Source organism: Temnothorax longispinosus, chromosome 5 (assembly GCF_030848805.1).
Source record: "Temnothorax longispinosus isolate EJ_2023e chromosome 5, Tlon_JGU_v1, whole genome shotgun sequence".
Lineage (NCBI taxonomy): Eukaryota > Metazoa > Arthropoda > Insecta > Hymenoptera > Formicidae > Temnothorax > Temnothorax longispinosus.
In genome coordinates this window covers 17,196,756-17,268,844 of record NC_092362.1, presented here as the reverse complement: position 1 = coordinate 17,268,844, position 72,089 = coordinate 17,196,756, and the positions used below count along the sequence as shown (strand labels likewise).

The following is a 72,089-nucleotide window of genomic DNA, read 5'->3' as shown; positions in this document are numbered from 1 at the left end:
GGGAAAAACTATATAAAAATATAATATTTGTGCGCGCGCGTGTGTGAAAGTAATTGTCCAAGGCTGCATGCATGTATATAAGAACGCGACGTGTGATAACTTTAATGACAGCTTCTCTGGACAACTTGGTGTGTCGATTTTATCTTATTGTAAGTGAAAATATCTCGATGCGCGCATCGACGATTTATGAAATGTAAGAGATCGAACAACTTATATACGATCGTCGATCGCGGGACATCGCGTATATGTTAAAATTACGTATTTACTTTGTGATATCTTGTGTAAGGAAAAAGTTTAAATTAGTTTTATTATTTTTGCGTTTTTCGTCTAAATTGATAAAAAATACGTAATTTTATTTATTTTGTTTTAAAAACCAAAAGATCTTAAAATTTAAATATTTTTATGATTATTGTGTTAAGTTTGTATACTAATATGTCAACATTTTCTTATATGTATACGTTGAATATTCAAGCTACACTTTAAAATTTAAAACTTAAAAGAAAGTACACAAGAAAAGTAAATTCCGAAGATTTTAAAGTTTTTCATAAAATAATCTCTTTAAACGCGTAGTAGAACTGTATAGTATTTCCAAAAGAAATATTTTCGTAACCAACAGATTTGAACGCAGAATTAAAAGAATTTTTTCTCGTTTGCGAGAAAACCCGGATATCTCTGGTATGTTAACCTAAACCTAATGAAGGTTATTGACCTAAACCTGGTACGGGACCTAAACCTAGATTCGAATTATTGCAGTCACAGGTAGCAAGGTTGGTCACTTGTGGACAAAGAAGTTGTCCGTTTTCAAGCAGAGAGGCAGCTGAAAGTTTGGCCTCCTTTATATTCTTATTAATACAAGTATTTATTGTTGCTATTCTTTTTCTTTCATCGTGTGCATTTTGCAGAAAAAAGTATATATATGATAAACAGACCTTTTTTGTTATATACGCTAACATTAAATCGTATATTGGTGCAATAAACTATAGAAAGACTAGAAAGTCACGATAAACGATCTCATTCTCGTTAATGCTTTCGTTGAAGAAGAATAAATTCTACAAGTTGGTCGAAGAATGGATTGTAGATCGGAAAAACTCAGACCAACGTGGCGATCGGAAACTCGTAAAAATATATTCGCAAGAGTCAACAATTGTGACTAAACGTTGCTTAAGTCATTGAAAGATATTTTGCATCGGTCCAGAACGCGCGTGTAAGTGTTTACGAAGAATATAAAATAACCATATCGAATTCACTTTATACCCGTAAGTGTGCACGTTCGGGGTTCCCTCGTTTCTCTATAGTCGGCGTCTTCGACGGCGAAAGGGTTGAACGGCTGCATAATGCTACATATATGATCGATTCTTTTCTCTTTGTTCTTTTTTGTTTTCAAAGCCGTGAACTATTGCAAAATCGCGTCGCGACTCGTCCATCGTTGCGAGCGATCATTGCAGAAAGGGAATCGGGACAAGGTTGGGTTGCGTTTCTTAAAATGACGTACGTAAATCGAGCTTTTATAACTCGCGTGCGTCGCGCATATTTATAAGCGCGTTATCGCCACGTGTGCTAGCGGACCGGAACACACACCTTTGCACCGTTGCACACCTATCTATCCCTTCGACTTTTTCCAAGCGTTACCGAAGGTCTAAAGCTAGGTATAATGTTAATCCAAAAATAATTTTGAATCCAACGGAAATGCCTTGAAAATCTAAAATTACAAGGTGACGCCTTTACACCTCAGCGCTATTAAACTTATAGATAATTTAAAGTTTACATTTTACCCGGAACGGATGTAGGTAAGGATAAACACGCAAATTTCTCGGCTTGCCAGTATATAGATTATTATTATTATTATTTCTATTCCGTTCGATGGTTTAATTATGGAGATAATATTTATCGGGGTATACAATTTGATCGCGCCTAAGGCCACGTGTAGTAGCGTGTATAATAAGGTAAATCCTCGATCAACGCCTCGTTATAAAAAGAAATTCCTCAGGAGGCACTCGCTTCTCGGTCGAGGAAAAAGTTGACGCTTCGGTTGCTTCACGCATGTGAGCGTGAATTATGTTGCTCTCTACGTCGCGGTGAACTTTATTACCGTGACATAAATCTATAATGAGTATAAGTGTATGCGATCATTATCAATCTAAAATCAAGTAAACATACTACACCTGTCGCGACCTAGAGCTGAAAACTGTACTGAGCGGAGACTTAAATAGACGTGCCTTCGATTTTTTAGAACTCTGCGAAAGCGATCTTTTGGTACTTACTTGCGCAAAATTAAGTATTTATAAGATTGATTTACTCGCGGTTGCAACCTTCTGAAGTTATGAACGTTTGCGAAGTTAGATATAAATCATCCGATGGTTTTCTTTGCAAAATCGGCTATAAAATCTCCGAGTTTAAGTCAAAGAGTATTTATACGTGTTTACTTATATATTTACAATTTACGCAATTTAAGAGTATCAATAACGCAACAGACGTTCTTCAATTCACTTGATAAATAGATTGAATAAAAAAATGGATTACACATATATTGTTAAATATTGAAGGATAAAATTTAAACCAATACTTCGAGTTAAATAACATTTGGTTATTTTTAACTACCATGTGCGCCGAAACTTATTGATTTAACTTCATTTAGTTAAATTAATATTTTTTAGTAAGAACAGTGCATGTGTGGCGACTTATAAGAATGATAAAAAAAGATTTGAATTGAGTACAATTTGACACTACGAATTTAATAGTGCACAAAACGCTATTAGAATTAACATTTAACGTAAAATTCATAGAGAGGGAGCGAAAAGTGGCGCGAGAGATTGTTTTACGGGAGAAGAATTTGCGGGACCAAGAGCTCCGCTATACGCCGGATGAAATCATACACCGAGTTTACAATTTGACTCACCGATTTGAATCATTATTATCGGATGGAACAATGAGACATTTTCACGTTGGGGAACGGCGGTTCTCGCCAGTGCGGCGGCGTAGCGGCGTAACGCGCCGCTCTCGATCGCTCGCTCGATTTCTTCCGATGAAACGGTTACCGTCGACGCAGTTCCGCGCGCTCCGGTCGTGCGCAGTCGCGTGCTTTCAAACCGGAAGAGATATCCCGTGCGTTTAATTTATCGGTTACGGAGAATCGGCCGCGCGGCGAGGCGACGTGTTGGTGCACGCGCGGCGACGGGCCCCTGAGGAACGGTACCGGACGGCCGAGGGAGGGCCCTCTCTCTCTTTCTCTCTCTCTCTCTCTCTCTCTTCCCGACGCGCGCTTTTCTCTAATTTAAATAGATTGCGTAAGTGTTCCCGCGCGCGAGTTGCGGTCCATTCGGATCCTCAGAAAACTGCAGTCCGTAATCGACTGTAATTTACGCGCGCGCGCGCGCGGGCGGGCGTTCGCTTCGCTTCGCTCGGATTCGCGGCTCCGGTTTCGCGGGGAGATAGATAGCACGCGAAAACGTTGATTTCGCACTCGCTCCAGTTGCGTCCGAGGAACTGGTAGTCGCGCGTAGAATATCGTTACGCGCGACTGACACGGACGGCGATGGTAATGCTCGATGCAAGAAAAAAGGAGGGAAAAAAAAAGAAACGATTATCTCCGGACGATAATCGTGGCGATCGGATCGGCGGACGAGCGGTGAATAAATCGCGATAAAATTCAGGGCGACTGGCAGATGATGGAGGACGCGAGCGCGTCTTCGTCGCGCCGCGCTTGGTGCGCGGTGCGGTGCGGTTAGCGCGTCGCTGACGTTTTGATTGATTTTTATGTATAGGCAGTATTTCTTTTTATAATGTCACGGTGTATAAATATCTGTATATTTCTTACTAACTCTCTTGTTATTTATGCGACCGGCTCGATCTCATACATTTATTCCGATCGAAATCGCCTGACAGCACTTTCTCAGAGAATTACCAGGTTCTCTCATCGCGCAGGATCGGCCTTGTCGATTTCAATTGGAGTAATTTTGTAACGTATCTTGCAAATATCGGAAATACAGCACTGGCCAAAATTATTTATATAACTCTTATAATTATATAGTTAATTATATAATAAGTAGTTATATAAATAATTATATAACTATTATTAGACCTATTAAAGTTTTTTCTAAATAACATTTATTATTATTGAGAGAAATAAAAAATAAACGGATAAAACGCGTTCATAATAATGAACGTAGACAACTTTTAAACAATAGAAGTCCTTCCTTGTGTTAGATTTAGTACAGCACAACGATTATGAGAGTGCCTAGTAATTTTCATCGGGGTAGATTTTATCCGAATTCGATAGTTTATCGGAAAAATTCTTGTTTCCGACTGAAAGCTCGACACGTCGTGCCTCGAAAAGAATCCGGAGATTATTTTCATAAGCGAAAAACCGAAATTTGAAAGCGACGGACGTCCCGCAGCAACATTTTACGGCCGCTCTCTCTCCGGAATGATTTTCACGGCGCGGCGAGAAAATGATCGATGGAGGAGGCCCTTGCGAATATCAGCATCGTCCCCTCGCTACGGATTTGCCGATCAGTAATATGCAATTCCCCACCGACCCTCCGAGGTCAACAATTTGTTACGGGGACGGGGATGTTCAAGGAATATATCAACAGCGCGCGGTTGATTGACCCGTTGTTGGAGAGCAATACTTTTTTTTTTTACAACCGACTGAAATCTTTGCTCCACTGCATTGCGGAATGCACGGAATTGTGACCGGAATAAAACGTAAATATTATTCGCAGCGTAAGTGCAGATTATATTCGAGTAAAAAAGAAAAAGGAAAAAACAACTTTATCGACATTTTTGGATATCACGTTCAAATTGATATTTTTTATTGCTACAAGCTGATAAGTAATCAATCGACAATTTGGCGACGCAGTTATTACACATCCGTATCTAATTGTACTGAACTTGTAATTTGCTGTATAAAAGCGGTTTCTTTACACCGCAAATCCACGTATAAACGTCTAAAAATGACACATTAGACTGAAGATCTTTTTACGTGTTTCTTTATTTGTTAAATTACGTCATTTACTACGTGTAATCGTATTAAATTAAAAGATAATACGTCCAATCGTGTTAAACACGACATGATTTAAAACGGCAAGAAATATGCATGAAGAGCTTCAACTAAAATAACACACTTGGATTTACACGGTGCAGGTTTTACGATACCCAAATTTAAAGCAAACGAGAACTCGATAATCCGTTTTGTGTGATTTATTTCGATAGGCGCGTTAGAGAGGAACGAAAAATGTCGTTTTACAAAAAATGTCTTGTATTTTAATATTGGCACAAGAATAACATTTTTATTTTGCACATCCTGCGCGACACGGGATCCACCACTTGCACAAAAAATCCGACTTCCGTGGATCCTCGAAACGACCGATTTCCACTACGGCCGCCAGTCATTTTATTATTTAGAGACGGTACAATGGCCTCTAATAAGATAATAAGTGGTTCTGAGACAATGAGTTAACACGAAAGTGAGTCGACGGCGGGGCTTATAACAGCGTAAACGATGACTAAGGCTTGCACCAAACTACGCGGGCATAACTTAATCGTAATAATAACAAAAGCACTTCCTGTTTATACGAGAAGCTCTCTTCCGCGATAGTGAGAGAGAGAGAGAGCTTCCCCTTTAACGGGAAACCAACTCATTAATTAATCTCCCCAAATTTGGAAATATGTTCCGTAAGATATACGGCGTTTGTTCCCCGTTATCTTCCGCGCCGTAACGTCGATTCTACAAGTTTCGTAAACTTTAGAGGGAAAATTCAACTCGACCGATTCGCCGATTCGCGATTGCGCGCCGGCTGAGGGCGTCCGGTTTTTATTCCGGTTGGCACCGTAATATCGTATCCTCGCGTTTAACTTGCAATGAACGTCACGGACGGCTTGACGAACGATTACGACTCGCTTAAGCGTCACTACTTACCGAACAATACGAATTGTGCAATTAATTCAAGCTCGTTAATTGCCCCGCGGTAAAGTCCGTTTTCCTCGTCGTCACTTTCTACAAATTATTTCTATTCTGCTTTCTCTCCTCAAAAGCGCGAGCACGTAAACGCCCATATCGTTTTCTTTTTCATTTTTTTTTTTCAAATTCCGAAAGCAGCGATCAAACGGAGGATGTTAAGATAAGAAGGAGAAGCTGTGCATTATGTGCAAATCGGTATATTCAATCGGGTATTAATTGCTTGTATTAATTGCTTGTATCGCGAGTATTATTTACTTGCGTTAAATCATTTTCGCTCTTGCTTCCTGCAATTATATCTTATCTACTTTAACCGTCGCGCATGCAAAGAAATTGAAAAAAAAAATATATATATACAAATATACATATCTGTATAAAAGTACAAGGTTCTCTAGCAAAAATACTTCTTCGCGATTTCGGCAATGGACGCCGATAAAAAAAACATCAACAAAGATTCTAACGGGAAGAGAAAGCAGAAGAGTGCTTCAAGGCTCACTCGCGCACTTCCAGTCGCGAGAGCGCAAAAATCCGAGATTAATCCCCCCTCCCCTCCCCGCTCGAGATCGATTCGGTGACAATTACCTTGCTCCTCGATTCGGCCGGAAGCGCGTTAAACCCTCCACAAACTCTCTCTCCACAACAAACTTTGTCACCACCAACTAGATCTTCCGGCGGTATCCGAGCCGATATCGATCTTTTCTTCTTCTCCTCTTCCTCTCGTCGCTTCTCCTTTTTCTCCCTCGCGGTGGCACTTGGGTCCGCGTGTCCCTCTTATCCTCCTCGGTCGGACAGACGGGCAGGGTGGAAGGGGCGGGGGGCGCGGGGGAAAAAAAACGTCTTTCACCTGCACGTCCTCGTCCGTCCGCGTGTCATGATCGACGGAGATCGGAGAATTCGTTTGCCGGGGGGGGCGAGCGAGCGTGAAGGCGAGCGGCGCGGAACGCGAACGTCGTCGGCGGGAAGCGGGATACGAACTGCTCGGCGCGTCGCTCGAGATTCCGCTCGTACCTGCTCGCGCTCAGCTCCCTCGTGGGCCCGCCGAGGAGGCGCGCGTCCGCTCCGTCCGCTCACCGCCGAGGCGTGTATGCGCGTTCCACGCGCGCCGAGATCCACGGCGCGGGAAGCGGAGAGGAGCTCGCGTTCGCGTGAATTTCGAAAAAAAAATTACCTCATCCCGAGGAAATTTCCTCGTCCGGCCGAAGAAAGTCCTGCGAGCTACCCTGAAAATCTCTCTGCTCTTTCTTATAATTAATATCCTTCAACCGATGTTCAATTAAAGCAGACGACGTCCTGATGTTTTTCTCGTTTTATCGCGAGCGAAATATTATTGATAAATAATATAATCCCTTACCCGTAAGTTCTTTTATATTTAATTTCCGAATCTTACGTAATAAATTAATTATTTAACGGCCGCGCGGTTGCGGAATCGCTGCCGTTCGAAAGGCAGAAACCGGAGGAAAGCTCTCGAAGGAGACGGACGGACGGCGGCTTATGGACCGCGCTGTATAATCTCGGAGATGAGCTCTGATCTTCTCTCGGCCGATGCGACTCAAACGCGTGGAGCGTATAGCCGCATCCGTGGTAAACGGAAGTGATGAGTGTGGCCGCGCCGCGCTTATCTAGTTTGACACTTCCTTGCCGGACCGGTCAGCGACGCGTCGCAACATAAACGACGGTCGTCGTCGTTTCGCGAAAACGTCACGGAGAGGGGGGAAGGGAGGGGGAGAGGGGCAACGACGTTCGAAACGAAATCCCGCTTTCATTAAATTTACGTAATAGATTGTAATCGATTCGGCGCTTTGTTACGCTCTGTGTTGCGCGTTGCGCGTTGCACCGGGCGAACAACTGACCGGTATATATATGTTCCCGTATATTGCCCGATATCTCGGGGGGGAAACGGCATTCCGGCCGCGAAATCACGACGTTCGCGACTCCTCTGCGTTCTAGCCGAGATAAACCGAAGAACGGCAGAGGCAGAGGTGATTTTGAGTCAAGGATACGGCGAAAGATCATCTAAAAATAAGACATTTCGAGAGGAAGACGGAAAAGAAAAGTTGTTACGAGAAAAAAAACACTTTCTTATTATTTTCACCGAATGTGATTAATATTTCATGGAATTCCGATACATAAGAAAAATTAATGCGTGATAAATATTTATATGTTCTTTTCCCTTCCTAAAAAGTAGACAGCCTTGACTCGCGCTTCCTTCGTCAACCGAATGAAGATCGTAACGAATTATATTTGTGACTTTTTAGTTACATATTCTTAAATAAATACTAAAAGCGATTCCTTCCCGGGGGAATTTCGATGCGAGCGGCCATCGTTCGCGAGTCGCGGCGTCTTGAGGGTTTAACCGACTTTAATTGACGTTAAACGTCCCGACGATCGCCCGCAAGTAAATCATTATTAAACTCCATTCAAAAAGTTTCCCCCTTCTCCTCTTCTCATCATCAAACGTATATTTTCACGCGTACGTTGTCGACGCACTATTATCGATCGCTTCGGAGCGTTAAATAACTCCGTAGTTGTCTCTCTCTTTGCTTATCGTTCCGTTTCTTATCGCGAATTATAGTTTCTCTCTTTCTCTTCCAATCGACGTACCGTTAGTCGAGCGACCAGAACATCCGCGATATACCTCTCGTGTGATACGCGGTTTTATTTTTCGGCGTGGCGCGTGAAAGCGATCGAACTGGTCCATACCGTGCGCGCGTGCAACGTCGACGATAACAAGCCCCGCGCGCGCGCGCGCATTAAGAGGGACAAAGGAAAATTGATAAGCCGTAAATACACGCATTATCTAGCCGGAGAACGTCAAGACACCCGGGCCTGACCTTCCACCCCTTGTTGTAGATTACGACGGATGAGATAAGAGTCGCCGGGACCCGGGACCGAACCAGCTATATTGCAGCGCATTTACTGCACTCCGCGACCTGGCGTTTCCTTTTACGTCACGTTTTCGCGCTTGATCGACTCGATCGTGCCGCGATAACCAATATATTTGCGGATATATCCACACTACTCCGGGGAAATTCCTCGAGGATTTATTCAGCGTTAAAACGAACCAACGTGATTTTATTCGGCGAGTTTCGTTCAACGTGTATTCCTTTTTCGTTAATTTCGCGTGGTTCGAATTTTCATCGCGGAATCCATTTCTAAAAGTAATATAAATAGAGAAGTTGGCGATAAAAATGTTGTTTCAGAAACCTGTTTATTTTCAATTTAATTCTTCTGGACTGCTACGCTACGCGAATAGTTCTATAATAAAATCGCTTCTTCGAAACTATCATGAATATTCAATTTTATTCTTCTGAATTGCTAAACTGCATGATTAGTTCGTTTTTTAATAAAATTGTTTCTTCAAAACTATCGAGGAATATTTAAAAAAGTACCTACAAGATATTTCATTTACATTCGAGTCTGGGGATTATGTTTTTTTAAACAATATAGTAAAAGGAAGAAACGATAAAGAAAGATGATGATTTTCTTTTCAAAAATAATCCCAATGACAATTGCCTTACGATATTTTTGTAATTCAGCTGGAAATGCATTTACCTCGTAGTTTCGAAAAAGGAATAACGAAAACGAACGAATTGAGAAGGGTCTTCTTTTACGGAACTGCTATAAAATAGGCATGACGAGAAAAAGGATCGATTTTTTTAGTCAGATAACAAATGCAAGCAGGTGTCCAAAGATTATTCGCCGAAGGATCCTCGAGCCTACCTGTGCAGGTAGATTCTTGGGAAAAATCACATTTAGGTCCCTCGTCTCACGACGTACAAGATCGAGGGAGCGTAATGGATCCTAACGATAAACCTAACGGATTACGGCGTACTAAATACCTTTAAGAATTTTCCTGTAGCTCTAAAATATAAGGTATGCATTCTTGTACCTTTAAGAATGCATCTTACAGACAAATTACAATTAACGTACTGTTATAGTTAGATAAGTTCTAATAATAGGCCTAACGGGCTACGTGCCATATCAAATATCTTTTCTTATAGCTCTAAGGTATAAGATGCATTCTTGTATTTTTACGAATAATAAAATACGAATAATAAGGTATAAGATGCATTCATGTATTTTTACGAATGCATCTTACGGATAAATTACAATTGACATACTGTTACGGTTATGTAGATAGGATAGATTCTAGTAAATAACCTAACGGTTTATGCCATACCAAATATCTCGAAGAATGTTCTTATAGCTCTAAGGTGTAAGATGTGTTCTTGTATACCTTCAAGAATACGTCTTGTATATAAATTACAATTGACATACTGTTACAGTTATATGGATAGGATAGATTCTAATAGATCTAACGGGTAATGCCATATCTCGAAGAAGTTTCTTATAGCTGAAAGGTGTAAGGTGCATTCTTGTACTTTCAAGAGAATGCATCTTATACAGATAAATTACAACTAACCATATTGTTCAGAAAGTTAAACGTATACATGTGCGTGTATTTAGGGTATTAGATACCGTTTTCATTGCAACTACCAATTACAATTAAATCAATTACAATTAAATATATGTTCTATGATTGAACTGTTCTGCGAGTGAAACTATTTTAAATTGGAGTATTATTAAAGGGTAAGTCAAAACAATCAAGTATAATTTACGGAAGGCAAGTAGACTGAATGAAGTAATTGTTATGTAAACGACATTATGTCCGAAAAATGGGTTAATCACGGAATGGCTTAAAATATCACAAATCATCCGTGGGAATGGCGACACTTTCACAACTGCACCCTTGAGAGGTGTAATTTGGCGCTTTGCACGATCTAATCTAGTTTCTCCAGACGCACTCGCTTTCGTCATTTGTCCGCTTGAATTTCACTAATTTCAGTAAGAGCGCCACGTCCGTCGATTACGATCGAGATTGCGAGTTTAAGATATTACTCGGTCATGTGTTTCAGGTAGAATCTTTAAGTAGATAGTCTCGTGACAATTCTCGAGACATTAAGCCAAAAAGGACGATTTAATGGTCCATATTTCTTTCAAAAAGAAGTGTCTGAGTATATCACTTACACTTACACAATCTTCTTCTTACAAAAAAAAAAAGCAACGCAGTTTTTAATCAGGAAGAGAATACGTTTGAGAATACACTATCATGCATATATAAATATTAAGTCGAAAAAATATTCCCAGAAATAAAAACCAATTTCTATTCTATTACACTTTTCGAAATTTTCGGATTTTAGAACATTTTTAGAATGATAAATTGTGGATTCTAATATGATAAAATTCATGAATTTTGGTTTCCTCATTATTTTTCACTAGTTTGAAATTAGAAAGCGATGAATTAAAAGATGAATTTTTAACAATTTCACGGATAAAAATTGTTGGAACCCAATTGTATCCGTCACATTATAAAAACAAAGCAAATATTTTGTAAAAATAAATTATAAGCTTCTAGAGAGAAAAATACCATTGGCGGTCGAAACTGAATTTTGATGGCCTATAATTAATAACAATATTGTGTAAATTTTGTACACTTTTTTCAAACTCAATAAACTACGCGCAGATTTTTTGTCAGTCTGCAAAATAGAGCTTGGAACAACAACAAAAATTCAGATTTAAAAATCATGGCTAAAGTGATATTTTTCCCCAATAAACTTTTTACAGCGATTTAAAACGCTCATTATAGCATCAAAATTTAAATTGATCGATCTAAGTATGCAAATTATGATGTCCCAAATAAAGAACTGTGTTTTAAAGACCAACAAAAAATCGGCGCATAATTTATTGAGTTTGGAAAAAGTACAAAATTTATACAATATTATTGATTAGTTATAAAGATCCGGTTTGGGCTGTGTGTAAATGGTGTTTTTCTCTCTAATAGATTGTGTCATAACTGTTTTGTTTTGTTTCACTTACTATTATCGTTCAAAATAAAGCTGTCGAGTTTTTCTCTTAAAAAATTCTTTTACCAACTCGAAGTCGATCTTTTCTTATTCTAGATAAAATTTCCCGTTCGATCTAAATTAGAGCAAACAATTCACGTATTTAAATGCATAGCATTCAATATTCAATACACATAATTATTCAACAATACAATACATATTCTAATGTAATTTATAATTTAGCATAATGTTACGAATTACAATATCCAATGATAATCTTCATTGTTCACATTAATTACCGTGAAATGTTTGTCTAATTTTCTACAGCCAGATGTAGTTTGTGACATTCGATAATCGCATCATTGAGAAAATGCGCTGAGAAAGATATCAAAGTTGTTGGGAAAAAAAAAAAATAATAATCTCTCGACGCAAATATAGATATACGTCACGAGATTTTGCCTGCTGCGCATCTCGTTAACGAGGGTGCTCGTTATCATTAGGATACCGCAATGACATTCCGTAGTAATGATCTTGCCGAGGGCAAGATCTTACGGGATCGGGCACGCGGGCAGGCGACGATGATAACGATAACGTGATGGATTGCCATTCAAACATTTCAAAATGTCAGTGATCAGCGATCCTCGAGGATGCATTCTGCGGGTCGCGGAAATAATCTCACGTTCGGCGACGCGGAACAATTGCGCAACGAGATGGCAGGGAGATTCTCAAGTCCGCTCACGATCACGATTTCGAAGCGGATTACGGAGGCGATGCGACGCGACGGACGTCGCGATATGACGTCTGTGCGTCTGGAAATATGTCGCAGAATGCCGTGGCATGCGCGCGGCCTGCTACAAATTTATTCCTCACGATGATATACGCGTTACATCACTACCGGATGCCCTCTCGCTCGCCGCGACGATAGACGCGCGAAGGGACTTAAACCCAAGAGAAACGGCGGTCGCTCTCCCAATGCCAAGACGACGATAGTCGCAGGGCGATTTAATGTGGACGATTAAAAGGATTCTGACGAAGTAGAATCGCAAGTAAAATTTATAGTCGCGACAGCAATATTTATAGTCGCGCGTCTTTAATCCACACGACTGCACACACACGTTATCTCGTTGAAGATTTATCGTAATATCGTGTACTACGAGAGATTGAATTTATGAATACGCGCTCGCGCAATGTGTTTTCCTTCGTGTAACTATTACGAGCTGTATATATACGTTTTGATACATTAATTTATTGTCATGCACGAACTGAATTAGTTTTAACCGTGATGTGACTGCAGTTCTGTCAGAATGATAATTCTCCAAACATTCGATCTGTTAATCTTGTTTACGTTCTTGGTATCGTTACATTGCTTTGTGCATAAATTTATTCAATTTCTCAATATAACGATACTTATTTTCAAAATCGTGCAGAACAATAGATTTGTACTGTTTAAAAAAGGAACGATTATATTGAGAGCGTTCTGAATTACTGTTACAGAATTATAAATTAGAATGAGATGGCGAGAGATGTGTCACTTCTATATTATTTTCTCGCGTCATTAATCTTAAATAATGCCTTGTCCTCACTCTGATAATGTCTCTTTTTCCCATTTGATATCAAAATAAATATACTGTTAACTTAATTTGAGTCATTTTTTAACCCTTCCTATAAATCGCCACTGTTCCTACTCTATATCGTTAATTAACTAAACTAATGAAGTTAAATAATAATATTTTATGTTAAAATAAATTTCGACACACATGGTAGTTAAAAATAACAAAATGTTATTTAACTCAAGGTATTGATTTAAATTTTATCCTTTAATATATTCTAACAGTGATAGAGAAATGCGGCTTGTTCAAGAAAGAAATTGAATCGACGTCAATCGGTTCATCGATCGCACTTGTCCCTCTCGAATATCTCTTCGCTCTAAGCGAGAGGCATCGCTTTCGGACTAGGGAGGGGGATATCTTATTAACAACAAAGAATATCGCTCGTCTGGAGACCGTTTAAGTCCCCCGCAATGCCGCGGGGGTGTTCAATTACCAATGACGGTTGCGTGCCCGACGCGGTGCGTCGCGGCGAGACGCTGGTAGACGAGACGCGATTATCCGCGTGTAACTCTCCTCGGGCCTGCGCCCGATGTAAAGCCTATTCTACGACGTTAATTTCATCTTTCTGCGAGTCTGCGTTTCGCGGTCCGCGTAGTCCCCGGCGACCGGGAACACGTCACCGCTGCAGCTCGCGTTGCGGCTAGCGTTTTGCGTTCTGCGTCCATTGTAGAATAGGCTTAACGCGTACGTCGCCCGTCAACTGCCCCGATATGAGAACCCCGAGACTAACGCGTCAACTGCGGGACAATCTAGCCATCAGTCTTAAACGGAATATATTTACGAGGCCGGGCCGAGAGAGCGCGGCGATGCCGTGGAGCTCGGATGACATCACGGCATCCGCTTTCCTCGGCTCGATCCCTCCCCGCGGGAAGGGGGCCCCGTCCTTGTCGTCCCGCAGGCCTTGCTTTTCACGCACGCGTTTACCTGGTTTACCTTATTTCGCGACAGCGCCGCGCCGAATAAAGTGCAAGCAGATTCGCGGGAAGCCTTCGCGGGAAGAACCTTCGCGCGAAATGCCCGAGCGGCGAGGTCGAATCGTTCGATACGCAGCTGGATCGACGGGAATTCTCTGGCGTTTGATTGTAATGAAGGGCGATCGGGGAAAACCGGCTGCCCTTAAACCGGTTAATTTCGAAAACCGAGGCAACCGGAATTAACCGGATTAATCTGATTGCAATGGCTTGATACACGTTAATTTTAGCTCGCGAACTCAAAGGGAAACCGGGCAGGATTATATGTACGTCGTTGAAATTAACGTGGAGTAATCCTCTTAATGAAATAATAGAGCAGCTTTGACAAGCGTTTGCCACGAGCATTTCACAATTTTGTAGAACCCGCGCGTCATCGTCGAAGCTGGTTTATTATCCTGACTATTTTGTCCTTCTATGCGTTTTGATGACGCTTTGATCCTCTCCAACCGCTCGGTGGCTTGAAAATACTTATCCCCCCGTTAAGCAAAGAGACGAAATAAAGATGTTCGCAAAGTACAGCTGTTAAAGGTGTTTTCGGCGTCAAAATTGCCGTATGATTACGCGGTAATTTCACTGCCGAGGAAGAAACAACCATGTTTCTTACACGTTGAAGTAGACGGTATAAGTGATATCTGTGTGAAAGATATTCGGATTGTGTTTAGCCGTAAAAGTCGGTCACGATGGTGGAATAATCCGTCAGTCATCTCGCCTCTCGCGTCTGTCTCAGGTTGGACGGTAATTGTCAGAGAAAGCTCATTATTGTATCCGGGGAAGACCTATTTTTAATATAATAATCGGCGGACGGGACGAAGAAAACTCTCCCGGTTCTCGACGGAGAGCGCGCGATAACCGACATCGGCTTCGACCGGGAAAACCCCCGCATTTGATAACCGCGCCGGATAAGGGAAGGTCGATAAACGTCGCGCGGGTGAGCCACCCTGTGGAGACCGACCAGCCCGCGTCGTGGAGAACTCTGTTCGGGGTTCTCTCCAGGGCGGAGGGTAATCGGCGGGGTAGCGCCTGCGCCTGGGAAACAACCCCCCCCCCGCAAATCTACCCCTGCTTATCGCCATGTCGGGACCGGCAGTTCCATCTCGGGCGTACGCGCCGCAGGAAGGTCGGCAATTTCTCTCATTGTCCTCGTCATCGTTATCGCCGTCGTCGATTGTCCGGTCGGGCGCAGTTCCCCCCCGTCGCTGGACCGTCGACAAATATGCGGAAAGGGTGGCCGAAGGGTGTCTGAAGATGCAGCCTCGCTCGGCCCCTTCGTGCGGGACGGAAATCGAGTCGCGTCCACGTTGTCGTCATCATCATCGTCGTCGTCGTCGTCGTCCTGACGTCGGGACGCCGTCGTTACCGCTCGCTGGTCTGCAAATCGGTCCCCCGGGACCGGCCACCGCCGAGGGATGCTCGCGGAAATGGTCCGGCTCTCCTACCAGCACAGGGCGTTCTACTGCTACGTGATTCTGAGCGTGTGGATCTTCCTGCTGGTCGCTGGTAAACGCAACCAACGTGTGCCATCCCGCTGAACGCTGACAGAGATCGGACCTCTGCCGCGTAAAAATCGGTGTAAAATTCGAGTCGCGTTCTCTTCCGATCTCGATACCGCGGTTAGGCGCGAAGATGATTCGCACGTATCTATCTGCGACGCACGAGACTTCGTCGCGTCTTACGTCGCAAAAAAAAAAGGATATCGAATTCGCGTCGCGATTGATCGGGACGAAAGGATATTATCTTCGCGTCGCGTTTGTGCAATTGTCTCTCTCGGATTTGACCCTGTTATCTGAATTTGTTATCGACGAATTCCCTCCGGGGTGCTTAAATCTTTTAAATCCCTCTGGCACGGGTTTTTTATTTTTAAATGTAGGGTAAAACGTGGATATATACGCTGTCGCGCGGCGCGCGACTACTTGAACTCTTCTCCGCTCGCGTTATCACTTCGGCTTTAATAATAGAGAACCGTAATAATAGAACACTTTAGTTTTTCAATAACGTATTACACAGCTGGACGTTATCAGGTGACATCAAAGCGACGACTATTTTAACTTTCTTTTTGTCGTGGAGTAAGGGAAGTATCCAATCATAGCCGACATCATAGTCCAATCATAGCTGACATAGTATGCTAAATCGACCGCCAGGAAAAAACAAATTCATTGTAATCTATTCGACAATTAACTTTTCTATGAATACATCATTTTTTGGCGAAATATAAATGCAGGGTGGAGCTAACATTTTCCCCTATAATACGTCGAAAGTTTTATTTTAATATTAATATGTACTGTCCGACTAAAATGCTTTGAGGAGAAAGAAATTATTGCGCTTAAATAAGAGAACGTCGACCTTTTTGAAACCGGCGCCTGATAATAATATCAATCGCAAAATGATATGAATATGAGTAAAATTATGTGAAATAAGATTTTATCGTTTATAGATTATATCGATTATAGATGCAAGTTTAATTATTTTAATATTAATATCATTATAGTAATCTATTTTATCAATAATCTATTAAATAATACACAATATTAATCACATCAAATTAAAATGCATTAGAAATTCTAGTGCATGAATAAAAACGCTAGAAGAACGTACTTTTTGAAACCAGTGCTTGATGATATAAATCGTAATAATAATATGAATAAAATTAGCTATTGATTCCAGATGTATAAGTTAAATTATTTTAATATTAATATTAGATTAAATGAAAGTGCATTATAGAAAAGGAGAAATTATAGTACATAAATAAAAAAGTTATAGGAGAACGTTGTCCTTTTTGGAAACTGGCGCCTAGTGATATATGAATCGTAATACAAGTAAAATTACGTGAAATAAGATTTTGTCGTTAATTCAAAGGCTGCCGATTATAGACAATATTTTTTTTTTCGTGCAGGTATGTACAAGTATATCGGCGTAGATGAGAAAACCTCGGTGCAGACGAGAGTACCGAGCAATGATTTGTCGCTACGGGAATTCCCGAGAAATTTGAAACCAGACACGAAGACGAAGAAGATCTTTCGTTTCTGCAATTTGCCGCACGAGATAGCCGCGGACACCGAAGGTACCACCATGCAATTATCCTACTTTTGCATTTAAAAAAAAAAACGAACCGAAAATGTAACGATCCCCGTCACGATGACCGACACTTTTTACATCATTAATCAATAATTCTCATCAATCATGTTAAAACGCTATCCAAAGTATCAAAGAAGTCGATCGTCAAAGCCCCCTCGCGCATAATCGCGATAAATAGTAAATGGGCACAGAGTCAATAATCCCGTTTGATCTCACTCGGAGCTAGAAATCGGTGTAAATCACTTTCATCTTGCACAAGCGTGCGTTTAAAGCGTATACGAGAGTTTCAAAATTGTCTTATTATTATACGAGATTGCACGTAATAACGCAACGTAAAATATTCGCGTTACCTCGCTTTCCAACAACAGGGAAGCTCGACGGCAACCTGACGCTGAGCGGTATCCTGATCTTCATCCGTCACGGCGACCGGGGTCCTCTCACGCACATACGGAACATAAGCAACATAAATTGCGGGGGCGGCGACCTCGGGACCGCGACCGACCTCGAGACGATCTACGAGAACTACGTGAGCTTCGTGCAGAACGCGTCGAGCTACTCGCGGGCCGCCTGGGCCCAGTTCCTGGGCCCGTTCCACGGCCTCCCCGTGCTGCCGGCGAACGCGCGCGACTGCCGGATCGGCCAGCTCACCACCCTCGGCGTTCTGCAGCTGCTGAAGACCGGGGCCGCGCTGAGAAACGCGTACTACCATCGGCTCAACCTCGGCAACGGCACCTCCTTCGGCAGAGACGTTATCGTCTACAGTACCTCCTACCGCAGGACCGTGCAGAGCGCGGTCGCGCTGCTCTACGCGCTCTTCGAGAACGACGGCTTCCAGAGCTTGACGAGGATCAGCCTGCAGGAGAGCCAGAGCTATGCATTCTGCGGCAACGAGTGCGCCTGTCCCGCCGCCGAGAAGTTCCTGAAACAGCACTTGAAGGTAAATAGTAAGCGAATTGAGATAGCGGTAAATCGGCAGATTGATAACAGATTTGATCAGACATGTCAGCAGACTAATATCAACTGTGTCCGCATTCAGCTTAGCCAGCAGAGTCTGCTAACATAATCAGCAGATTTGCAGCAAAAATCGCGCAAAGTTCCTGCAAGGAATACTTCTTCTCGATTTTTGCCGCCAATCTGCTATCTGATTATGTTAGTAGACCCTGTTATATATTTCTGTTGACGTTCTGTTGATATCATGTGACGTATATGAGAAAACCGGCATCTAATCTGTAGTCTTTCTGCCGAAAATATTTTTTGTATTAGTAGATACTTATAAAATTTGTAGCATCTGCTTTCGACAGAGTAGCTGTCTGGGTATGCGTGGAATGAACCTGAGAAATCGCTTCGTAGATTTCCCGCATATTTGGTACACAAGAGATAAATTCACGTTTGACATTGTTTGAAATTCGAGCGATATAACAATTCGCAATCGTTTACAAATCTACACGACTGATACGTTCGTTTAAGAAATGCAATCACGAAACAATCTTTTATGCGAAGTAATTTAAATCCGTCGGATCTCTCGCGCAGTAGTTTCGTTTCAGTTTTTTAAAGATGTATGTATAAAAATGGACTTGTCGTCGTCTTTCCACCTTTTTTTTTTAAAGGGAGAGATCCGATAAATTTACATTTACGTTATTCCCGTCTTCCGAGGAAGTTTTAATGACCTGAGATCTCATTCCAGTTTTCTCGGAAACATGTTAAATAATCTGCATCAACATCGCTCTTCACCTTGTGCTCTCTCCAAGGAAATCCAATAAAATTATCTGGGTCGTTCTAGGCTGGCAAACGCTGGATTTCTCAGCGCGTCATCTGAATAAAATACTTGTGCACGCGATAATAATTTTTTCTACGAAAATAATCTTGCCTCCGTAACCCCGCGGCCGCTGTCCGTGCACTGCACGTGACACGCGGAGACGTATCGCATGTTTAATGCACACGAGAATGATCTTTTTCGAAAATTTCAAGAGAGCTCGCGCCAACGTTTCAATAATTAATTTTCTCATTAAGATCCCATGGAAAAGTTCGGGATCTTCAATTAGAAAATTAATTATGAGAAAAATTATTCAAAGTCACATTCAAGAGCCGCTCGACTGTAATTTTGACGATAATTCTATTGGTGAACTTCTTGCTGAAGTGCCAGCCAGCATTTCCCGTAGTTATTGGTATCGTATAAGAATAATTCAGATCTTAATAAAATATTCGTGGAGAAACTCCGGGGGGAGCGATTCGCGATAACGTCGGAGGATCGTGCGACACTCCGCAGACACGTTACTTCCACTTTTCCCCCCAGGAGACCTCCAACCATCTGAGATCCCATCCGGCCGTCGGGGAGCTGATCAAGCAGGCGGCGAGCGCCGTGTTCGAGCTGCCGGATCAGGCGCAGACCTGCGATCCGAACACGCTGCGGGACGCGTTGTTAACGTACGTGTGCCACGGCGCCTCGCTGCCGTGCGCGGACCTCGACTCTCAACGCACGTGCGTGAAGATCGACCACGTAACCGGGCTGTTCGCCTACACGGACTGGGAGTCGAAGCAGGCCGCCAAGAGCACCAGCCGCAACAAGTACGGGCTGCTGAAGGCGTACGGGATGCTGCGCGGCATTGTCACCTTCATGCTGCGCATCATCTCCGAGGCCAGGCCCAAGATCGTCCTATATTCCGGCCACGACAAGACCCTGGAGTACCTCGCCACCGCCCTGGGCATAGTCTCGGACGTGGCGACCCACTACGCCTCGCGTCTCGTCATTGAGGTCTACAAGATCAATCCGCGGAACGACAATCGCCTCGCCAGCGACTTCTACTTCCGCGTCGTCGCCAACGGCCGGGACCTCACGCCGAAGGTCCCGTTCTGCAGGAACGCGAACACCTACGTCAGCGACGACGGGGAACTGAGCGTGGGCAAGAAGGGCGTCAAGCTGTGCCCGATCGAGAACATCGTCAGGCAGCTGCACGACGACTATTTCGTGCCGTTCAACGCGACGAACTTTAAGGACGCATGTTCGAGTCATAAGATGCGCTAAAATTAACGGGCATTCTCTAACTCGTTAAGCAAGATCGATCCCGTAAGAAAATAGGCGAATTAAAAGGAATTAGAGAAAGAGAAAGATATATATGTATACAATCGTCTTCGGTGGTAGTAAATATCTTATTTTTGAAATTAGAACTTCAAGACTTTAGCACTTTTTTAAATTCTCTTTTATCTCTTTTTATCTTGAATATACTGGCCGTTTAATCATTACATTCGTAAATATTAAACACACAGAGAAAAATCGCTTTAACACAGTCTAATTTTAGATAAGGTATTATAACACTCTCTTAAAAATGGCAAATGGTTTCCCAGAACAAGAATAGGTAGAAACGAAAAAGCATTTGTACAGGAAGCGTAAAACCAGTCTCTCGTTATAGAGATCAGAAGTTCATTCACTTCACAAGGATGTGAATTCTTACCAATTCTTTTTAATTCACCTATTTCTCGAACGTCAGATAAGTATATCGAGCGGATCTCGAACAAGTTTCCAACTTGCACTAAGCATTATAGATAAATAAGCCGATGTGAAAGTAATTATTAACATTAACGTTCGAAATACATCTGAGGGAAGTTAATCCTTAAATTTTCCTAACAAATCTCTCTTACGCGGCGTAAACCACTTAAAACGCAATTTTCCCACCTAACAAGAAAGTATCTTGACTCTATCGCAAATAATCAGATTTACATAAGATTGTTCTTTTGACATTCGAGACAAACTGTTTTAAATTTTTTTTTTACATCTCGCTATATCGACGTACAGTTAACGAAATTTAAGATTGTCCGAAATTATAATAAAATTGAAGAAAAACGAGAAAAAAAGAGTACATAAGTTGCCATTTTAGCAAGGAGCAAGCCTTATCTTCATAGACATATACCTAAAACTTTAAATTACCGTATCTTTAGATAAATTTAGAGAAACGATAGCGCTAATGAGAACCGATTAGTCGATTATTATATATTTTATCATACACTCTATTGTATATATGTAAATATATATATAGTGCTTTAGAAATATATATACTATACTAAAAAACGCAGTCGTATTCATTCCCCGACTAATTAATGCGGGTAGTACAATTACGACAAAACGAGAGTAACGAACGAGATTAACTGCGCTTTAAAGTATTTGACGAGTGTCTTCATTTCAAGTGGCGGGGTATAATCTTGATGTGGTTAAATATGAAAACCACATCGTGGTTTTCATATTTAACAAAAGTTCGACATAGATATTAAAAAAATTGATTTTTTATTACAGGCATCAAGAAAACGACATGCAACTTTCGATATATAAAAAGCTTACAATCTGTTGGTAAATAAATAATGAACGCGTCTTACGGCGTACAAGGCACGCAAAGTCACATATTTATACTTAAAATATACCTACAATATATCTATATAATTTACATAATAACAGTATACCGTAAATAAAAGCAACGTCTGATGGCTCAAAGCCGATTATGATTTACGCAGAAATTGCTTTTACTTCGTTGACGTTTGATAAAAGCCTCTCGTGTATCTTACAACGCTAAAACCTACTTTACATGCACACATCCTTCTTACTATTAATAACGTCTCATTATTCATGTTTCTCGCAATTCACAAGTGACACTTTGAGATCTTGCGTCACCAAGATCAATAAGAGAAAGACAGCATCAATCAAAGTCTCGCATGAAAACGGTAATGAGTTAAAAATGTATAAAAACCGGCAGTTTATTACAGAGTCCGTATAAATGCCCAGTTTCAATTATTTCCGGTCGAGCTGACGAAATTTACATTCTCTTCATTAGTTGCCAATGATTAATTAGGATAGCAAATCGTGCAGTCGAACGGAAATAGAAATCCCATGCAGATCGATCGTCGACGATTGCCATTTAATCACACAATACACAGAACGCGTTTTATCAAAAATTATAAATATAATAAATGATAAAGTAGAATCGGACAACTTCACATTGCAAAGATTCAACCACTTCAAAAACGCGAGTATATCAAATGCAGTGTATCAATAAGAAAATTTAAATTTTCAAGAATTTTATAATTCGATAGAAAAACGCTAATTAACTTTCATTAGTTAACTAAAATCTTAAGATGTCGAAATATACATATTTAGGGATCCAAAATTAATCACGTTTCGAATATATTTACTTGTCCAAAAATCTAAGACTTAAAAAATCGCGCAGCCATTAAAAAAAAAACGCGAACTGTATGACATACTATTCGAACATGATATTCGGAATATTAACACTGTACAGCTAAACTTCTACATATTTTAAAAATATACCTATAATGTTATTCTGAGATAACATGACTAGTACCAGACTCTGCCATGACTGAGCCGAGTGTCTCTTTGAGAGTGTGGAAATTTCTTACTTCTTGGATTAATACTGCTCGCTACTTCTACTGAAACATACAATTCGATATATGTATAATGCATAATAATGTTAATAATTAATTAAAATAAAATGCGAGAAGTACATTTCGTATTTAACCAAACAGTCGAACTAATTTAAACGTAATCACATTAACAAGTAGAAAAATCTGATTTTTGAGTCAGCGATTGATTGAGCTAACTGATCATGATTTCAATAAGATAATATTTTCTCCAACAAAACTAAACAATGGAACATGTAATATTTCTAAATTAGAAGCGCATACTTTCTTGTTGAATAATGCTTATCCTTTTTAGATATTTATTAAAGTTTTCGATATATAATCATCTTTCAAATCTTTATAGGTTTTATAAAAATAATATACCTGATTATTGTTTTGACTTACATTGTCGCCCTTTCTCTCACGGGCGGAGAATGATTCGATGCCAGATTCCGAACAGGTGGCAAATCACTTAATGGGTCGGTACTACTCATGATAGCATTAGCACCCACGATTTTCCCCATTCGCCAGCATTTGGTCAACTTTTTCATCCTGTGTACACTGACTATCGTGAACACTATAATCCTGAAACGCACCTTCCTATTCTGAGGCCTTCGCGCGTAAGAACGTTGGTCTCGAGTCAATTGCGCGAGCACGCATAGCGTATTCTCCTCACAATATTGATAGCTGCTGACCACGCACAGTAGGTACTTTTTCTGATACACCAGCGCTTTCCGTCTGCTTCTCTCTCGTAGATACATGCCATAGAAGTTTTGTAACTGGAATACAAAATTTACACATTGTTGTTATCTACTCTGCAGCATAGACTTATAGTTAATTAATCTTTATATACAAATTGTTATGAAAAATATATAAATTAGACCACTGTTAACTTCTTTTAGTTCTAAGAGATACTGAATTATTTAATTTTTAAATATAATTAGATTCAAATAATTAAACAAAATTTTATACCCTTTCGATAGGTGGCATCTGGTGACTCGAAGCCTGCGTAGTTTTCAATTTCTTCAATTGCCCCTCGAGCAATTTCACACGTTGCACTAACAATTCTCTGTCCACTTTCAGCTTGCCGAGTTTATCCTCCAGATTACTCTTGTCGACAGCGTATTTCTCAGCTGCCTCGCTCAGTTCTTTAACTTTCTGCATGAAACTCGCGGGGGCATCCTTGACATTCTCAATTAAATCCTTAAGTTTCCTCTCTTTTTCTTTTGAAATTAGTAATCTCGTATTGAGCTCCGTCTCTCGCTCTTTCAAGGAATCTACCGTGCGCGCAAGCTTCAGCTCCCGGTTTGAGGACTTCTTCAGTTCCTGTTTCGCACAATTTAAGTCGGCCTCCAGCTCTATCCTAACTTCCCGGGCGATGTTAATCTCCCTGCGCAATTCTTTGATCTCGTCCAGCTCAGCGTCTCGTTGATCTTGCTTTTTGTTTTCGGTCAATACTTTTAGCTGCTTTTGTAGGTGATTACAGTCCTGTTCTCGCGCTCTTAACTCTTCTGTAGTCCTCCGCAGATCCGCCTCTAGAATTTCTTTCAGTCCGTTGGTCAACGCTAGGCTGCTGATAAGTCTTTCTTGTTCCTCCATTGCGATCTCTAACTTCTTCTCGTATTTACTCATTTCGTTCTCCAGTTTCTTTATATTCTCTCGTAGTTCCACATTATGTTCGCGGCTTTCCTCAAGATTTTCGCTCGTTCTTAAATATAAAAAGAAAGATTAGGAAACAAAATATTGCTTACGGAACAACTTCAATCTCTCATGGTTATCTTGTTTTGCTAAAATGTAATTAAATTCTATCGGCATAGATATCAATGTTTGCCGAGGAAGGATTATAGACAGATAAGCATAACTAATATGTAAAAGTAATAAAAAATTAAAAAATAAATTAAAAATTAACGCGTACCTGTCCGATTCATTTTGAACGGTTGCAGCAAAGTTCGGCAAGTTTCTACTGGCATTTTCGACTTCCATTAATTTTCTCATGAATGTCAATTGTGAATCCAGATTAATCTGCTGTTGTCTCATCGATGCTAGATTATTATGGAGTTTCTCCTCGTTCTCCAGAGAGGCTTTCAACTTTGTCTGCAAGAACTCGATTAACTTAGTCTCCCGTATTCGTTCTACTTCCGCCATCCGACGATGTTCTTCTATCTGCGTCCTCAAGAACTCCACCGCGTTCCTCTCTGATACAAGTTCTTTGTCCAACTTAACCACCTTCTTCGTCTCCTCTGTCAAATCCGCTTTCAGTTGCAGGATACGATCTTCGTACTCAGCGATCTGATGTCTCATTATATCTCGTTCGATCTCTAAGTCATCCTTTAATCTCCTTAGTAATTCGTTGTCCTTGCGTATTTCATTCGTCTTTTGATCTTCGGTCGCTATTCCATCCACGACTTCATCATTCTTAATTACCTGCATAAGTTGCTTATCCAATCGTACGGAGAGATGCAATTCTCGCTGGACCATGTCCTCGATATCGCTATCCTCCTGCGAGCGTCGCGCGGACACATCTTGCAACTCCTTCTGCAACCTCTGCACTGTATCTCTCAGTTCCTCGTTCAGTCTACGTTCTTCCTTCAATTTTTTTCTCAGTTCCACAATATTACCCGATTCTTTCATTTTGCTTTTTATAGTCTCCAGTGCTCGCTGCAAGCTCTTGCTATCATCGCTCATCTGCCTGATTACCTTGTCCTTCTCCTTTAGGAACTCCTGCAGGTGATGGATCTCTTGATCCTTGTTGCTAGAGGACGACGGAGAGGACGTGCCCGACTGTACGTCACTCATTCGCCTCGCCATCTCCTCCAATTTACGAATAACCTGATCCCGATTGTTCAAACCATCTGTCAGCCGTAAGATCTCGTCTTGTAACTCGGCGATTTCTCGCTCGCGCATATGAACCTTTGTCTTAAATTCGTATAGTTGCTTGTTCTCGTTCTCGATCTCGATATTGCGCGTTTGAATAGTCTCCAAGGCGATATCTTTATCCAGGACGAGCTCTTTAAATCGTTGCAGTTCTTGTGTCGTATCCTGCAGCAAGAAGTTGCTCCTTTTCATCTGATCTTTTTCTCTAACTTCGATCTCTCTCTTCAGCTTCGTGTTGTTCGCGTTTAATTCCGTGATGATCCTTTCGTTCACCTGCATCCTATCCTTGTAATCTTCGAGTTCGTCCGTCTTCAGTTTCAAGATGTTTTCTACTTCCTCCAGATCCTTCTTTATTTTACTTTCCGACGCTTGAGCCAACTCGTATTGTCCTTTATAGAAATTTTTATCCCGCACCAAGTTTTCGACAGTCTCCTTAAACTCGTCCTGCAAGTCCTGATATTGTTTCTGCAAGGTGGTCAATTCCGTCTCGTACTTGCACAAAAGGTCAGACTTTGAGTCTAGCTCCTGTTGCAGAGCTTGCAGTTGATTCGATATGTTTTCGATCTCCTTCATTTTTTCATTCAGTACTTCCTCGATTCGTTGAGAATCCTCGCTAACATCGTTGTTTTTGGGAGATGATGATTTTGACTCCTCTCCGGAACGCTGCAACTCCATTTCCGAGTGACCGACATTCCCATTACTGTAACTATGCGTATGGGAATGCAGATCCAACGGTGGTACTTGCGTATCCATCTTATCTAGATCGAGCAAAGGTGCTTCCAAAGTGTTGAGACTGTTCGTGTGTAACGTGTTCTTCGACATGGACGTAGGAACTCTAAAACTAGAGATATTGTGTGATGTCACATGTGTCGCGTTAGGCGCTCGAATAGCTTCAGGAAATTCCTCACATTCCGAGTGAATGGAGAGGATATCGCTTAATGTTCGCGCACTGTTTTTGGCCTCTGCTTGTTTCGTTAGTTCTCTTAACTGCACGTCGTCCAAAGCGAGCGATGAATAGGCATTCAATTGTTTTTCCTTTTTGGAGAGCTGTTCTTTTAGATGATCGATCTCCTCGTTCTTATCCGCCAGCATTGTGTCGATCAGTTGTGGCAATTCTAGTTGAGTGTGCTCCTGCGTCCCAAGTTTTATCTGCAGCATTTTCTTCTCCTCTTGAACGAGTTTTAATTGATCTTTTAATCGCTCGATCTTCTGCAGTACACCATTTTCGGACTGTACGAAATTTTCCATTTCCGCTTCTTTCTCTGCTAACATTTGATTAGTCCTTTCAAGCTGGGCTTTCAACTCCTTCAACTCTATCTCTTTGTCGGTAATAGTTTGCTCCAGGGAATGATATTTTGTCGTAGCTTCATGCAACTGCGATTCCAAACGAGATGTTGCTTGTTTCTGAGCGAAAGGCGCGCTCTGTTTGTGCTGCTCCAAACGACCGCGCATCGCTTCGATTTGGAACAGTTGCTCAGATGCCGTCTGGTGCAAGATCTCTTGTTCCGCTAATAATTCCTCGTTCTGATTTTTCATTGTTGTTAACTGCATCTCTAAGTCCTTGATTCTCTTGAAAGCTACTTCTTCGGCACGTGCGTGTTTCAACATTTTGTCTTTCAGCTTGAGTACTTGATCTAGCGGCAGCATCGGTGGTGAAGACGGATCATCCGGGGTCAAACATCTCGTCGCGTCGATTTGCTCCCTGATTGAGACGTCTTCGCTCGGCTGACTCAAACTTAGATTGGAACCACACATGTGGGCAGATTCCATCTCTCGAATTCTCTTGTCCAATTGATTTTGCATCTCATGCAATTCCGCTTTTATTTGCTTCAACACGGACGAATTGACGTTGAAGTGCTCTGAACTTAACTTGTGCTTACTTAATTCCTCCTAAAACACAAAGAGCTATTCTGTAACTATTTTCACCTCGCATATATTATAATTTACACATTTGCTCACTTTACTTACTTGTAAATGGTTAATTTGCTCGTTCAGATGTCTGTTCTCGGTACCAGATTTGATAGCATCCAGCTCTTGAACCAATTCTTGTTGATGCTTTGTCTGTGCGGTTATCACGGTTTCCAGTTGATTGATTTGCATTTGCAAGGACTCCTCCTTTTCAATCTTGGCTTGCAGCTGCTGCTCTAAGTCAGTAATAATCTCTCGCAAGACCCATATTTTATCCACCGCAGCCTTCAATTCACTCTCCTTCTCCGACTTCTTCGCCTCGGTGTCGGACATTAATGACGACATCTCTCTCATCTGAGATTCGAGAGCCTCCACCTAGATCATAAATCACATGTATATATATAGGCGAGTTATCAACGCATCGGTTTTACAGGATATCACCTATATCTCCAGTCAAGCGTGACCCAACACATAAAGCATGGGGAGTCGTGTAATGTATATTTACTTATATAATTTTAACTTAATGTACAGTGGGTAAGAAACAAAAATAACTACATATCTAATTAATAATAAAAAAAATAATTAAATTATGACTTAAAAAATAAAAATTACTCAAGAATGATGATAAATAAATAAGATACATGATTCTACCTAGAAGTAGTCTGAACTTCTTTATTATGCTATATTTAAGCACTTTTATTTATTGTTCAAAAAATTTGTAAAGTATTTAAAAGCATTTAGCTAATTATATTGTAAATATAGACAATTAAGTAAACAGTAATTTGTTAAATAGCTTATCAAATAGCATTTTGGCAAACATATGGGTACTTTTCTTACCCACTGTGTGATGACGAAAAAACTGTAGAAAAAGTTAAAAAATCAAAGTAAATACAACACTCACAGCTGCATTGATGTCAATCGTTTGAAGCTCAGGGACGTTTGAAGTTGTTTCAGACGATAGCTCAGACTGCTTTGTGCGACAAACAGAAAACCAAAACCAGAGTGCAGAAAAAACATTGTGTTAATACAATTAGTCGTGATGCGTGACACTAATTGCTGGCGATACAATTAATTTCCAAAATAATAGCCCTTTCAATTGATAGTTAAATTTATGTTCTATATTATACTGCTTTTTCAAAGAAATTATTTTTTACTTTAGATTAAGAAACCTGCTGGTCAAAGTGCATATTCTACAAAGTACAAATTTTAGAATTACAGAATTTATATTTATATTATAAGATTTTATCTAGTATTTTCACTAAAATAAACCCATTTTTCATGGATCAATATTGTGCAATCTTTTTCCAGCAGTTTTAAGTCTATGTTAAGTATTAAATTAAGTAAACCACAGAAACCTAGTTAAGTTTTAGAGATGGCAGTCATTATGCCAGTTGAAATTTCCTGGTTAGTGCAATAATTACCATAGCGAATTAAAAAAGTCTGTATTAAATTAATTAATCCTTAGTTAGCTGTAAGCAAAATTATTGCATAATATTTCTGTTAACATTCTTTAAATTTGAAGAATCAAGATAATTTTTTTTTAATTTTTCCGAGGACGATCATACACATTGCAGAAAAATTCCGACGTATTTAAGACAGTGTTTTGCAGTCCTCAGCATATATGAATATCTTTTATCAATTGAAATGAACTAATTAAGGATTAATTGAGAAATCCTAAAGCTAACCACAGCGGGTGATTATAAAAAGCATATCGTGTTTACTCAACAAAAAATCTTTTTGTTAAAAAAAAAAAATAATAAATAAACGGGAATTTTACCTCGGAAGTGATACGCATATCTCTTTCTTTGTCGCGCTCGCGTTCCTTGAGTTGCTCTTGCAAAAAGCGAATTTGTTTCGCAGCTTCGTCTCGTTCCATTTCACGCTCACTCGCTTGCTCGTCCAGAAACCGACGCGTCGCTCGTAACTGCTTGTCCGCTGCCTCAATCTAAACAAACGTAATTGTAATTAAAGATAATTATCGTGTCCCACGCGCGTCGACGCATGTAGTAAAAGTAAATAACTTAATAGTTCACATTTGCTGCATTATTTAAATCATTTGCATGTAACGATAATCAGTTACATATCTATGTATAAGAAAAAAATGATAATCGTCCTTTTTAAATTTTTCAGAGTTTAAGATTTTTTTATATACGAAGCAATTGTATTAATCGCTTTATAAAATTAGTGAGATCAATGCTTTAAATATTTTAAAAGGAATAAAGATAAAAATAAATTTTTGTGTATATATTTACAATCATTAAAAAAATAATATTCTCTAGTAAGAAATTAATCATAACAATTCAATAATCCTTTTATTTTAAACTTTTCCCCATCTATAGTAAAATAAAATAATAGTGCAAACTGAAATAAGGTGCGATAAAATATAAAAATGTTAGTGATACCGGATTCTTTCAGTTGTTGAAGTAAAACTTCAGATGTTGAAGTAAAACAAAGAAAAATAATAATTATTTCAAAATGTTAAGGCAGAAATATAATTTAATGTTAAAAATTACTTAATATATTAATAAAGCATCTAAAATATGAAAAATAAAAAAATCTTTTTTTTTAGAATTTGAGATGTAGAAGCCAAATATATTCAAATACCTATTCATTTAATTAAAAATATGTGACAATAAAGTTAGAGAATTACGAAAAATTCTGGTTTCAACAAATTTTGGCAATTATAAAATAAGCACTAGAATAAAAAGTAATACTTCTATGACGGAAAAGACATGTCCAATTGTAGTGACATGACACATTTAGATAATCTACAATATAGCATGCAAGGCAATTATTATATTTTGCAATAACATGCAATAAACAAACGTGGTAATAATTGTGTATGTTTTAATAACACTATGACAAACGTATGTGTAATTAGAACTATGTATAAATATTAAAAATGAAATAAATTACATTTCAACGGAAGCTCGTTTTACACTTCTCGATTAGCGGGATGTTATGTTATACGTATTAATTTATTACAGCCGATCTGAAAGTAACTTACGGACAGCGTTTACAATAATATTAGTAATTCTATAATTTACCTTTTTGCAGCAAACCCTGTGAATGTATGGGGTAGGAGTAGGTTCTAAAGGTACCTGCTGGCAAGACAATAGAACGCCAATCAATCTTTTAAAACTGCATCGCAGAGCTCTGCACTTTTAATTTTGGAAGATGTCTCTTATTGATTAATCGAATACTTGTTTTACAGACGAATACTATTTTTTAATATGTTTAACTGCCATGCATGATGTTCTAATTTCTGGCTGTTTCACAAATTACTGAATATTGAACATCATTTTACACAGGGTGTATAAAGAAAAGTGAGCATTAAATAAAGTGAGTTCATCTTTAAACTGCTAAAAGATTCAAAATCTAATTAATAAAGCTCAATAAAGTCAAGAATATAAATATTTAAAAATAATGGAGTATAAGAATATAAAAAACAAAAAAAAATTAATTTAAGTTTAAAATACAAGTACATAGAGATTTAAAGCTCTATGATTACACACACACACACACCTAAGAATTCTGGGATGAAAGGATCTAAAAATATCCCACTTTCTTAAAACACTCTGTATATAATACTGTGCATAATACAACATAATTCTAATCCTGATATTTATTCAATGAAGTACTAAATTAATGGTAGATATATGTGTATGATATAAACAAATTTTTCCATAATTGCATTGTGTAAAAAAAACGTGCCATACAAATAAAAAAATGATTGTGTTAATTGTTGCTACACGGTAAAACATGTACGATGTAAATAATGTAAACACGAAGCTCGGAAATACAGAAGTGTAGACTTAATGAATTACAAAGACAAGTTGTTTTCAATACACCGCAATATTCATCACCGTACTGACATACCAATATCGAATAATTAGAAATCATGCAACAATGCATTTTGAGTGAAAATAATAAATGACTTTACCTGTTGTTGTAAGTCTTCCCTCTCTTTCCTCGCGTCGTCTATTAGTTTGTCATTTTGCCTGCACAGCTCTTCTATTAATTGCAGTAAATACGACACGTCGCCGCCGCCATTAGACAACACATGTCTAGCTGTAATTTAAATAAAAATATCGTAAAAAAACATGAATAAAAAATATAAAATAAGCATTAAAATAAGTAATAAAAAGCATAGAATACTCTATGTGCCACATCTACACCTTCGGGTAAAAAAAGGACAGAGTAAGAAAATAAATATATATATATTATATATTAATTTACACAAAAATCGTATAATTACCTTTTTCTTGCACTTGTGAAAGATCTTGCAACACAATGTCGCCTCTAGAAAAATCGCTTTCGCCGTATCCTTCCGTGACGACTTCTTTTTTACTTTCTGCGTTAAGCAACTTACGCTGAAGTTCGAATATATGTAATTTTAGTCGTTCTATTTGTTCTTGATAGTTTATTATCAAGGCCTCAGCGTGATTCAGTTTCAAGGAGAGCTCTTCGTTAACTTGGCTTGCTAAAAGATTCTCATTTGACGACAATGCGACCTTGTCCTCGACATCAGATAACGAAAGATTGAAGATTTGTGTGCTATCGGACTTCAACCGTCTCAAACAAGTCTTTAATTCTTTTCTTAATATTTCGTCTATATTTTCGTCAACTAAATTTTGCAACGTTTCGTTGTCGCTATTAACGATGGAAGTTATTTTGCTGGATTGTGGAGCAAAATGGACTCTCTTGATCTGTTGGGTAGACGGATTCTTGTGCTTTGTTTCAGGTAAAATAGTGCTGTCACTCTTGCTCAATTTTTCTTCTTCGATAAAAGCGGATTCTGACAATTGCCTTCTCAAAACTTCGTTGATCAGAGTGTTGTTAACTTCCTCTTCACAGATAGCGAAGTAATTAACCAATTCTCCAATTAGATTTTTAAGGGTTACACATGCCTTCCACAGATTGTCCCTGATAAAAAAAGAAATAACATACATAAGCAATGAAACGTTAGAGTCGAATGGAAGAATTGTGTTATTAGCTTAACTTTAATTAATTTAAATCCGGTTACACCAATGTCGCATAATTTTAATCTTAGCTCAACTGTCTTCTTTAGAAAGAGACGAAGAGTGAGTTATAAGCTAAAATTAAAGTTATGCGACGTGTTGGTGTACCCGAGTCTTAATAACTTATTTTCAGTGTATGTGTCAATCTAAACATTTAATATTTTAGTACTAAACATTTTTATTTAAATGATTATGTTTTCTATCTGTTAAACCAAAAATAATTGTTTCAATACTTATCAATTACCTTTCCTTCATGATATTTTCTGACACTCCGACACAACTAACTTCTCGGTTGTCGACGATATTCGATTTAAAACTGGCAATTTCCTTTTCATGTTGTTCAAGGATTCGTGTTACAATGCAGCTGTGTTCGTCCTTTAGATAAGCTAATTCGGCGCTATGTATCTTTTTTAATTCCTCAATTTCTTGTTTGGCGTTGCTGGTAAATTTATCTCGCAATTCGAGTAATTCGGCTGGCCAATTAGTTTCTTTGTCAGCCTCTACTGATAATAGTGCCTGCAATTATAATAAATTTTACAGTAAACGTCATCTCATAGCTCCTAATAAATATATCTAGATAATGCTTATTAGTCAAAGTTTGTACGAGAACACACATACAGTAACATTCAGAAATTATCTTGCTCAAGAACATAACCGGAATGATAGAATAAGGTCAGATCCCTATTTGCGAAGCAAAGTGAAAAGATCGTGGAACAATAAACGAACAGAAAAAAAATTTTATTACATAAAATATGATTTATTATCCTTTTCTGTTTATTGTCCCACAATCTTTCCACATAACCGAAATGGTTTAATCCACATCTACCTGAATTTGTTCTTGAAGAGCGTTGACAATGTCCTGTCTAGCTAGCGCAATCTGCTCCTCTAATTGGTGATTGTACGCATCACGCAGGCTGGACAATTCACCATTTTCCAACGCTTCCCATTCTGTCTGACAATACTACATGCAAATAGGAAATCACACAGCGGTATGTTAGTCACAAGTAAATTCGCATTTCAATATAAGTTACTGAAAAATAGCACAAATAATCTATTTCATTACTACACAGTAATGAAAAATGTATCAATTACAATAAACGAAATACAATCAATTACAATGTACGAAAGCATAGACACAGACAATTACAGATCACAGGAGATCGTGGAGATCAAAATTGACAATAAGATGAGAAATGTATTACAATACATTAACACATACCAATCACACCATGCGTCTAGTTTCATACATAAACATTCAGTACGTTATCGACAAGAATTGTCGACAAATCGGTATTATTAAAGCAAACTCATATATAAGTGGACAATTTTTCCTCACCTGGTGCATAGTAGGTACAGTCAATGCATGCTTCAGTTTTATCTCGATGTCGCAAATTTGACACTCGTATAGTTCTTTCTGTTCGTCGATCGCTTTCTTGTAATCAGCCTTGATATTCTGAATTTCATTTACTTTGTCTTCTAATTCCTGTCGTAACGCTCGAATGCTGCCCTCATATTCCGACTCGAGACGTGCGTCTAGGATCTTATTCCTCAAGGATTCCTCGATGGCGCTAGGTGTAGCCGCTCGGGAGTTCGAGACATTTAAGCAATCTCCGGCACCACCAAAATACAGATCGTCTGTCAGCTCCTCGGTTTCACTATCGTTATCAGAAATCCGTTTCGATTGTTGACTGAAGATTTCCTCGGAATACTGTTTTTCCATCTGCAAGCATTTCCGCTCGAAGTATGTCCTCAGTTCCTCCATCTCTTTGGCATGACGTACTTCGAGTTCGGTTCTCAAATCGTTTAGGCTTGCATTACCATCCTTAAGGAACAAAAAATATACTTTAAAATAAAATATAAATAGTCCTGCTCAACAATGTAAAAAATATAGACAGAAATATCAGATCGAATTAGAATAAAAATAATAATGACTTGCCTTGAAATTCTGCAGCAACGAACGTAGTCTCTGAATTTCTTTCGCAGAATCCACTTTAACGGAATCCAGTTCTTCTTTATGTCGATTCACCATCTCCTCGATTTCCCGACTCAGCACCTCTTTCTCCGCCCACAAGTTTTCCAAGGATTTTTGCAGCGAGCATTCGCTGTCCTGTTGTTTCTGCAAAGTGGCATTCTCCGCCGAGGACTGCGTCTTATCGGTGGCTATTTTCTCGCATAGAGCGTAATAACGAGATAACTTTAACTTAACTTCGTCCGAACTTGACTCGCCTTCTAGAATTTGTTGCAGCTCCTTATACAAGTTCTCGTTGTTTTTCAGATATTTATCCGTTAACGTGCCGGCAATATTCGGTTCCAAAACTTTCTTCTGACTTGCCACATTTTGATTTAATGCGCTATCATCATCCTGGCTCTGGTTCGCTTTAAGATATTTGGATGAAATCGTGCTGTTCAGGGAAATGTTAACTTTACTACTATCGCTCATCGTTAGAGTCTGATTCAATCTTTCTTCAAATTCGGCGCACTGTGCCCACGCGTGAGCCAAGCCATCCCTCAATTTCTCGCACTGCGTTTCCGTCTTCCTCGTTTTTTCGTCAGCTTGTTCTAGTTCATTATTCGCTTTAATTAAGTCTGCTTCAAGAGTCCGAACTTTCTCAATCAGTAGCCTTTCCGTTTCCATCTTCTCCTCAAGCTTTCGCCTCGTCATCTGATATTTCATAACCTCCTCATCGAAGGTCTTATACATAGTTTCCCCAAGTTCACTGACAGTGCTTACGCTCGTAATGTCAAATCGTGACAAGGACTTTTCCATATCGTTGAATTTACCGCTCAGAGTCCTGTCGTTTAACTGACTGCTTTCAATGATCGATTGCGCTGTGGAATATCTGCACGAAAGATCGTCCAGTTTGAACTTTAAAGTATCATTTTCCTGCTTTAGAGCAGCGGCATTCGATAAAGCCTGTTCTAATGATCGCTCGATACTTTCCTTGGATTCCAAGATGCTCATTGATGTGATATGCTTCGAGGTCATCTCTTCCAACTGAATTTTGTGCAGTGTGATCTGTTCATTTAACAAGTCCTTCTCCTTCTGGAAATGCAAGTTTTGCATACGTCGTTCGTTTTCAGCCTCGAATTTCAACTCGTCTATTTTCATTTTATAAAATTGAACCTCCGACTGCGCGACCTTCTGCGACTCGGTGTGGTTCACCAATTCTAGCTTCAACGCCTCGACGGTTTTCTTATAATGAGCTAACTGCGCCTGAAAGACAGACAATTCCTTGGCATGCCTGCTCTCCAAATCTGGCAATTCCTTGTTTAAACGATCGGCCAACGTTTTGTTTTCGTCCTTCAATATTTTCATGCACTCATCGTGCTTGGCTTTTAAATTCAAAATTTCAGCCTGGTTCTTCGAAGTTAATTCCTACGAATACAATATTTGAATGAAAAATCAATATGGCCACGACCTATTTTTTTAATTACTATAACAGCTCGTTGATAATTTTATTCTCATGAAATGCTTACCTTTAACTCTTGCTGGTGGCGTATAGCATTAGCGTTTGTCACAGTAGTAAATTTGTCTGAGATGTGCTGCATGTCCTGTTTAATTTTATCAACACGTGCCTCATATTGTCTCTGTTGCTCCAGTGTCTCATCAATATTCAGATTCTTCTCTGCGGCGCCAAGGCGAATTTGCTCGTTTAGATTATTTATTTGTATTTTGTAATCATTGATTTCTGCGTTTCGCGTTTCCCTCTCTATCTCCAATGTCTGCACATGCTCACGAATGTCCGTCAACTTCGCGTTTAATTGACGAATTAACGCTTCCTGTTCGCTCATCGTCGTTTCCAGGACCTCAATCTAAAATATTAGATTGGCAAGATTATTAATAACTGCAAAATGTAAAAATATAAAGTGATTTATTTACCTTTTGCTGTAAGTTCATGTTATTTATTGCAGGATTGTTGAGCTGCATTGAGTTTAAGGCATTAAGCTGCGCTGTTACAGCATCTCTAGCAGATAATGCCTGCTCTAAAGATGACGTTAAGTGCTCTATCAGGTTGTCGCGTTGATTTACTGCCTTTTCAAACTCCTGTAACTGTTTTATGAAAAGCACAACGTTATTTAGTTCCAATCATCTTATAACAATATAAAACAATTATTATTTATCTAAATTATCATTAGAGTTAAAAGTGTAACTACTATTATTACTGAAAGTAAAACATGAAATTAATAAACTAAGATCAGGCTCATATTTGCAAAAGCATAATGGAAAAGTCATGGGATAATAAATGTGAGCAGAAAATAATATTATTACATAAAATATGATTTATTATCATCCAATCTGCACAAAATCTTCCTCAGCCAATATATAATGATATAATGATATAAAAAGAAAAACTGTGCAGTTTGAAACTTTCTGCTAACTTTGGTCAAGTAATAATAAATTATATTTTATGTGATAATATTCTTTTCCGTTCATTTATCTCACGACCTTTTCACTTAAAAAAATTATAGTTTATTAAATACATTTAAAAAAGAAATATATTAATTATAGAAATGTTTTTCAAATAAATGTTCATTAAAGATTAGAAAGTTACGTCTATTGTTCTAGAGCACGCGGTAGCGCGAGGTAACAGAACGACCACAAAAAAACAGCAAGTACAGAAATACAATAAAATAAAGCAAAGTATATTTAAAGTCTGAACGTATGTTCAACTATTTAGAAAAAAGTTAAGTGCCGTGAGTGGTAGCGCGCACGGAAGCGAAAAGCGGCTAAATTAGTAGCACAAGCAGAGTCGATATCAGAAGCGAATCGCGAATAAAGTTTAAGCGGTTGCACGAGCGGTGATACAAGTGAACTGAGCGGGTGAACTTCGAGAAGAGAGCCTCCTCGACGCGGCGGCGAACCTTTATTATCTCCGAGACGAGGCTCTCTCTCCGGGCTAATCACCATTCATCGCGTTTAAAAATATTGAAGTTCGCGTTGAAGGATATTAGAGGACTCGGTGCGTCATTGATGGCCAAGGGTCGCCCGCGAAAACGTTCGCACCCAACATGCGCGGAGCTCGGATTTCGGAAGAGTGATTGGCTATCGGCGTCTTACGTTATCGAACTCACGGCTTTTCGTTCGACGATCCGAGGAGATCGTTGTTTGTTTTCAATCGCAATGTTTTTATAGCTGGATTTGTGGGTCAGTCAGCCCGTTTAGCTCGGCCTAGTCCTGCCTCGGCGAGCAACGAAACATCAGACAGGCTGGAACCCATTAACAGTGAGCTCTCAGTAATCCTTGTCTGATTTTCGTTGGCGGGCACGGTACAGACCACGCGGGGGTCTGACAAGCGACCCGTGTGACGGAGGAGAGCGGGCATCGACTTTGTTGTTGACGAAGGATTGTCAGCGAACTTTCCGGAATACGAATGATAGAAAAAAATCCATGCTATAACTTAAGAGCAATACGACTCATTTCAGGTGAAATTCTCATTTATCGAAAGCGTGCGAGTACAGGCATGCAACCGAAAGCGAATTTTGGTGCGAATTACCGCGATCTCAAACATCTATAGACAAAGAGATGTAATGTACTTACTTTTATGTGATACAAAGATATAATATCCCTGCCATGTGTACTGCTGGCCTGGCTTTGTGACGAGTTCGGGGAGGCCGTCTCCGCTCGTAAATGATCGATCTCTGCATTTAAGGCTCCGACTATAGCTTCCTTTCCTTGGAGTAATTCCTCGAGCTCTGCGACTCGCCCTGCTAATCCTTCCAAATCGGCATCGGCCTCTCCCTCGCTTATGCTGACGCTGCTGTACGTTACGTCCCTGGAGGATATGCCTTCGGTTACCTAATACAGCGACAGAAGACAAATGTAATGTACCCTGTGTTCCTTTATTCACTGCCAGTGCTGAAAATCTATAGTTTACGTCACATACACTATAGATTTTCAGAACTGGCAGTGAATAAAGGAACACAGCCAGTTTACGTAGAAACGTCATAGAATCGAATAAACACTCAGTCAGACATGCAAACTATTCTTATATATTTTCCTCTTACCCCAGATTCCTTATGAAGCATAGACTTCTCGTTGTGCAACTTCTCGTTCTCGTCGTCGGATTGTTCTATTTGCTCCATGCCGGCGCCCTTGTCCTTGGTCGATCTTTTCACCTTGTACTTCTCCAACTGTAACAAGTTAATACAATTACGAATCTCAGGCGTTAATTACGAATGACAAAATGGACAACGCGCACAACGCAAAATTAACCTTTAGAGGCTGGAGGAAGCCTATTTTTAGGCTCCACGAGGAGCTTATTTTTCGTAGTATAACACTTCAACAAAAAGCCTGCCCATTCTCTAACGGTCTAAAGGTAAACAATATAAACAAGCAGCTCCAATTCGAGCAAGCTGCAGTAGCGCACAATAGAAACGATATTGGTAATGGAAGAAAAGAAGGAAGGAAAAAAACAAGAAGAAACCCTTACCATTTCTCTGCCGGCCTCCAGCGAGCGTCTTCTGCGCTCGTCCTCGTCCTGCGTCGCACTCATCTCGACGGAACTCGCGAGTCGGCGTGCATGAAGGGTGCAAAACAACACAAAATAAAGTAGTCGTCAGCCACGCGTTCGTCAGCTTGTAACCTGCTACATTTCAAATTTTACGCCACCGCGCTGATTAGGCTCGACTGCCAGCTGTCATGCGGCCTTCACTCGTAAACGCGGTATCACTTGCCTCGCCCGATCAAGCAATAAAAGCACGAACTTCCGGACTGCCTCCGCGGAGTATTCAGAGTTAATTAAAATGCTCGATGAAAGCGGTTGGAAAGGCGGTTGGTCTTGGTCTAAAACGGTCGCGACTCGCGCGGCAGTCGTGCCAACCTAACCTACACGACGAGCAAAACTACTCGAGAATCTCGAGATTCGATTTAGGGGATCGATCAGGAGGTCGATTCTGTATTTTGACTTTTGAGAGACGAGGTGAAAATTACAAAAGTGAACAGATTTACTATTTCGACAAATGAAATTGTAGATTCTCAAGTGAATTTCCTCACTTTTGTAATTTTCACCTCGTCCCAAGATACAGAATCGACCCCTATATGTATCTTTTCCTCTAGGACGGAAACGTGAAAAATGAAACGTTTATCTCTTTCTATTCAACACCAACAAAAAGAGATAGTTACATGAAACTTTTCACTTTTCACGTTTTCGCTCTGGGGAAAAAGTTACATGATCACTATCCTGATAAAGACGTTATCAATAGTATCTCTATGATATCGATCGCGACTTTACCGACGCTCATAAAATAAAACAGCGACGTAATAATTTAATTTATTATTTGTTTGTTGTTTCTTCCAAAATAATGCACTATTTATTTAGGATTTATTTTCGCATTCGATATATTTTCTTATTATCGTTTTGTGCATCTAAATGTCTTTCTCTTTTCGAAATATAAATGCACAATCATGATAAGCTTTTATTTTACATCTTGAGTTTGTAATTATATACAGAGCTTATACATCTTGGTTATTTTATGAATTATTTACGCTAAATAAAATTTATTTTATTTAATAATAATTCTATTATGATTTCAGTTAAAAATTTCATATAAATAATTGAATATTTTTATATATTTTTTATAATGTAACATTTAAAAAGCAAGTACCGAGCAAACTTTTAATTATCTTTATCTTGTTAAACAATCATGCTTTATTTCGCTTTGAAATGTGCGAGCAACACATAAATAATAGAAATTTTTAATCCATGCAATTATAAATGAAATAAGGATAAATGAAAAGTTACTCTCGCTACCCGGGAAAAAGAAATTATAATATTGATGTAATGTCTCTCTCTTATAAAGTTGATGTATATGTGTGTGTGTTTACCGGGTAATCTATAAGATTAATTCAACTTTTCTTGAGAACTCGAATCCTTATCAAGCAAATTCCCCTTTCGCTGAACTTCCGTTATCAATTTACTGCGAACAGCGTAAATAACGTAATAACGTGTTGCCCAGTAACCTTTTGCTATTCTTATAACTGTACGTATTTATAAACACTTTATAGCGGTATAAAAGTTCCGGGAAACTTGCGTGCTTTCAGTATCAGTTCTTTCAATTGATATATTCAGTTAATATTCAATGAAATTTGAAAACCGTGAATATAAATAAATAATAAAGACGAATTGCCAATAATTTGTCAATTTTATAAAAATAAAATAATGTATTTTTTTAGGCAAAGATATGTCGTCGTAAAAAATTATTAATAAAATAGAAACGCTTCTCTTTTCCATCTGATCAGATCGATCTAAAACATGTATTAGGCATTTTATCGGTCGAGATATTTGCATCTTACTTTAAAGATTAGAAGTTAAATTAATGTACAAAAGATTTAATGTGCACCAGTGCGCCCTGAGTGCATCAATTGAATTCGCTATAAGTTTACATCCACCATTAATCGAGTTTAGTACTACAGCAAAACTTCAATTTTTAATATAGCATACTATATATGTATATATATGCGATTGGGATTATTTTCCCTGATTTTATACTATTAAAAGATTATCGAATCTTTCCATAATTTTCATCAAATATAATATCGCTAAAGATATATTGATTATAATGATACACATATATGTAATCAATTTACTAAAATAAAAGCTAAAAAAGTGCAATTAATATAATTATTTTTATGCCTAAATACATGTAAATAATATTGAACATTTCTTGTGTATACAAAAATTCTTTATAATCGATTGTTAAGTATATCGTATTTGTTTTATTATTTTTCCCTCTAAAAATTAAGGGGCACAAAAATAAAATCTTGCACAGGGCACATGAAAAGCTATGTGTTATTCGGTGAGAGATTTTTTTTCAGTTATCTCCAGAATCGCCGATCGTACATATGTTTTGCAGCAGGACTGGCTCTTTGATGTCTTCGAATAAGGGACGGCTGCTACAACGAAACTACTCGCTTATCTGATAAAAGGATGATAAATATACGAGTGAATTACCGCATTCATTCAGTGTTCACGAAGCGGAAATTTATTCCGCAGTTCATACTTTCTCTGCGGAATTCGCATGAAATGATAAATAGTTCGGTTATATCATCACTCATGTTGTATCATTAAACAATAAAATATGTATCGTAATTTAACGTATATCTGATTCATTATATAACGATAATTTGCATTCAAATCGCATTGTATAAACAAAAAGCATTATAAATATAATATTGAAGAACTTGCAAAAAATATTACTGAATATTTCGTGGAAATATAGATTATTTACATAGGAGAAGAGATAATCGTTGGCGTCGTTTACCTTGGTAAGGCCGGAAACCGGTAACATAAATTCCATATAATCTTGACCGTAAAAAGAAACCAAGAAATTCATTGTTTCCTTTTGCAACTTGTATATAATGATATATAATAATCAGTCAGTATAGATCTGTTTCTAACACGAAATTTGCAATAGAATATTTAAAAGAAGAATTATAACTGTCTTACAATATATTAACGAAGTTTATAAAAATTGAGGAACAAAAGAAATATCCTGAAAATTTTGAAGGCATTGAAAGTCGTAGAACTTTCTTGAATGCTTTAAAAATGTTTTCTTCCTTTCATATCACTTTATATTGTTATTTCAACTTACTTTCTGCTTTATACGTAAGCGTAGAAAGCAATTTTATTTTTAAGAATGTGTTTCACATCTCAAAAATTCAAACACAAAATTTACAAGAATCTCTCAAGATTTTTGCAAATTTTTCAATTTCAAATCAATATTCGAAGCTATTCGGTCCTTTATATGATATAATTATTTAAAATCTTTTGGAAGAAAGTGTTCCTTTCGAGATAGCTTCGATAGATCTGAGTCCTCCAGTTTTTGTCACACTCTTTTTCTCTCTTCTTTTCTCCCGTTGTCAATTACAAGATTTGCTTGTTATATAGATACCTGGATCTATATTATTATCGACTCAATCAGCAGAGTTTCCGTATATGTATCCGATTCCGGATATTAATCCAATGACACGTCGCGTCGTTCCGCGTTGTTTTTCACACGCACTCCTACGCATCGCTCCTTCGTGCAGTCTTAATTCGATCGTTCCGGTCTATCAAGGATCGAGCGCGGCGAATGAGAGATAATGCGAAATTCACGAAGCGTAAAGGTAGTTCAATTCGCCTCTATTTCGACGGAAGTTCCTGCTTTACAGACACGCAGCTATTGCGGTTGTAACGGCGGCTTCTACTGTTCTTACTATAGTTACTATATGGATGGACGCGTTTAACGATGCGGGCACTCGCAATGATGTGTCACGCACATGTGTGCAAAGTTGAGCGCAATGCCCCTTGAGAAGATAAATTCGGCGCTCGATTTATTCCACTCAAATATTTGCCGATACACTCGAGAACTACGAAAGAATATGTAAACGTGCTTCTGTAGGCTGAAAGTTAATAATTGTAACGGATAAATTTTAACGATTAAAAATCCCCACTCAGCAAAACAAAGTATCGTCACTTCGCTATTAATTATATATAAGAAATCTTATTTAATTATATATTATATAAATTAATAAAAGTTAAAACTGCAGCGATGAAATTTAGCGAGTAAATTCTCATTTAATAAAACCATCACTTTTCTACCAATTATTAATAAGCAATCTTAATTAATTGTATATTAACTAATTTTCTTAAAGCTCAAGCATGTAATTGATGATATTTCAAGGAAATATAATATCAATAAATAATTGTCAAATTATTGACAAATAGCGATTAAAATCACGTTCAATCGATCAAGAAAGTGGATCTTTATAGTCAATCGGGAGAAATTGAATTACGAAACACTGTTATCTACTTCAATATCAAATATCAAACACGGAAGACATTGGAGTTGTTTAGATGCGTTTAGTCCGTCTTTCAATTCGGTCACTTTTCCGGTTCATTAAAGATGCAATTGATGCTGGTTCGAATCGACAGACCACCATCAATAGAAGATTACACGGCGGTTTATAGAGGTGATCAGTAATCGATTGAATATTTATTTAAATATTCTGCTACATCGTTTATCTCTGCGAGCGGGGGGATTGAACGGAGAATTAATGACTCGCTCTAATGATCCAACCAACCCGCGGACGCGCTGTGTCATTCGAAAAACGGAATGCGCTTACGATTAACGAAAGTGACTCATCACACGCGCGTGTACGATGGTGGTCGATGACTGCCGGGCGTTTTGCAAACTGTCATTACGCATAATTTTCGATCGCTACTGTGTCGACACTTGCCGCCAGAGATTCTCAGTCCTGCGACCCAAAGGGTTTTAGATAATAATTCGATGGCAGATAAAACGGCGCTCATCACGAACGGGCTTACTACTGCGTTTGCCACAATCGCGACAGAGATTGAAGAAGTGTTATTTGTACTCGTTATCAGTCGCAGATATCAGGATATTTCACATTTATCGCATTTGTCTTTCTAAAGTTACGCATTTATTGCACAACCGATTTGAATTAAAAAGGTTTTCTCGATTTGCTAGGATTTAAATGAAGCTTACCGGTGTTATTGTTAATTTTTTGGATACGCGAAGCACGAGCGCCGTCCTTGTTCACAATTGAACACAATTGTTCAATTATGCCGAATGTTAGAACAAACGGAAAGTAAACAATGTAACGTTGATCCTTGAGAAAAGGGTCAATTTTCATTAGCGAAAACGTCGCTGCGCTGACTCTAGCTCTGCTCTAGCTCTAAATCCATACAGAATAATGCATGGGCTCTTTTATATTAAGTTATTCGTTTCTTCAATTCGAAATACTTTAATGGTATTTTAACTTCGGGCTTACTGAAATACCAGAAGTCAACGTTATAAGAAATGATCTTCTTCAGAATTTTTACTAAAGAAATTAACTTCAAATCTGCGCGAAGAATTCGGGGACATCCGGGAACATCCGAGTACGCGAGCGCGAAGCTTCGAAGAATCGCACTTGTGTAAATTTAAACGTGTCAAATGTCACGCGAAGCGGAAATACGTCCAATCCAGAATATCCCGCGATGTTAGTAATATCGGAACTGGACCGCTACTTTTGACAACTTCGAAGATTTTTTCGAATTCTTTTTAAGCTTCAAAGTTCGAAGTTCGAAGGATGAAGTATCGAAATTTCGAAGGTTTAAAGCTTCGAAACTTCGATTTTCGAAGATTTTAATGTCGAAGCTTCGAAGTTCGAATATCGAAGCTTTCGAAGCAAATCACCAGCCTTAATCGGAACCGGAAGAGGAGTCGAGCGGAAAATTCGGGTCTCCGGAAGGTCAGGGACGGAAAAGATATCTTTGGACCAACCCTTTCCGCCCCGGAGGGGCGCGGAAGTCGCTGGTCGTCGCTGATCGAAAAGCTCCCGGCTGCGGCCGGCTTTAGAATCCGGCTGTGTCGGTTCTCCCGGTCCGGTTGTGCGTGATGCCGGCTGCGCTCGCTCCGTGCTCCGTTCGCCTTTGCGGTGACCGTCGACTCCGGTCCCTCTCAGTCGCGGCGGTGGCATCCTGCTCGCAACACACGCCACGGCCCGATTCGAAAAGCGGCTGCCGCCGCCGCCGCCGGTTTTTAATCGGATCGTATTTCCGGCGTGGACGAGGGGTACTCTTTAGCTGCCGGCATCTCGGTAAGCCTCCCCGCAGCCCACGATTGTTCATTCGCGTCGCGTTTGCGAGCCGCAGTGATGGTACAGCGATAATCTGGTAATTAAGAGAGAAACGGTGATTGGTCTTCCTTTCAACGAACAGGGACGTCCCTTTGTTGTCTCTTTTATCAAACTATTAATGATTTTCGTTGTGTACTTCAATAGTGGATTGCCTTGAAAAAAAAATGTGAGAGAAAATTGATTGGAGTAGTGCTGCGCTAAAATCGTGACTTTTTTTTTTCTTCTCTCGGAAAGTGACGGCTCCACTTTGACATTTAAATTTGCTTAAAATAGTCGTGATCGATAAGTCGGCGTCGAATTAATAATCGGCAATAAGTCTGTGTCCCGACTGACGGAGGAGACTCTCGAAACTTATGCGCGTGTAGCCTTTCGCCTTTAAGTGCTGATTTAATTGTGCGATTTGTGGAAGTTTATGGTCGTCGGGAGGGTGGTGCGTATAATAAGCGGCATTTTTCGTCGTGAAAGACGAGAGGGTACACCACGTGTGCGGGCGGAAACGGCGTGTGTGGGCATTGACGAAAGAACGAACGGCTGGTCGAGCTCTCGAAAGTAAGTTTCTCTTCCTAGAGGAAGATTTATTTTTGTGCCTGATCGCGCGCACATTTCGCGGAAACGCGGAAGGGACGACCGATTATGTGACCGAGGGATACAATGAAACGTATTCTAATGTCGTCTTTCTTCCCTTCACTGAAGAAATCGTCGTTTCTTCCAGGCAGAACGTTGCGTGCCGCTTAAAACCAATTAACGCCAGTCACGTGCAGATTTGTGGTAGTAAAACGATTTCATTTGCTTCACTAATATCAATAACAATCAACATATTCCTTTCAATTTTACTTCGCATTCAGACGAATTCTGCAGAGACTTAATTGCAAGTGCATCAAATTATTTCAGAACTTGCTTTTCTCTCCGGAAGAAAAAGAAAATATGTTTCTTTCGCATAACTTTTCAAAGAGATCCTTTTTTTTATTGCAATAATGCCAGCAGCTAAAATTTCTGAAATGCTTCGCGATAAGTTTTGAGTTGGGCTAAAGAATGAGAAATTTATTGTACATTCTTTACTTGTAAATTTTCAAGAGAACGAAATTGCACGCTTACGATGTATACAAAAATGTAACTCTGGTTTTCAATAATCTTTATAACCGAGCTCTTGACGATACAGTGATCTCCCCGCTCATGTTGTCCAATCGCTAGTTTGCTGATGCGGCTCGTTCAACCGGCGATTGCGGGCACGTCGATCGCAATGAACCGCAGGGTTAGTGCACCTTCTCACGATAATGATTCTTGTTCCTGGCGTCAGGCATTTCCTCAAATCTCGACGTATCCTCCCAATGAGTGACAAAGAAACGTGAAAATATATTTCTCGATTAAATTATAAATTGCATCCGCTATACAAATCGTTTCATACAGACTGCAGACCCTCCTTCATCAACTCCTTTCCACACACTAATCTTTCGTATTCCCAAAACAGAATATAATCAACTAAACTCATTTGTATTATACCGTATCGTACTGTTATATTGTACCATTTGTATTATGTATCTCAATAGTCACGTACTCTACAAATTCATATAAATTAACCAACGCTATTCTTATAGAATAAAATATTTAAAAAATTGTAATTTAGAGTTTTCCGAAAAAGTTCGAGCGATCATCATCCTTTATCGCTGTTGGATACGTTAAAATATTGAGTCAGAGAGGAGCGGAACTCACGCGGTATCGGTAGTTTGAGTCACCGATAAAATACGTCTGTGATAAAATTCCGATCAATGACGACCGGAACGCGCAGTCGACGTCACGTCGGGGAAATCCACTTGTACGGAAATCCACTACGGACTCACACGCGATAAGATCAAATTCGGTAAGAGTCGGTGTTCCCACGAGGGTCTGCTAGACCATGAAATAAGAGGGTCGTCCGACGAACGGCAAAGCGATTCGCCGTGGTCCCGTGTCGCGACAGAGTCGATGACTCCTCTACGGTCATCCCCAGCTTACCGGTCGATCGAACGGTCTTTCTCTTTCTCTCCGTAACTCGGATCGTCTCCTCGATTCGAGTCACGACCACGGTAATCCGGCCGCGACCGTCGTCAGTGGTCAGTCGAACAATTCCGCGTGTCTCGCCGTTGGTGAGAACAATTAGCGAGACTAGCGAGAGCGACATTCTCCCCTCGTCGAAAGACTTCTTCTCTGCTCCTCACTCCTCAGCTGTCGAGAGAGCCTCAGCCTTCTCTGCTCCTCCAGCTCTCGATAGCTTCTAGCGACGACGGCGGCTTGATCGCGACGACACGCACTCATCATCGCTAATGTAAACCGACGTTTCCGTGACCAACTAACCGTAACGCGTTTCCAGACACCCGGTCGTTTTATTAGTAGACGCCTTCGAGCACTTTTAAGAACTCCATGTGGTTGGAGAACGCGATCTTCCAGGATATACGGAATATCGCCTGAAATATGAATAACTCTATTTTCTCAGTATTTTCTAAATATATTTTTACTAGTATTCGAAAACGGCGAAAGGCAATCTTTAATACTTGTACGTGACAATAATTTAATTTTCTTCTTAAAGTTTATAAACGTTGCGCGTGTAATTTTTTTTTTTAATTTTTGAAGTAGATTTATTATTAAAATTAGAATACAAATTTGTAATTTTATATCTAAAAAAAGTTTACCAGTCTACAGATTAAAATGATGAAATCTAATTTTGCTATAAAAAACTGGTCTTGATGTTGCTATATTTCAACATTTTTTTATCGAATTGAATCAGCCGAATTTAATGAACATAGAGGACCCACATAGCGATAGGAATTTTCATTGAGCAACACACAATCGACGCAATTCGTAATCTTAATTTTTCGTTATTTATACAGAGGATATACCTCGACATTTCCGCGATTAAATACATTCTGAATATTAAGTAAATCTAAGTTAGTCTAAGTAAATAAGATTCCCAATACGATACTTTTCGAATACGATCGATCCACGAATAAATTTCGGAGCAACCATCGTATAAACTCGCGATCAACGTTTCGACGATCAGTTCGTCTCTCTTTCTCGCTGGCTTTTGGCGCAATATAATTTTCTTACATTAAAGGGTCACCTTGACCCAAAACCCACAGTATTTCATCGCTTCCCCGGTGTTAATCGACTAGACGCCGAACGCTGCAAACGCACGATCTAGCGGCATCCACCACGGCGCCGACTTTCGGCTTAAACCGGTTCTCCCGCCTCTCGTACGTGCACGCTCATTCCGGAGCGTATCCTTTAACGGGACGAACACCGGGATTTCGTGGATTCGAGGAGTTGAGCGTGTAATCGCGATTACGCCGCGCCGGCTACTCACCGCCGGTCTAATCTTCGCGAACGCGACGGTTATAGTCGCGACATTTTCGACCGCAACAGTTCTCGCATCTGACGTTTCCTTTTTTTTCGCACGTGATAGCGGAAAGAGTAACTGTAAGCGATACTCGGTGCACATCTGCGTTGTCTTCCTCCGGCTGTTCCTGTCTTCGCGATTTTGTACGCGGAATCGGCAACGTTTATATGAAACTTTTTCATCTCTTCGAAAATACGCGGCTTATTATTTGATAATTTTTGAATTTATAATAAAGCGATCGGCGTGAATATTCGCGAAGGTACACGGAGGTTTGTTGCGAGTGCGGATTAAACAAAGCACGCCGTGTTTAATAAAGTAAGATATACCGTGTTGACGCGTGTGCGATATGCTTTAACGAAGGACGTAATTGGAAGGGTGATTAATGGTATCCCGCGGATAATTTAATAACTATGCGAGAAGCAATCTGATCGAGGCGAGTTTGCGATAACGCATGTGTAAGTTAACTGACCTTTGAAAGAATTTTTAAGGGAAATTACTTACGCGTCCCTTCCTCTAATGATCCCGCGTGATACGTGTGAACGGAAGCGGGCGTGCGAGAATTTGCCTAAGAAACAACCGGTGATAACGATCGGCCGCGATTCTATAAATAATGAATCAGTAAAGCGCGCAAGTTATTACGCAAGTTCAATTATCCTCTTGCCTTATCTTGATTTTTGATGGTCGACCCTATTCGAGATATTGCCGCGCGGCTCTGTCGCGCCGACAGAAGAATTGTCGTTATTAAATGTGGCGGGAAAAATTGCAAAATTATGTTAATTTGTCGGCGATCATTTTTCAAGAGAAAGAAAAGAACCTTTAAAGCTATTCTTTCGCGGGTGACACACGGGGCCACTGAGAAAAACCAATGAATTTATGCGCGATTTTTGCAACGGAATTGCAAAAGTTAGTCACAAAAAGTACCTCATTATTCAGAATTACTTTGTCGATATGCACACATATGCATATTGACCGGCTCGAAACCGGTTTTGCCAAGGGTCGAGCCTTTGTCTACGTTGATTTGGAAGGATATAAATTAGAGATAACGATGTGGATGCAATTTAGAAAGGGCGTCTATATAGTCTATAGCAAAGAACCCACGAGGAATGTATCGTCCCCCTTCAAACGGCCAGAATTTCGCTCTGCTTGCGAAACTTCGTCGTTTCTTAACTAAAATGTTCATCAGAACTTCGTCTGCCGCACGATTGCTTGCTGAGAGAATATTTCTACATATTTTCCCAGCAAACATTTGACTATACGAAGATTGGTGTGGACCAACATGGATAAAATAACAGCGAAGAGAGCGTCGTTTGAAAGCGTTAATGTTACTGCCAGTTGTTATAAATATTACTAATTGTTAATTATAAATATACAAAATTCTCCGCGTGTGTGCCAGTAATCGGGCACACGCGAATTCGCAAACGGAACGTTGCATTTCTGGGCGCGATCGTGAAAATAACAGAACCGGCACAGTTAATTCGCTGTAGAAGGACTTGTAACGGCGTCGGGTTCTCATTTCTGGACAGGTCGCTGAGCGTCCGCCACACATTTCACGACTTTCTAGATATGCACAGAGCTCACTTTGTTCCCATTTCCGTTATCGTTAGGTCGCACGACCGGGCATTTATATACCAATCGTGCAGAAAGATTTTTCTTGAGCCCGTGCATAATGCTCATCGACCCGCGAATAATTGCGACAACTTATTAAGACCTGGAGCGCCTTCCAACCGGAAAGATACGCTGCTTTCTATAGATAATCGTAAATTACGTAATACTTGACTATACTTAACGTAAAATACAGTAAATGTTTATATATAAATAAATTATAAATGTAATTGGGAAAAAAATAGAATCCAATCATAAATACTTTTGACTTGCTTCATTAATATCAGGTCGGTACAAATCGACGTGCGCAGCGCACTCGATGTCTTAATTATTCGGTACTATAATAAAGTGTTCGCAGCGTGAGCGCAGCGCTTGATAGTGAAAAATGCCCGAGTATTAATTGCTGACGTCGTCAATTTGAATCGTCATCGCCTCTAGCACGTGTGCGACCTCATTCTTCAAAGTCCCGCATAGCTGTACATATTATATTCAATTTCCTCGTGATTGCTAATCCGACAACTCATCTCAATCGTTAATAATTTGCTTTGCTTTCAGATTATCAAACGCGAGCCCATTCCCATTCTTCTGTTACTCCACGGCGTTGCGACATGGCGATCTTCGATACTTTAAAGAAAAAGTTTGACGTGAGTTTCGCTGTAAATCTATTCTTGCATTCATCTATCAATTAGAATTATTGCTAAACGTTAACGCATCAAGAATAACTGAATTTCAATTCTTATGTAAAAGAAGAATGACTGATCGGCTAAAAGGCAGCTTCGCGAAAAGAAACAAAGATTAAACAGTAAACACAGTTGAAATTTGTTTTATGAATAACATGGGGCGTAGATCAAGGTCCGCTGCTCGTAAAATTCATTTAAGATCTCAAATATGTCTCTGTCCGGACAGGACATCGTTTACTTTTGCCTTCTACGAAAGATTTCTTAAGAAGTTATTTAAGATACAAAGTCTACAGTGTTATTGACGATATGTGTTTCTTAAATTGCAACACAAAGTAACAGTTAATAACAGCAAATATATAATATAAAATATATAATAAAAAGTTAATATATCGTATAAAAAGTTTTAATAAATTATTGTATCCATAAACAGCACATACAACATTTATTAAAATAAAATTAATATATTAGTAAAATAATAAAAAAAATTTGAATAATAATATATATAATAATAAAAAATGCAATTTTAGAGAACAATAATAAAAATAGATCAAATTTGATAACATAAAAATTCTGAGAAAATAAATTTTAGAAAATCCTACATAACGTAGAACGATTTTCATTCACAGGTTGAGATTTTTCACATCATGAAGAAAGTCTCTCCGTTCTACTAGCGGACAGAGCGATGGGATTGTCCAAAGGATATCCTCTGACAGGATTAATTGCTACACCTGAGTCGGCGATAACGGGTACCATGACGAGGATGAGCCCGACCGAAGACCCAGGGACTCCTAAAGAGTGCAAATGGGAGAGGTGACACATCACCCAGTAATGCGTAAACGGCGTGGAGTCGGCAGCGCCTTTCTGGGCCTCTTTGTGGGCCTGATCCTAGGTTTCCTGATCCTGAGCTACCGTCTGATCGTCTTCAATCAGCAGCAACAGGTTGCCATTTGGACCTCCATGCCCGGTTTACGGCCATCGCCGAAGACATCGCCGCGAAACATGCCGTGGCTGAAAGACGACGAGCGGATCAACAGCTCAACGTCGAATCTGGTGTTTGTGGGCGTGATGACGGCTCAGAAGTATCTGGACACGCGAGCCAAGGCCGTCTACGAAACGTGGGGCAAGGAGTTACCCGGCAAGATAGTCTTCTTCTCGTCGGAAACCTCGACGGTTCCCGAAAACTGTCCGGATCTGCCTTTGGTGCCGCTTCCGCGGGTAGACGATACCTATCCGCCGCAAAAGAAGTCCTTCATGATGCTGCAGTACATGTGGAGCAATTTTGGCGATCGCTTCGAGTGGTTCTTGAGAGCGGACGACGACGTGTATGTGAGGACAGATCGGCTGGAGACGCTGCTGAGATCCGTGGATTCCAGAAGGGCGATGTACATCGGACAGGCCGGCAGAGGGAACTCGGAGGAGTTCGGTCTGCTATCGTTGGAATACGACGAGAACTTCTGCATGGGGGGCCCGGGAGTGGTGCTGTCCAGGGAGACGCTGAGGAGGATCGTGCCGCACATCAAGTACTGCCTGCGCCATTTGTACACCACGCACGAGGACGTCGAGCTGGGAAGATGCGTGAAGAAGTACGCTGGGATCCCCTGCACTTGGAGCTACGAGGTAATTTCTTCTCGTGATCTCTTCTCGTGATGTTTACAGAGGACATTAGCACGATCGTATTATAGAAGGATCGTTATTTGCAAACGAGTAAAACTAAGAAGATAATTTTCCTAGGCTGAAAAGTTAGTTTACTTTTTAAATCATCGAAAAAATATATAACAATTACGAAAGCACGCTTCCTTTTCTCGCTATATTCTCTATTTTCTAAAAACATATAGATTTAAACTTGGAACTAAGTTCTTTAAATCAAAAATACATTATTTTTACTTGTTAGTAAATAAAAATAATAAAACAAAGAGGAAAATATATTCTTCTCGTTGAAGAGCGTTTGCTTCGCTATCGATTCGTTCGTTTTATCACCGAGAGCAAGCGCGTACGTCATGTCGTACGCAGATAGGTAACTAAAACTTTTTATCTTATCACAATTTAAGTCGACAAGACTACATGCTAGATGCTATCTCGCTGATTGTCAAAACAATATTGCACCTTGGTCTCATGCATACTCATCGAAATTATCGTTCTTCTGAATTCTTCTCATTGCCAGTTTTGAAACAATGACATAACTTCAACGGAACTTTGTAACTGCGATACTTGACCTAAGATATCCAAGTCAATTAATGACGTTAATCTTCCACTTCTTTCATCCAATTCCATCACAGCCAATTTCGCTTTTGTATCGACAGCTTCGGTCACAAAGGATTTTCTTTTCACTTATGATTCTACGAACCGCACGCCCATTTTGTCGGGTTTATTGTCACTAGCGTGATATACTAGAGCTATTCTGGTCGTTCAATTTCTTCCTCGCCTCTGAGGCTCCGCCGCGTGCACTCGCAGAAACGCATGTACACGACAAACGAAACGATTTGTTGATTAACACACACGCAAGGAAGATTAAACGCCGGTTTATCCGACGTTGCACACGCTTGTATCTTATGCATCTCTCAAATTGCAACTCAACATCGCGCTGAAGCAGTTTCGCTCCGATTCCGAAATATCATCCTTTTGTGTTTCTCAAAAATTCGGAAGAACGCTAAATAAATTTTTGCACAAAGTTTTCTCATGTATACGTAAGTTTTCTCATGTATGATTTTTTTTTATTGCGTTATAGTAGATACCGACAATCGCTCGCGATCGAATTATTTGTTAATTTTAAAAATATCCCGATACATTACTCTCGCAATCATCAATCGACAATTGAGCTATTTCCACACAGAGCTATTCGTCATCTCAGAATGTTAAAGGGTTAATTCTCTTTACCGGTTAAATCCCAAATTAAATTGTGCGTAACTTGATCGGGAATCAGGGTGCGATGCTCATATAATGGGCACCCGGCTTGTCATCGTCGATTTAAATACATGAACCACGCGCGTATACCGCATCACGTACCGGGCACGTCCATAGCGAGGATTAAGTCGAAAGGTACAACGCACATATGAGGATGTTAGTCATTAAGTAAAAGTAAATTGTATCCTGCTAACCCAGTAGCCAGATCGAGCCATTCTTCTTCATCTTGGTGCTCGCGGTCGCATTAGGTTGTACCGCTTAAATAACAATTTGTCCACACGAAGTGCTTAAACCTTCGCACGTCGCGATAATCAAGTAGAATTGATGCGCGAACTCCGAAGAGGATTCGAATAAAAGAGACACCATACAGCTTTCGTGATAAAACAATAAAAAAAACTTGCTTGAGAAGAATCGTGAAATATCGTAGATCTTGTTTTAAGAATTAAATATATGTGTAATACAAGAGACAATATAAAATATATATATATCAATTTTATAAAACGTAAAATAAATATAAACATTTTTGTAACTGATAGTATATAAAATCAAACCATGTATAATTTGAGAAATAACATTTTGCATTGTGCAAACTAAACAATTCTGATCAATTTATTTTTAGAAGCAAGTTTGGAAGAGGAAAACGAAACTTAAGTAAAACTTGATTTAAGAAAAATACGTCCTTCAAAAACATAAAAAAAGCATTGAGTGCGAAATCGTAGCGAATACCTACATCGTTAAGAGCAGCGACTCGGCAAAAGCTGTATAAATGAAAGCGATAACAATTCATGCGTTAATAATCACTCCATTATTCATTCGGAGAAGCGGAAGCGCGATGACACCGTCTCGCGCTATGCACCGGTCGCGATGTAGGTATACTTGCGTGGGTGCGCACAACTCCCCGAAGCACGTTCGTATCGCCGCCGCAACCGCGGACGAAAGGTAAAGTGCACGGATGAGGATGTCACTCGTTAGGCCCGAACAAATCGTAGCCTGCTGACCCACTGGCTAGACCGTCCGTTCCCGTCTTGACGCTCGACGTAAGGTCGAAACACTTAACGATCCCGATGCGACGTGCAAACGCCCGCGCGACGTTCGCCGTGGAGGCCGTTCAATGCGTGCCACGATTGATTGATCGAGGCGTGCATGAGACTCGATAAGGGATTTATCGGTCCAGGCAGTGGGTCAGGCCTTTGTTACAGCGTCTTTCGCCGCATCTATTACGGCCGGAAAGACCAATAACGGCATCGCGATATTGCGCTTTAATTCTGCGAAATTAGCGGTCTTTAGTGACCTCGGCGAGAAAAGAGTTTATCTAATCTAAATGGGTTGATAATTGGTCCGATATTCCGTGAAAAGATTAATAACGCACGCGTATCTCGAAAGAAATTAGGAATACTTATACAGCATGTTCTATACAGAAATCTTGAAGAGGAGAGACTTCTAAAATAGAAATAGAGTTTGTAAAGTGTCAATTTACTTGTCATAATGCCCAAACGCATATAAACATATAGAATACATATATAATTCTTGAAAAAAAAAGGATAAAAGTGTAAAAGTATCTCGGAAATTTTTCAGCAATTATCTCACTTTTTTCGAAAGCGTTTTAAAAAAATACGCAAGCATTTTATGTGAAGTCCCAAGCGCGATAGATTTCTTCACGTAACTGCCTGAGCAAGTCATGCGATTTTTCGCGATGTCGATCGTCAAGAAACGCCGAGACGTAATTCTGCGAAACAAGAAACCACCACACCCAGTGTTGTGATTAACACCCGCACCGCGCGGGTTTGGCGTTTCGGTCCAGGAGTCCCGAATGGAAACGTTCTTAATGGTAATTATTATAGGTCGTAGTGCGCGCACACGGGCAGGAAGTTCGTACTTTAACTCCGCTTCTCTGCCCGCGTGCTAATTGCCGTTTGACGAGGCTCCACTAGCGCGTGCACTCACAATCAGACATTCGGGACGGATTAATATACCAAGCTCGCGTGGAATCGGCAGACGCGATGCCATTGTCGCGTTGATCAAGCGCGAGCGTGCAATTCAATCGTCGTTCTTAAATTGTAAATAATTCGTCGTTCTTAAATCAGTTTCGGTCATAAGCGAAGCGCGTGAAAACCATCGAGTAGAAGAAATACAAATACCAATGTATCAAATTTTTATACAACAGATTTCATCTGCAGCTTTAATTATTTACACTACCTTTAAATTATTATATATATTTGAAATTCTAAATTCTAGTAAAGATCCTTATCTATTATATTTGAGATCAGTTTTGTTATTTATTTAGTTTGTTTATTTTATTTATATTTTATTTGTGTATTTAACTCATTTAATTTATTTCTATTTCAAAGATGTGGCAAAGTTAAGCTAATGTTTGATGATTTCTTTATGACTGTCGAATAAATACCTCATTATATCTGTTAAATCCAAAAGGAAGGGAAAAGATGCGTGTGAAAAAAAAGATTATTTAAAATAATTAACATGCATTGTGTGTGATAGAAATAAAATATGATTTGATCGTAACTTATCGTTGCTTACTCTCGAAACGGGCGACGCTCATAATATACTCGTGATGATGCCGCACAGATGCAGTCGATTCTTTATCACAACAGCAGCGGGGCCCAGGCGTTCACCGGAAATCTCAAGAAGAAGGAGGTTCATCGTGCCATCACTTTGCATCCTGTGAAAAGTCCGCCTCACATGTACAGGCTGCACAATTATATGAGGGTTGGTATATCGCATCGTGTATCGTAATTACGGTAATCACACTGCAATTACATGAAAAAAACTGCATTACTTATCCGTGAACTGTTAAGTAATTTGATAACCGTTACGCGTGCGAGGCGAGGAGGAAATCGCTTCGCTATTCTAGATTCCTTTGACGTCGCGTAAAAACCATCGAGTGGAAGAAATACGAGTATGATATGTCAAATTTTAATACAAAAGATTTCATCTATTGCTTTAATTATTTAAGAGAATGCCGCTTCGGTTTACTTATTAGACAATTATCCTTGCAAATATTATACTGTGTAATATATTCTGTCAGGGACTGCGAATACAAGATCTGCAGCAAGAGAGGATCCGTTTGCACAGGGACATTTACACGATGGCCCAGGAATTGGGAGTGAGCCTTGAAAGCTTGAAGAACTACGAGATAGCGGAGGAAGTACGTCTTTTTCCCGTCGATCCTAATTCCGAAGATTATCCCGGCGACACAGATATATTGGGTACGATTTCCTACTTCCGTCATCGTGAACCGACGATAAAAATCTAGAGAGAACCATACGTCGCTTGTACGCATCTGTGCTTTCGTTATTTTTATCTACCGTTATAACAAGGGTAACTCATCGTTAGAATCATTAGAGTGCTAAAATAAGGTTGCTCCTCTAGATTTATGGGTTATGAAATTATGCGTTTACTCTAATTACCAATTACACGCGTTTTTTTTTATATATCAACACTTTCGCGTGTCTTTCTAACGGTATTTCGCCGATCTCCCTCAGGATCGTAAATATATGCATAAAGACTGTTTATCTAATGAATATTCCGCATTACACACTCCCTTTTACCACGTCCATAAATTATCGTCGTTTTTCCTATTTGAGCATTCTTACAACCTCCCGAACCATAAAAACATCTTCAGAATGATAATAACCCACATTTTTCGGTCGTAAAACTTTTACTGTACTTTTGCTGCTAAATTAACGCTTCCGCATTTACGTACACACACGAGCGACTACAGTTATTTGTCGTCTTAATGCGTGGCTTGCGTCGACGTGCCATCGGGACAACGCATCGAATCCATATCCCAGAGGGATTGTAAATCCATTTGAAATCGGATATGTGCTCTTGGAGACGCGAAAATTATAATGCGTGACTTTGTATTGCCGCGTTGTGCAGCTTCTCGCGTTACATTTCATCGAGAGCGTTTCGCTCTCGTCGCAGATTGAATCCCACGAGAAATAGATTATCTGAGTTTCGATATTGATAAAAATTTATTTTAGAATCTTTAAAATCAAAAATCGACCTTGATCATCAAATTTATTATTGTCAAAACTATTTCAAAAAACAAGTAAATAAATTTATGGAATTAAGTCAATTAAGAAATGCTAAAATGATTCCGTTTTATTCCATACTTAATATTCATTCGTTAAATGATGATAGTATGTTACAAAATGACAGAAGAAATGTTCAAAGAGATTTAGAAGATTTAAAAATAAGTCTTTAATTTACAATATAAAATCTGTAGAAATGGTTCTCTTTTAATCTCTTGCAATTTAATGTTTTTTTTTTTTTTGTAATTATATTTCAACCACACTCGTAATTTCGATTAAACCGACGATTTTAGTAGCATTTCTCTCTTTCTAGCCAGCATTTCTTATTAATAAATCTATTCAGCTTGATTACCCTATGTGAGTTGATGGGTTTAGCATAGAATTGAAACTAGACACGGATTTATCGGACGTAAATGATTCAGAGAGTCTCTCTATCGTTACTCCAATCATTTCTTTTTCCCCATATTTCTCTGAGATTTCGCCGTATTATCGCATTAACTCATATGTAACTCGTACGCAGTACGCTGCAATAAATTCAAATTAATCGACTGAAAACTCGAGTCGGGCATAGTTTGTCAATAAAGTTGTAATCGAGATCGCGATTCAAGGAACATTGAAATCCTAGAGGGAATTACTACATTAAATTGCTTCCTCCAGTTAATTTTCTCTGTCATTTTCATAACGCTTGATACAAACAAACACGATTTTCATATCGAACATGTTGCAACAATAATCTCGGATTAACATTAGAGCGATTAATCAAAAATTTTATACGATAAAGCATGACATTTATATGTTTTCTTTTATTTCCAAGCCGCCGGCTGAAATTATTACGTGTTTACGATTCCAAGCCGTAAATATAACTTACAGCACCTACTCTCTAAGAAGTAAATTGATAAAAATTAAATGGGCAGAAAAATTTATGCTCTAATATTCCAGTCTTTGTATTAATGTGGTTTTCATATCCTCTATATATAATTAAAAAAAAAGAATTTTTTATTTATCTTGTGTTATAAAGTATATAGATATAATTAAGTATTGAATATCGAAATATAAAAAAAATTTACTCTAGCCTATCTCAATTTTTAAATTTCTTACTATGTGATTTTCGAGACTTTTTGAGTTACCTTGATATCAAATTTGCGTATTTTTAAGAAGTTTTGACACTTAGTGTTAATAACGGAAACCGGTCGGATTCGTTGATTCGCTAAGTAAAATTTTGTTTGTACAGGTGTGCCGGCGAGTCTTCGTTCGTACAAGCCGGCGATGAGCGACGAAGTGATCCCGTGGGACTTCCTCTTGAAATTGGAATACAGTTTGACCGATTCTAATCCCAGGCGACGTATTCACAGCGACATCAAAGAGGGCCTAGAGGATATCACTCGTGAGGTCATGGCTTCCATTAATTCTTATTCAAGGCAGCGGGGCCGCGTTGTCGAGGAACGGTCCGCTCTTTACGGATACAGGAGGGTGAATTCTTACGGAGCTGACACAATATTAGATCTTTTATTGGTCTATCGAAAGTACCGGGGCAGGAAGGTCACTCTGCCAGTTAGAAGACACGTTTATCTCCATCAACATTTTATCGGTATATATATGTTTTTCATATACACGTAATAAGTGAAATTATTATTTTTAATAATTAATTAATTCTTTGATATCCGAGAGATTACATTTCTCTGTCTTATATTAAATAATAATGTTACAGATATGTGTATATAAATGTTAGCTAAAATATATAGACATCCTCTAATGTTCTTAAGTTAAATTATTAAGCTAAATTATTAAAATGCAAAATTGTAGTTGCTTTGCTGAAAATGTATCGTACACTATTATTTATTGAATTATAATTTCATATATAATTATTTTACTTAAAATAAAAGATTTTGTTAGATTCTAACGCTTCCGCATGATGAAATTTGTGATAACGTAATAAAGATTTTAAATATTATTGAAGTAGAGCAATTATATTCAAGTATTAACTTACATTTAACAAACGTTAAATGTTCTTTCAGGATTAGAGATGCGCGAGACAGTGAATGGCGTCGAAGTCCAACCTCGGCAGGAATCAGACGACAAATCTATTCAGAATTTTCTCCACCGTGGCTTCCTGAATCTCAATTTCAACTCTCAAGAGGAAGATCCGGTGCAGAGCAAGATCATCAACTTTATCCTACCTCTGTCGGGCCGCTACGAGGTCTTTCAACGATTCCTCCAGAATTACGAGGACATCTGTTTGGCCAGCGGCGAGAAGACGTCTATGCTCGTCGTGCTCTACCAGCACAAAAGCGAAAACACCTTCAACAAAACGATAGATCTGATCGAGCAGCTCAAGTACAAATATCGCAGTGCCACCATACAGGTTCTACCGGTCTCCGGGGATTTTTCCAGAGCCCGAGCCCTGGACTTGGGCGCGTCGAACATGCGGGCCGACGATCTGATGCTGTTCATCGACGTGGACATCGTGTTCACGGGTTCGGCGCTGAACAGGATACGCCTGAACACGCTGTCGGGCCGAAGAATGTACTTCCCGATAGTCTTCAGCCAATACGATCCCAAAGTCGTTTACGGCGACGCCAGGAAACAGGACAAGTTTACCATAAACGAGATCTCCGGGCACTGGAGGCAGTACGGCTTCGGAATCGTTTCACTGTACAAGAGGGACTATCGTACCGTGGGCGGTCTTGATCTCTCGATTCAGGGTTGGGGCAAGGAGGACGTGGAGTTCTTCGAAAAGGCGGTCAAGTCCGACCTCGACGTCTTCAGGGCGGCGGACAGGCACCTGGTGCACGTGTATCACGAGATAGAATGCAGTAGGGAGCTCTCTAACCTTCAGTTCTCCATGTGCATGGGATCAAAGGCTGACACGTACGCCGGAGTCGAGACCTTAGCCAACGTGATTTACAGCAACCCGAACATACTGCACTTCGCCAAAGAGAGGAGACAGAGGAGGATAAATCCTGCTGGTTAATGATAAATCTATGCCAAATTGGGACTATCGGCCGTTAAGGGGCGATACAATTTTATTAGAAATCGTAGGGGAAATTGTAAAGATATTTTTCTCGTTATTACACTTGCCTTCGGTCGCGCGAATGTAACACTGACGAACGGACTATCCGAACCCTTTCGGTGCCAGAGTATCTCGTTAGTCACCGCCCTGCTTGTGTAAATATGAAGTATAGTTGTGTGATCGCGCAAACAAATAAAAAATCAATACTCTGATATTTTATTGTATGACGAAATGTATATATCGGAGCTTTAATCGAGAATATAAAGTTCAAGAGTTTGATTGTGAAACATGATTCGTATTACGATTTTCGAAGATAGATCTGGCGATCGATAAAGATCACCAAAGTCACTGCAAGCATGCTAATAGATTTTTAACGTTAAGGAAGTATGTAATAAGGCTTTCGTTGTTAGTTTATGTGATGATATTATTCTCTACCGCCCAATGATCTTTTTTTTTATTGAGGCTAAAAATAAACGAGTATCGTTTACTTTTACAGTTGCAATTAATTGCCGACAGTTCTATAGGAATTGAGCGTAATGACATGCATTTATAAAATCGTTAGCCTAGGTTAGGTAAATGTAATAAGTATTATAAGTAAATGTGATATTATCGTGCCTTTAAAATATTAATTTTCGCAATTTCATGTACTGCCAAATATAAACACACCGTTAATTACGATTATTTGAATATAGACGCAGATACTTCTAAATTGTCGCATTGTGCGCTTCACATTTTATATATTTACACGTAAAAGGCCTCTGTCTGCAATAATTGGAATAATACTCACGCTTTACTGAATAAAATTCTTATATTAAGCAATAACGTCATTTTAATATTCGTCATTCCTCTAAACTGAAATATAAAAGGTAAATATATAACGTAGATCAGCGAATCTTTCTTGGATGCTATTATTTTAAACAAAGCATTTAATTATTTGATAGCCAACACAAAATGTCGTTATAACATTTACTTATTTATTAATTTACTTTACATAATCAATTTATTTATTGAAGTGTCATTAAAACATTTAAGTAGCATCTTAATGTTTTGAATGTATCTTAAACAGATTTTGAGCGTTTTTAATTTTATTCAGGTTTCTTTGCAAATTAAAATATACAAGATAAATATTTCTCAAATCTCAATACTATTCATCTAATTGCAATTTTTAATTTAATGTAGTGGCTGCCTGTTATTTAAAAATACTTAATTTTTACAATTGCAAAACAAGATCTTTTTTGGGTACGTCGAAATCTTGAAGTCATTTAATTCTGTTTGGTCTCAATGAATTATTCTTATCGATATTTAAAGTAATTGGAATTAAAAAATCATTCATCGAACTCATCTTGAGGAGATTAGAGTTTCTTGGAAATCCAGTTAGAAGCGCGGAGCGGGTCAAATTTCAATTAAAAATAACTGTTGTGTTATGAAAATCGAGAAATAACTCGATTTAATAGCTCACGCTATATGTGATAGCTTATCAAGCTTTTGAGTGGCGTTTGATGCCTAGAAACAATAATGATAATGCATACGATTTGTTTGACAACAGATAATAACAAAATGTTACTTCGTGAAAGAGTGGCATGACTTTTCCTTATGTAGTGCATCGCATCATAAGTATTTAGAATTAACATTCTGATTTAGAATGTAGGCAATAAATATTATATAATAATGCTCTCACATCGCCGCGCGAAATAAAACGTATAGGCGTTAATTATGCTCGAATGACGCATCACGCATCTGATAATTTCGCGGGAAACAAACGTATATAAAGTATAGTCAAAGCTGAGCTATTTTCAAAGCTCATGAAAAAATAATGTGTCGCATCGTTTAATGATAGTGTAAAATATAGACAGTATAGACATTTTTTATTTCTTCTTTTCTTACCTGAGCAATTTAATTAATGGTATAATAAAAAAATAAAATGTAAAATATCTGGGACTTCAGATTTTTTACACTTTTAATTTTTATGGCTCGTGTGATAGGTAACTTTATTCGTGATTTGTCTCCGTAATCTAAGGATCCCAAGAATTTCACGCCCGTGGGGAATTATACTGACTGTGAGAAGAAACTGCGCTGTTTTTGTAGAAGAGGTCGATAACACTGTAACACTTCTTCGATTCTATTATCTCCTGTTTGTCTTAGAGAGAGCTAATGACCTCTTCGAGAACGTCACCCTTATCGGACATAAAATTCTCTACTCGTGGAAGCCATGGGAGATGCACATGTGCATTAACAGAGCAGAGACGCGGCGAGATCGCGATGCGTGACGCGCAATAGCGGAAGGCGAAAGGAGGGTCTTATCGGCTTGCGTTTTATTACGGCGTTGGTAGATAATAGCGTATATCTCAAGCTCAAGGTCGCCTGCGATCGTTCGCGGCATTAGCGGCAGACGGCGCATTTATAAGACAGAGTTCCGCGTGAATCCTCAGTGCGATATATCGTTGTCAACACCTTGCATCACGTTACGTTTCGGAAGGGAGACGCAAGGTCGTTAATTTATCTCAGTAATTGAAAATATCCTGAGCAGCCTACTCGAGCATAATTCTTTATCAGAAGCGGTACCGATTAAAGACAAACACGTTGGAATTAAAGTTGTTAAAGTGCCGAATTAGATGCCAGACTGTGACGAAGATCTTCATCTTTTAATGTCTTTCTAATCACAAAGTGTTGAGGTTTGAGCCTCACTGAATGATATCCAACAACTAAATTCTTCACACGCAAACAGCCGTTGGATAGCTTCAAGTTCGTTGCTCGATTCATTCGAGCAGTCGCTCAATTAGTGATTCAAGTGATCGAGAAAGACGCCTTTTATACGACTTGCCAGGTAACGAATATTAATCGGCAAATATTAATTCTCGTCGAAAAATGAGGGGATCGTGGGTGATCCTGTTCGTCCTGACGATCGTAACTGTCCATTCGCCGGCGGAGGGGAGGATACTCGCGCAATGCGAGGCCGTGAGGGAGCTGGAGCGTGCTAAGATCAGCAAGACCTTAATCAGCAACTGGGTCTGTCTGATGCAAAGCGAAAGTGGGATGAACACGGCGCTAGTGACTGGTCCAAAGACAGCCTCCAGCTATTCGCATGGTATCCTTCAGATTAACAGTGCCAAGTGGTGCACCAGGGGACGCACAGGTGGCATTTGTAATAAACGCTGCGAGGACTTCCTGAACGACGACATACAGGACGACATCGCGTGCGCCAAGAAGATCTTCGATCGGGACGGTTTCAAAGCGTGGGACGGGTGGATGAAGAAATGCAAGAACAAACCGCTGCCCAATCTCGCGCATTGCACACGGAGGAGAAGAATGGCAACCGAGATCGAAACGGCCGAGGTCGAAGCCGATCCGATCCTGTAGTGATTGTCGTTTGACAAATTGACTACAATCGATACGAGAGACTCGAATTTTGCTCTTAATTTTACTTCCGTAAAATCTTTGCATCTCTTATAATTTTTCACGAATTAAATTTCACACGAATTAGAAAGCTAATTACAAGCTTACGTAATCGAGCCCATCAGATAATTGCATTCCGACAGATTGTTAGGATTCTTCTAACTGCGCGCGCCGTACTCGCGACGTACGCAATACGTTGCACAAACAAAGTACACCGGTGTGCTTTATGAATATGGATATAAACCGATTGGATCGACGCCACTTATGACGCAAGACCTGCATGACCGTCTTAAACTTATGTTGCACGGCTTGGCAGACGACACTACGCGAAATGGTTTAGAAATTTCACCTGTTAGAATCGCAAAACCGTACGTGATGAGATTTCGCCGATGTCTTCCCCATTTCATCTCTTTATACTCGCATTGCGTGTGTGACATTTAAGAAGATCGTCCCCCAAGCCGTGGAATGTCGTATATCTGCGAAATTCAGAAGTAAAATGCATAAACCTTGTGTAACTAAATATCTCTGTGTAAAAGCGAGGAAGTAATAAGCTTTTAAAATTTTCTCAAAAAGAGTAATATCAAAATGTTGCAAGCCAGTAATTTTGTGCCATAAAATATAGTTTATAACTGAAATATAATATAGATCTTAAACTAGATAATATACAAATTTACATAAATTGAGATACCTTTCCATTTTGATCTTATAATTTAACTATTATATTTATACATTTTAGATACATTTATATGTTATTATAAGAAATATATAAAATTTATTATTATATATATTATATAATCTGTCTCTCTCAAAATGTAGAGCAATATTATATGTATAACATAAATTAGTATATTATACGGAATTAACTCAATATTATTTATATTAAAAAATATATGTTATATTATAAAGTAATAAAATAATTAAGAATTATTATCGGCTGACTCTTAGTCCACTTTCTTATAAATTGTTACAAAAGAGCGATTTATATACTAATCTCTTATTCAAATAATTCCAAGATATTAAAATTTTCAAAAATTCTCAATTTAGAGTTTTTAATTTGAATAAATTATTCAAAAATAATTTGAGATAATTAAAAGTAGTGTTTGAGGTAAGAACCACTTATTTGCCAAATAAATTTATTTTAAAGAAAATTAAGTAAGAATTGAAAGTAATTCTGTACTATCATTACACAGCAAAATTCAAACAAATGTATCTTTGGCAAATTTCGCGAATACAATCGAGATATTGCGAAAATACAGCTGTTTTTAGATTCGAGTTTCAAAGCAGCGATATCAATTTCCAAGGCCGCGACTTATAAAACTCGGCGAACGATTCTCGATCTTTTGCGTAATGCGTGTCGCGTGTTTCTCTAATTAGTGTCCTCTCTTCTGAATTTGATATCAAGGTCAGTGACAGATTTCGATTTCTCGGCTTCCTATAAAATGTGTTATACGTCTTTAATGTCCTAGTTTATCTTGATTTGTGCGAAATAAATTCTAGACTTCCAAATATTTTTAGACGGCTTGATAACGACGTTGCAAAATTTCGTTTCGCAAAAACAGTGAGATAAATCATTTTAATAAGGGAAAAAATGAAATTTTTGTCGAAAACTGTAATTCAAATAAAAGAACAGTTAATTTCCCAGAATTATAGGAAGCGAGCTCTTCCTATATAAAATTATCTAGGAAGACTACTCTCTTCTGATGAAATATTTCGTATTTCAAAGCGTATTACGAATCGAGGAAAATTGCGATTATACGATCTAAACGAATAGAGAATAAACTTTCTTAAGCATTCAGGAATCCCTCCCGCGTTTCTCTCTTTCTCTCATGAAAATCGGTTGAATCATCTGCTTAGATTTGTACGTATAATGCATACCAAGCGCGAGATAGTGAGCGCATGACTGTGTATGTGTGTGTCTGAATTGCATAACGGAGCATTTGAGGAGTGAAAGATTCGCGATGTCGATGTCTATATAATCTGAGAGGTCCCGAAAAAGAATTTCGATGAAATAGATGTGCCACGCAATCTGAGATTATTCTCTCGGATCTCTCGACGATTTCTCGAAAGCTCTTTTTTCTTGCGAGGATCTCTCGCAACGATTGCGTAACGTTTTGCGTGCTACGATTTTAAAGATCCAATAGGTCTGCCTTACTTATAATAGAATTTTCAAATCGGGACGATCCGAGCCTGCCTTCGCTCGTTGCTGCCGATCGCTAACGGAGCGCCGCTTTGGCTCGAGCGATGCGCGCCACGAGGATGCACGTAAGTGCATTTTATCATAGCTCCCGGCTGCAGTGCATGCACCTTTCACTAGCGGAAGTGAACAGCTGAGAGGCAGACGCGTGAGAGCGACCCAGGTCATTATTCGCTCGTTACGGACGACCGCTTCGTGCGAGCTGAAGGCATCGCTCGAAACGTACGCTCGAATCGGTTGTCGACCGACCGTTAAGATAATTGGAGGCCGATTATCGATTGACTTATCACTAACGCCTGCTATATCTTTTTTATTTTCTTCTAATAAAACGACAATTTTATTGTGTATTGTAACTATAGAAATTGGTAACGGAGACGCGATAATTTTTATCAAAATTCTTAAAATCTCTTTAATAGCTCTTGAATTTTTTATATTATTACGCTTTTTGATAATATTTCGCCATTATTTAGAAAAGTCTGCTCTTTATTTGCATTATCCTTAATTTTCTCACTCGATTTACCAAATTAAAAGACCTCTTCAGATAAAAGTAAACGATGAAATTAGCTCTCACTTTCTTATCATTGTGCGTCATTGCGACTGTTGATCGTCGCATAAGAACGGTTCGTCGGAAGATAATACTCGTTGGCAACGCGAGCAAGGAAGACTCGTGGCGTCGACGGGAAAATTGCGGTTTGCGCATTAAAAGCGAGATCTCTTCGGTATCATGCCGTAGCAATTAATCGTGTAACGTGTCGGCGAATATACGTATACGGACGCGACGCCGCGACGTGCGAAGTAAAGGAATAGAGCGTGAAGAGCACGTTGCGCTTTCTCAGCGACTTATGATTACGCAATTGCGCGAAGATGCATATATACATACACACACGTGCGCACGCGCGCACATATTGCCACTCATTGGTGTGTTTCGATGTTTCACTTCTGCGAAAACTGCGAAAAGACGCGGTTAATGGGAGAAAAAACACTATCGTCAATTTATCGGGGAATAAAATTATACAGGAAGTAAATCTAGACTCCCCTCTTCTTTCTTCTTTTATCTTCCTCTTCTATCTTTCTTATTTGAAGCGCGCCATAACTTCGCCACGTAACTGGCCGCCGTAATTATCCCCGACCTTCTTTCGATACCCAACCGTTTATTAACAATTACTATCCTTGCCATTTTTCATCATTTCGTGAAGTTTCGATCTAACGACTACCTGCCAACAATATTGGTTCAGACCGGTTATAATCTTGTAATTATTGTAGTTCAATATGCTGTAGGTCAATACGATTTTTGCCTCGAAAATACTTCATTGTGTCACAATTTTGAAAAATTCGAAATAAAAATTGTAAAAGCTAATTGTAAGGCGGTTTTCATTTTACATTTAATTTTACATTTAAACATAAATTTCTTGATACAAGACAGCGGAAAATAATACTTCTATTATAATAGAAATAATTAATTATTTCGATTATTTTTAACACCAAGCATTCGGATTTCTTAACGGTTGAATGAATACAACAAATATTGAGCATAAACCCTGAAAAATTGAATCTCTCCGGAATTCCTCAATTTGCGGATCGCTCTACTCTATGACGGTAGGAAGCCATTCTTGCATTTAGATACCTAAGTGGGGAAATTAAACCTCATCCAGCTGTCTAGTGCTTTTATCTACTGCCATCAACGAGTCGGGTTTGAAATTAATTATTCGGCGCTTGCATATCTTGACAGTATAATCTCCACACGCGTGCGTCTACGATCGCGAGTGTTGATCCGCGAAGAACCTAAGACCCCCCCCCCCCCCAGGACGACGTCTTCCTCCCGGGGGCATGCGGCTGCTTTTACTCCGTTTCCCTTTAACGGCAAACGAAGCCGCGTTGCCGTTAAGTTACACATATGCATCCAGCTGCGTAACGGCAGCCCATAGAGCCGATCATGATGTCCGCGAGACAATACAGGCCGTATCCTCACTATTCCCGCGTCCGACGCACAAACGTCGTGTCGCTCAGAGCGATTATTATTAATTCAGCCACAACGCGGGAAGAAGGAAGCGGCGAGTTGATAGTCCCACACCACGCCGAGGGAATCGGCGCCGGTGCGATGAGCGGTGCCGGTGAAACTCGAGCGTTGGTCTCGGCAACCTCTGCAAAGGTCGATCATCTTGCACCTCGAGGAAAGTGAGACCCCGAATAGAGTGGAAGCGGGTAATATCGTAATTGCTCGGCGCGAAATCGCTCGCCGGCGATTCAAGACAACGATACAGAATACTTCGCGAGAGAGGAGAGAGAGGAGAGATGCTTCGCAAGCGCGAGGGGAGTCACAAGATGAGAACCTATTATATTTAATCCTTCGCTTAAAACTCGATTTGGCAAATAGATCGTTAAACTCGACGGTAAGACATAATGGAGTCCTCCGGTTCTGGGACATCTTATACAGATTTCGGGAATTCAAAAGTAACGCGTTTGATCAAGACGACATCGAAAGTTTCGGCTTTGGTGAAACCGGGCGCAATCTTGTCGGGGGATTAGTTTAGAAATGTGAACGGACCGCGGATGACGAAATTATTACGCTATCGAGCAATTGCTCAATCGTTAAGTAAACGCGCATCTTGAATCTTCAAATCGACGTCACGAAAATCACTTGCCATTCGTTTCAATTTTGCATCGTTAAATGTGATGTAGTAGACAATCTCACAAGATGTGTCCTATTTCCGCGTTCAGCAAATCTTTTTTCAGAAAATAAAAGATGTTACAGTAGAAAAATTAGTTATTGCTAAAAAAGTACGGATTTTGAGACCAATAATTTCTTACTATTTAATAAAAATACATGCAAACGTGAAAAAGTTAAAGGAAAGGAAAAATATGGAAAATGTTGGATGATACATTCAATATAACTCTAGCAAATTGACAAATATTAGCATGAAATTTACGAACTTCTCAATAGTTACGAAAAAGCGATTTAAATTTTAATAGTCTCCAAATCCGGCGCATAAATCGTTGAAGACATTTATCATATGTAAATCAATAATTAAATAAATAAGAATTAATATAATCAATGTGTAATATAGTCAATCTAAAAAAGGACAGAATAAGAATATGTAACATTTATTCTAAAAAGAAGTGACTAGAATTTTTCGTATTTCAATAAAACGTATCTTTATAAATGCAAAATAAAAGTTTGCCGTTCATTACCGCGTACGTTTGCAATATTTCATAATAAAAATCATATCCGGGTAGCTTGCGGAAAAAAGAACAAAGTTCGTGCTTATTATTGCAACGACGGCGATGGGCTGACGATGCGTACGAACCGGAAGCGTTTCACCGCTTTTCACATACCACGGTGATAATTACCCACGTAGGAAGATATTCACGGTGCTCTTTTAGGACTAGCCTGCCTATAGTATCACCGGGCGGCCGCTTGCGAGTGCTGTGCAATCGTTCACACGTCGTGTCTGGCTTGCAAACGAACGTACGCTACACAATTTATCGTATCTAAAGCGTGTTACGTTAGATAGCTACCTCAGATAGACTCTGTATTACAGTGAAAAGATTCCCACACGTCGCTTCTTATGCCAGAGGTCGATCGTATGCTTTCTTCGACATTATTATTAGAAGCTAAAAGGAATAAGGATTACCTCCTTTTATCGTAAGTTTAATTTGAAACGTCATTATAGCGTCATTTATGTGCCAAAAATTAGAAGAACTCTCTTTCTCTCTCCTCTCACTGAAGAAGCACCGAATGATACAATTTTTTTTCATCACATATCAGCTTTAAATTTGTCGAAAAAATCGTGATCTCTTGTACGTTCTATATAGCTTGAGTGGGCGTTCTAAATTCAGGTTTATCTCAAACTTTAATCTTTAAAAGATTTATCTCGATGTTGAATTTATGTTCGAGTGACAAACATAAGTTTCGACACGGATTTTTAGAAGATTATATTGGAAATGAATAACGAATGGGACACGTCGGCGCCAATTCGGTCCGCTGGAATCCGAGAAATTTCGCTGAATATTTATTAATAGCATCCGCCGCGGGACAAGATGTTTGTGATTAAGTTATGTCGCCATTTCTCTTATTCACGCAGAATTATATGATTAACGATTGGGCCTTATCTGTCGAGCAGCCAGACCGGAAAATTTCTTACAAGTCCACTATACATGTAAATTCTTTTGATACATACTTAATACAGAACCCTCGTTACGTGTTGGGACGAGAAAAGGCGCTGCTAGTCCAGTAATTGTATAATATTCATGCTGCATGTTATACAGAATGTCCTAGGTTTTCTCCTATAAATTTATATAACATTTTCTTATTTTTACTCATAGAACACTGGCGCAATCTAGCCGTTATAACCTCGTGTATATAAGCGACACGTATCGCGAGAAAAGATTGAAATGAACAATTTTATCTCGCAAATAATCTCGAAAATTGCACACGAAGCTGTACGCCTATCTATTAGAAGACTGTTCTTATGTAAAGATGTTTCTTCCTCGTATTTGCATTTGTTTAATATTTTTCATAAGTGCATAACCTTGCAAGATAAATCTCAGGAATGCGGACAGCGTTCTCGGATTTAATTTCAATCGCGTGCGCAAACACGACGCGCTGGAATCGCGAGATCCTCGTATTTCCGTGCACGTTCTCCAAAAATGTTGGCGCGGGAGCGACGCGCGCGTGGAGAACCGTCACGCATCGGCTTTGGTAACGCGACGCGCACGCCGGACATCGTAATTCCCGTAATCTGGATTACCGTTGCGCGGAGGAAGAGAGAGAGAGAGAGAGAGAGAGAGGGAGAGCGCATCCTCCGCTTGCGTAAGAGTCCAGTTAGACGCGCAAACCTGCTCCGTTTCCCGTCAATTTTGCGTAATCGTGGCGAATGGAGCCGGCGCGATCGCCGCTAACGAGTGCTCCACTCTAATAAACGAGTCTTGCCACAGAAGGATCGCCGTTCCGTAATTATCCTAGCGAAAGAGAGCGTCATTCTCGTCTTCGGAAGCACGCCGCGCCGCGGCGAAAATGAATCTCGCCGTGGAAATCACCGTATAACAATATCACGTAACAAAAGTTAAAGCAAGGAAGAAAAATCGGAATATCGCTGCGCTTGATCCGCGGCGAGTAAAAATTAAAAACAATTGATACACTATTAAATATTGAAAAATAAAATTTAAACCAATACCTTGAAGAGTTAAATAACATTTTGTTATTTTTAACTTCCATGTATGTCAAAATTTTTAACACAACATAGTAAAATTATTTTAACTCTTACTAATTTAATTAAATTAACGACATATTAAATAGGAGCAGTGACAAACTATAGAAATGTTAAAAATGACTCAAATTGAATATAATTTGACGCTACGAATTTAACAGTGTAAGATTGCGTCTGTCGTGTATACTGTGTGTGATTAATTTAAATACAATTAATGTCGAGGATCGCACGCGAAGCTTATACACGCTTCTTACATAAAGATGTTTTTTTTCCTTGAATATTTGCGTATATTTAATAAATTTATCATAAATGCAAGATAAATCTTAAGAACGCAGCACAGTTTGAGGTAATAAACTGGGATCGCACCGCGTCGTGTCGGAAGCGAACCGTTGATTACGTAAAA

The 72,089-nt window shown here is 39.3% G+C and overlaps 5 protein-coding genes across 14 annotated transcripts in view; 3 read left to right on the top strand and 2 right to left on the bottom strand.

The window, feature by feature from the left end:
• Positions 1–7,509, bottom strand: part of Ptr (patched domain-containing protein) — a 28,995-nt gene extending 21,486 nt beyond the window's left edge. The window contains exon 1 of the mRNA XM_071778792.1: positions 6,539–7,509. The gene's annotated coding sequence lies outside the window, so the exon portion shown is untranslated. The remainder of the gene's footprint in view (positions 1–6,538) is intronic.
• Positions 7,510–15,462: 7,953 nt separating this feature from the next.
• Positions 15,463–21,872, top strand: LOC139813334 (2-phosphoxylose phosphatase 1). Its single transcript, XM_071778801.1, has 4 exons — positions 15,463–15,877; positions 17,271–17,438; positions 17,821–18,389; positions 19,746–21,872. The coding sequence occupies exons 1-4, from the start codon at positions 15,787–15,789 to the stop codon at positions 20,472–20,474; spliced, it is 1,557 nt and encodes a 518-aa protein (XP_071634902.1). The 5' UTR covers positions 15,463–15,786; the 3' UTR covers positions 20,475–21,872.
• LOC139813329 (uncharacterized) lies at positions 21,710–39,461 on the bottom strand. 8 transcript variants are annotated; one of them, XM_071778783.1, is made up of 19 exons: positions 39,087–39,461; positions 38,662–38,787; positions 38,195–38,452; positions 36,536–36,706; positions 36,133–36,468; positions 34,592–36,031; positions 33,992–34,477; positions 33,482–33,616; positions 32,900–33,171; positions 31,893–32,560; positions 31,578–31,705; positions 30,682–30,738; positions 29,412–29,579; positions 28,536–28,604; positions 27,695–28,009; positions 24,768–27,616; positions 23,825–24,560; positions 23,258–23,631; positions 21,710–22,882 (listed from the first exon to the last, which is right to left on the bottom strand). In XM_071778783.1, the coding sequence occupies exons 1-19, from the start codon at positions 39,147–39,149 to the stop codon at positions 22,861–22,863; spliced, it is 8,673 nt and encodes a 2,890-aa protein (XP_071634884.1). In that variant the 5' UTR covers positions 39,150–39,461; the 3' UTR covers positions 21,710–22,860. The 8 variants fall into 8 exon arrangements, with proteins under 8 accessions (XP_071634884.1, XP_071634888.1, XP_071634887.1 ...); XM_071778787.1 differs by having other exon boundaries at positions 21,710–22,879; XM_071778786.1 differs by having other exon boundaries at positions 28,536–28,601.
• A 5,640-nt stretch (positions 39,462–45,101) lies between these two features.
• Chsy (Chondroitin sulfate synthase) lies at positions 45,102–61,928 on the top strand. Of its 3 annotated transcripts, XM_071778795.1 has the most exons (8): positions 45,211–45,314; positions 45,422–45,826; positions 50,805–50,893; positions 51,556–52,546; positions 56,414–56,554; positions 56,874–57,054; positions 59,114–59,470; positions 59,898–61,928. In XM_071778795.1, exons 4-8 carry the CDS (start codon positions 51,731–51,733, stop codon positions 60,851–60,853), a joined length of 2,451 nt encoding a protein of 816 aa, XP_071634896.1. In that variant the 5' UTR covers positions 45,211–45,314; positions 45,422–45,826; positions 50,805–50,893; positions 51,556–51,730; the 3' UTR covers positions 60,854–61,928. The 3 variants fall into 3 exon arrangements, with proteins under 3 accessions (XP_071634897.1, XP_071634896.1, XP_071634894.1); XM_071778796.1 differs by lacking the exon at positions 45,422–45,826 and having other exon boundaries at positions 45,102–45,238; XM_071778793.1 differs by having other exon boundaries at positions 45,300–45,826.
• A 1,354-nt stretch (positions 61,929–63,282) lies between these two features.
• Positions 63,283–67,836, top strand: LOC139813336 (lysozyme). Its single transcript, XM_071778804.1, has one exon. The coding sequence runs from the start codon at positions 63,758–63,760 to the stop codon at positions 64,247–64,249; it is 492 nt and encodes a 163-aa protein (XP_071634905.1). The 5' UTR covers positions 63,283–63,757; the 3' UTR covers positions 64,250–67,836.
• Positions 67,837–72,089: the final 4,253 nt, after the last annotated feature.

Excerpts from the sequence above, each read along its gene's own strand:
- LOC139813334 (XM_071778801.1), top strand. The coding sequence starts at position 15,787 with ATGCTCGCGGAAATGGTCCGGCTCTCCTACCAGCACAGGGCGTTCTAC. Across the intron at positions 15,878-17,270 it reads GATCTTCCTGCTGGTCGCTG|GTATGTACAAGTATATCGGC; the intron begins GTAAACGCAACC and ends TTTTTCGTGCAG. Across the intron at positions 18,390-19,745 it reads TCCTGAAACAGCACTTGAAG|GAGACCTCCAACCATCTGAG; the intron begins GTAAATAGTAAG and ends TTTTCCCCCCAG.
- LOC139813329 (XM_071778783.1), bottom strand. The coding sequence starts at position 39,149 with ATGAGTGCGACGCAGGACGAGGACGAGCGCAGAAGACGCTCGCTGGAG. Across the intron at positions 36,032-36,132 it reads GCCACCAGCAAGAGTTAAAG|GAATTAACTTCGAAGAACCA; the intron begins GTAAGCATTTCA and ends TTGTATTCGTAG. Across the intron at positions 27,617-27,694 it reads AGCAAATTAACCATTTACAA|GAGGAATTAAGTAAGCACAA; the intron begins GTAAGTAAAGTG and ends TTTGTGTTTTAG.
- Chsy (XM_071778796.1), top strand. The coding sequence starts at position 51,731 with ATGGGAGAGGTGACACATCACCCAGTAATGCGTAAACGGCGTGGAGTC. Across the intron at positions 57,055-59,113 it reads CGGCGACACAGATATATTGG|GTGTGCCGGCGAGTCTTCGT; the intron begins GTACGATTTCCT and ends TTGTTTGTACAG. Across the intron at positions 59,471-59,897 it reads TCTCCATCAACATTTTATCG|GATTAGAGATGCGCGAGACA; the intron begins GTATATATATGT and ends ATGTTCTTTCAG.
- LOC139813336 (XM_071778804.1), top strand. The coding sequence starts at position 63,758 with ATGAGGGGATCGTGGGTGATCCTGTTCGTCCTGACGATCGTAACTGTC.